The sequence below is a fragment of the Symsagittifera roscoffensis genome, chromosome 2 (assembly GCF_963678635.1).
Source record: "Symsagittifera roscoffensis chromosome 2, txSymRosc1.1, whole genome shotgun sequence".
Lineage (NCBI taxonomy): Eukaryota > Metazoa > Xenacoelomorpha > Acoela > Convolutidae > Symsagittifera > Symsagittifera roscoffensis.
The window spans coordinates 16,833,021-16,904,368 of record NC_087063.1 but is presented as its reverse complement, the minus strand read 5'-3'; the positions used below and the strand labels follow the sequence as shown (position 1 = coordinate 16,904,368).

General features: G+C 41.4%; 4 protein-coding genes and 1 long non-coding RNA gene across 6 annotated transcripts; all 5 read left to right on the top strand.

The window, feature by feature from the left end:
• Positions 1 to 16,600: 16,600 nt before the first annotated feature.
• On the top strand, positions 16,601 to 17,632 carry LOC134839719 (uncharacterized). The gene is made up of 2 exons (XM_063855341.1): positions 16,601 to 16,978; positions 17,174 to 17,632. Exons 1-2 carry the CDS (start codon positions 16,601 to 16,603, stop codon positions 17,630 to 17,632), a joined length of 837 nt encoding a protein of 278 aa, XP_063711411.1.
• A 10,751-nt stretch (positions 17,633 to 28,383) lies between these two features.
• Positions 28,384 to 34,531, top strand: LOC134839011 (uncharacterized). Its single transcript, XR_010162364.1, has 3 exons — positions 28,384 to 28,559; positions 28,626 to 28,831; positions 34,273 to 34,531. It is a non-coding gene; the product is annotated as an uncharacterized LOC134839011 (long non-coding RNA).
• An 84-nt stretch (positions 34,532 to 34,615) lies between these two features.
• Positions 34,616 to 43,338, top strand: LOC134839010 (tRNA pseudouridine synthase Pus10-like). 2 transcript variants are annotated; one of them, XM_063854391.1, is made up of 2 exons: positions 34,616 to 35,457; positions 42,512 to 43,338. In XM_063854391.1, the coding sequence occupies exons 1-2, from the start codon at positions 34,619 to 34,621 to the stop codon at positions 43,257 to 43,259; spliced, it is 1,587 nt and encodes a 528-aa protein (XP_063710461.1). In that variant the 5' UTR covers positions 34,616 to 34,618; the 3' UTR covers positions 43,260 to 43,338. The 2 variants fall into 2 exon arrangements, with proteins under 2 accessions (XP_063710461.1, XP_063710462.1); XM_063854392.1 differs by having other exon boundaries at positions 35,026 to 35,131.
• Positions 43,339 to 43,668: 330 nt separating this feature from the next.
• LOC134839337 (cyclin-C-like) lies at positions 43,669 to 45,106 on the top strand. Its single transcript, XM_063854849.1, has one exon. It carries the CDS (start codon positions 43,684 to 43,686, stop codon positions 44,590 to 44,592), a length of 909 nt encoding a protein of 302 aa, XP_063710919.1. The 5' UTR covers positions 43,669 to 43,683; the 3' UTR covers positions 44,593 to 45,106.
• Positions 45,107 to 45,268: 162 nt separating this feature from the next.
• Positions 45,269 to 50,510, top strand: LOC134839336 (uncharacterized). Its single transcript, XM_063854848.1, has 3 exons — positions 45,269 to 46,970; positions 48,567 to 48,648; positions 49,063 to 50,510. Exons 1-3 carry the CDS (start codon positions 45,390 to 45,392, stop codon positions 50,412 to 50,414), a joined length of 3,015 nt encoding a protein of 1,004 aa, XP_063710918.1. The 5' UTR covers positions 45,269 to 45,389; the 3' UTR covers positions 50,415 to 50,510.
• The last annotated feature ends 20,838 nt before the right edge of the window (positions 50,511 to 71,348 follow it).

The following is a 71,348-nucleotide window of genomic DNA, read 5'->3' as shown; positions in this document are numbered from 1 at the left end:
TCTTGAGAATCCCGGCGTGGACGAATAGTTTCGAATTCACGAAAAAGGAATTGGAAACGATACTAGAGCGGGATGTCCTACCCGCTGCCATCGCCGAGTTCCCGACGGTGAGAAGAATGACCATGGGAATGAACAGCCCCCTGGTAGTCCCTTCCCTATACGCTAGAGCCACGGTAGAAAGACAACAGAGAGAATTCACGAATGGCTGGGATCCTTTGTTCATTGGATACTCGGCAGCGGTGTATTTCCACACGTGTAGGATTAAGATAAATTCGTGGACTTCACAAGCGAAGAAGATGCGAGGCTCGATGACCCCGAAGTTTGAGGTCCAAGATGTCTTGAGAACACTTGAGGAGGCTGGACTCGAGAACAAGCTGCCAATTTATGACGATGGACGGATGATCGTGGAGGAGGGTCATCTGGCTCTGAAGGACGATATCATGTACGCCACGTGAAAATACCGAGCGCCTTTTTCTGGAGGAGTTGGAGTTGAGGCAAGAAGGGAAAAGGCTGGATGCGGCAGGACCCCTGTATGTATCCCTCACTGAGTATAAGACAGCAGATCTGACGACACCTTCACCCTTGTCTCTGGGAACCCCAGGAGACAGAAGGAACGTTCCAGTGGAAAACAAATTCACTGCCGCGCTAGTGAGGGACCAGCCGGAGTCAGGAAAAAGGGAGAGCATGGACGAAACCTTCAGCGAAGCTGGAGAGGAAATGGAGGTGGGGAATACGTCAGACGGAGGGATAACGAAAAGAGAGTTTAGCCCCTGCAACACACGTGAGCTACAACAAGAACTGAGTGGGGCGACTGGGCAAACACGGGCATGGTGCTCCTAGCCGATGAAGCATGGGAGGAGATTACCTTTGAAGGCAGCAGAAACATGTTCTTGAGAACGTTGGACGAGGAGGCTTGGCGAAGTTTCCTGGACGAGTTCAACTAGAGGGTGGAAAAAAAAGTTGAAGTAAATGACTTCAAGGAAGAGCTGCGGAGCACGGTTGTGATGTATGGAGAGCCAGTCTTGATCGGCACTGGACTGGACGAGAAAGGGAGGAAAGGGCTGCTCGAGAAGATGATTGGCCTAAGGAAGCAAAACCTATGTAAAGATAGCTCTACTCTAAACAAAAAAAACTGATGATAAAATTAAGACTAGTAATATGATTAAAAATACTAATATTCTTAAGGCTAGAGAAGGGGAGGCAAGAGTCGTAAAAGAAGGACCTGGACAAGGAAGTTGAGTCAGTGATGGTGGTGACAACGCCCCCGGGTAAGTAAATAAGCTCTAGGAAAAGGAAACGGGAGACAGAGGAGGCTAGCCGAAGTGCTGTGGAAAATGGAAGCCTCGACGACTCCGGGAACAGAGGATGACTTCAAACCCAAGAAGACAAACGTGAAGAGGGAAGTGGACATCCGTAAGGAGTGGCTTTCGACGCAACACCAGGCCATTGGGAAGCAAGTGACATGCAATCCTCTCGAGTGAAATGCGACGAGAAATACCGGTCGGTTTTGGTGGATAGCTCTGGAGACCACGAAAGAAATGGAGAGTTGACTGAAGGAGTTTGATCGCGGGGTGTCCCGCGAGCGGCGGCATTGGGCTACCCAGCAGAAGGCCGAAGTTAACAAGTTAGAGTTGGGAAACCAGTTGGGGCGGTCTTGGGAGAACTTGCTGCTTGAGTACTTTGAAGATGCGATGAGAGCACCGTCATCAGCATTGCCATTGATGGCGAATCCTTTTGTCCGAATGGCAGGACAGTTGATGTTCACGTGGAGTTTTGCGGGAGTGGTGTTAGAGGCGTTGACCTCCCACGACAAACTTAAAGTGGGCGAAAAGAGTCTTCAGGTGTACCAAATGCTGGTGCAACATATTGCTCAAGACAGCTTGGGATTAAGACTAGCGAGAAGAAAAGATGCCACTTGTTTCTTGAGGTTGATCATGTCAGTGATAACCGACACTACAGTGCAATTTTGCCATCAAAAAAAAGGAAGTAAAACCATGGAAAGGAGAGTCTCCACTGTTATCCTGAACGTATATCAGAGTACTGGAATCGGAAAAGAAGAGAGCTCAAGGCAGTCTCTGGAGAGCCATGGGAAACTTGATGAAATACGAAGGTTCTATAACAAGAAAATCGTGGACGGGCATGACGTACATCATAACTCGGCCCGAGCAGAAGAATATGCGAAACCCACTAAACGTGGAGAATATTAATATATGTCTGGAGTGATGGGAATAGCTTACAACCCTTTCTTGGATTCGGAGGCCGGAAACGCCTACATGAATTTTGAGGTGGCGGAATTGTTAAAATTCTGGACGGAGAAAATCATTGCGATTGATCCGACGGAAAGGGAAAGGCCAAGTCTAGGTGTGTTACTTGAGAAGATGCCAGAGAGGATCAGCGTGCCGCGCTCGAACAAGAGGGTGGAACTAAAGATGGGAAATGGAAACGACATGCTGGTCAGAAAATTGGGGACTGCTTGGTGCCCTCATCCCCACGCCAATCACTGAGCGAGTGAGACTGTCACCAGCGAAGGATGAAGATTTGGGGAATTTGAACGTGGTGCACAAACTAATCTTACCTCATCGAAAGGAATCGGAGGAAATGACGAGCAAACTAGAAAAATTGGTGAAGAAGACGGAACCGGGTAGTTGTCTGGACCTGGTTTGTGGAGGTGGAGAACATTCCTGTGATGGACGATCCTGCGTCAGAGTACAATCTTTTCAGAAGGAGGAACTAGCCACGTGGTTTGGTGACATCATGGAGAAAGAAAAAAGTGAGATGCAGATAGTGGCTGAATGCTATGCGAGCACCACTGTGAACATAGCGACGGCATTGGGATTCTTCTCGAGGATGTGCAGTTTGCAATCACTGGAGATGCTGGAATCCGAACACCAATTGGTGACGGCATTGAGCGTGGAGTCATGGCCCGGAGTGTTGCAAATGGTCCAAAAGCACATCAGAGGATGGACGATTGGTCCTGAGGCGGAGATGGGGTTTCCCGTGAGTGAAGCCTACAGTTTGCCGACGAATGCGAAATCTCTGGTGGGATCGGTAATTGCCAATCTGTGTGGAAGCCACTACCCATTACATGTGGCGATGGTGGAGGCATCCAGTCAGAGGGTGTTAATTGACAAAACCTTCTCGATACCCAAGTGTGTACGCCTGACTCGAATGTCGCATCACTCACACAGACTATTGAGGAAGATCCTGGGAGCTGTGCCGGATGATCAAAGAGAGAACTTGAGTGAGGTCTGCGGGGAGGAACTCTTGAGGTTAGAAAGCGAAAAGACGAGTGATTTCGAGAGACAGAACACGGTCGGGAAAGCCATGAATAGTGTCCCAGCCATTGAAGAAAATTACGTAACACATGAGAAGATGATGGAGTTTGAATCTCTGTTGGAAACTTCGAGAGAGCGCAACCTCCGGAGTATCAACCTGACACATGGGAAGTGCCCATGCCACTGCCTGGGACAGACAGTGTGGTATTCCGAGCATTCGAACCTCTGCTTGATATCGGACAAGGAAGAAATTCGGTCAGTCGGGTTACCCAACCATCAGCAAAAAGTCACCCTTTTTGTGGTGAGCTCGATGATGGCGTTGCGATGGATCGAGGAAAACGTGACAAAATATCGAGAGTCGAGGGCACCAACAGCGGAATCCATACATGTCATTGATTACAACCGGAGGCTTGAGTTGTTTGAGACTGCGTGCAAAGTATTCTCTATGCCTAAGGAGGTGAGGTACGTGTGGAGTCGCATGAGATTCTTCCCATGGTTTCGAGCGACGTTGACGTCTTGGTTATACACGGTGACGAAGGATCACATGGAGAAACATCAGAAGGAGTATCGACAGCTCCTGGCCGAGATAGGGCCGGAAGTTTTCAAGAGACCCTTGTTAACCCATTGCAATGCGGTAACCACGGGTTGGAAAAGAGTTGGTAGAGTGTCTCGAGATAACACCAAAGCGAGGGAATCGATATTAGAGGAGGATTTGGCGAAGAATGTGAGCCTAAGCTTGCACAATTCCTTTTACAGGAATAAAGAATCTAAAGTGGGGGGTCTGCCAAATCAGGCGAAAAGACTACAAGAGCAAAGGGAGTAGATGCGGGCCTACGAACAGCTGAAGACATGGGAAGTGATCGTAATCAGTTCCGATGACGAAGAAGAACTGGCGAGGCAAACTACGACATCGACTGTGTCAAGACCCAGTACCTCGACAACAAGGGGCACGAACTGAAGAGGGTGTTCAAGGATTGGTTCTTGAGTCGTGAGTGGTGGAAAAGAAAAAAGGGCTTGAGTGTGAACTCAGATGAAATCTGAGGGCACGGAAAAGAAATTTGAATAAAAAATTATTGTAACTTGTATATTATACGTACTTCATAAATCAAAATGCTGCATGACAATTTTCTGAATGGGTAAAACAAAAGAAATTTCAACCATTAGCTTACAAAGCGGAAATTCAGGGTGCAGGTGTGTGCAGATTTTGATTGCTGTTTAGCGATAATGTGACAATTTTGCTTGGTTGTGAATTTTGGGGTGTAAATAAAGTTAAATCTGCTGCAAACTTCTGTAAATGACCACTGGCACTTTATCTTGAGACGCACTCAACATTCTAGGGGCTCACTGACAGACGACGACACGCGATGAGGACATCGATCTTGAGTCCGGGGAGTATGTGCCAGTCGCTCATATTTGGAAGTTTGACCTTGAGTAAACGTTTAGTCTCGATTTTGGGGTGAAATGCTTTTTTTCAAAAATTCGAATTGAGCATGTCATGCTCAAGTTTCTTGAGACAACTGAAAATATCAGAAAAATAAGATCAGAAGATTCGAACTACAATCGCGGGAAAGTAGTCAAAAATAGCAGCGGGAAATTGCTATTCGCAATTTCCAAAACATAATTCCAACGAGAGCAGAGCTCTCTCATTCTTGGCAGGTCACCCTAAGTAATCGCGAGTAGAGGGAGAGTAAACTCGAGTGGACGAGAGTGAACCTTTGGTGGAAAGGTGGACAACCGAAGTTGCCCAATGGTCCAGACTCAAAACATATTTCTTGAGCTAAAACTTATTCAATACAAAATTCTCGAGTTAAACTTAGGTACCCAATTAATTCTAGAGTTGCTTTATAGTTTAGTTACTCAATTCTAGATGTTGTGTCGGTATGTGGGTACCTAATCTAATTTTTTGAGTGTGTTTCGTATTGTTATGTTGAGTTAGTGAGAGTTTTTAGGTTGATCCATCTGAAATGGATCAAAGGTCCACTATCTGATAAAAAGTAACCATACATAAGGTTCCGACCCTGTTTTTAACGGCGTTGGCGTATTTTAGGTATTTTGAGACCTGAGTATGGGGGCGTTCTTTTTTTCTAGTGTGTCAGTCGGTCATATTTGGAAGTTTGACCTTGAGCAATACGAACAACGTAATTTTGGGGTGAAATGGAATTTTTCAAAAATTCGAATTGAGCCTGTCATGTTCAACCTTCTCGCGCGACTACTGAAAATCTCAGAAATACAAGAAGAGAACAACCGAATTACAATCACGGGAAAGTAGTCAAAAAAGCAGCGGGAAATTGCTATTCGCAATTTCCATATATAAAAATCACACGAGAGTAGAGCTGTCATATCCTGAACAGGAAGCAGAGCGATTGCGAGTAAAGCAAACACAAGTAAGAAGTGGACCAGAAAGAACCCTCAGTAGAAAGGCGGACAGCTGGGGTCTCCCAATGGTCAAATTCTACAACTCAATTCTAGAGTCAAAACTCATATCCTTTGCTGGAATTCCTTGATTACAAACTTCTTGAGTTAAAACTTAATTACCTTAATGCTAGAGTTACTGATTAAATTAGTTACTCCAATTCTTGAGTGTGCTGGTATGTGAGTGCCAATTTAGTTTTCTTGAGTGTGTTTCATAATTGTTAACATGAGGTAAGGAGAGTTTTCGGTTGATCCATCTGATATGGATCAAAGTTTCGCTGTCTAATATAAAGTAACTGTACGCACTGTTCAGACCCTGTTGTTAATGGCGTTCGCGTATTTTGGGTCTTTTGAGAACTAAGTATGGGGACGTTCTTATTTTCTAGAGTGCGGGGGTATTTTGGTAGTGGCCTTTAAGCTGTAACGAGGGGTTTAGTCTCATGTCGCAAGTGAACCGAATTGGCTCCGACCGTTCGAGGTAGAAATACACAAGAGATAGTGTCCCTGACTCTTGAGCCAATGGTTATAGGGCCTGTTTGTCTTTAACCTCATATGTGACTTGAGTAGGTGACTGTTACATAGTCTTTTTCTGGCGCTCCTGGGTGGGCGCCATAAAAACACTATGTAACAAGAACACTATTTTTATGGCGCTCCTGGGTGGGCGCCACTCATATGTGACTTAAGTAGGCGACCGACTGTTACAAAGTGTTTTTATGGCTTTCCTGGGTGTTTTTACGACATCATGACTACGGAGTTGAACCCACTTGACACAGCTCCGGGCAACATGCCCATTCTAGAGTACCGGTGGTACGGCTCAGCGGGAACGTGTAAACCTTCCGGTCGTACCGTGATAGCTTTTTAAGAAAACTCAAGAAAATTTCCTGGTACGCTATCCGAACGAGGCCTAGCTAACCGAGTAAGGCGGGTATTTAGGGGGACTAAAAAACAAGCAAAACGACAAAAAGCGAAACAAAAACCGAAAAAAAATAGAAAAAGGAACAAAAACCAAAAACCAAAAAACAAAAAAAATGACAGTGACTTTGACACCAGATTAGTTGGATCAAACCTTTATATTAAATAATTAGTATATCCATACTGTTTTCATAAGACCGATCGTTTCGATCATTTCAGCAATTTAAAAAGGTTCCCGAGTGTGGAGCGTTGTCAAGGGTCTTCAGATAGCTTGCAACTTAGCTGGACAACTAGGAGACTTGACTGGAAAAAGTGACCAGCCAAGTAGGAAAATGGTTCACGAGAAGGAAACCCGACAAGTGCTGGACACGACAAGGGCACAGGGCACGTCCAGCACCGACGGGACCGAACAGATAAGGCACACAGGGGTGTTTTGTTTGGTCATTCGACGAACCACTGGGAGACTGGACTGGAACAGGTGACCAGCCAAGTGGGAAAGTGGTGCTGGAGAGAGGTGCTAGACGAGCCAAGGAGACAACCAGCACGGAATCAGAACAACCATAGGGGGACACGCAGAGGTCAATCGGGTATCGTTAGAATCCACATTACATTATAGGAGATAAGTGTAAAATTGGATAAGCGGAACCCCACTGTTTTGAGGAACGTTTTTACTTGAGCAGAACTTGGAAAAAGGTTCTACGATTTTCTTTCGAGAGGTCTAGCACCCAGCATTTAAGGTAACTTTCGGCTTATGAGGGGGGCTAAATCGGGGGAGGTTAGAAGGGGGGCTGGTTAGGTTAGAGGTTGGCGGTTGCAAATTATGAAAAGGAGGGACACGTTATAGTAACTAATCAATCGATATCGTCGATTTAGTTACATTATAATCTTACACGAATGAATTACAGAGAGAGGATATTCAAATTTGAGATCGAATTAAAGTAAGTACCCTGGTCGGATCGGGTGGGGGGAACGGAAATAGACATTTTTTGTAACCCGGAAGGAAAATACCCCATAAGAACGTTAGTAGGGGGGAGAAAAACGCGTGACAATCAGGTACCAGACATTTTTTCTACAAAAGGACGACATCGGTCGCCTTTAATTTTAGAAGGGTTCATCTTTCTGTTTTTGTAATTTTTTCTTGTTTGAGTTTTTACGTTTTCGGTACTAATTTTATCGGTTTTGAACGAACAGGCAATCACAACACACCTGCGAACAAGTTGGATTTCAACTTTCATCAGATTAATAAAGGGAGATAAATACAGAGGGTTTATAATTGAAACTTTTGGCCAGTATGGTTGGATTTTGGGGAAATTTTTAAACTAGAGCTCAAGTGGTGGTACCAGGGATAGTGGTTCAAGAGTCCCAACAACGAAGAAGAAGACATCAGATTGTCCCAACACTAAGAAAGAAGGGGTCCTGGGACAGTGTGGAGTGTCCCAACACTTGAGTGGCGAGGTCCTGGGACAGTGCCAAGAAGTCTTGGGACAGTACAGGAAAGTCTTGAGACAGTGCCAAGAAGTCTTGGGACAGTGCGGAAAAGTCTTGGGACAGTACCAAAAAGATCTGGGACAGTACGGAAAAGTCTTGGGACAGTACCAAGAAGTAGTCTTGCGGCAGTGCGGAAAAGTCTTGGGACAGTACCAGGAAGTCTTGGGACAGTACAGAAAATTCTCGGGACAGTACCCAAAAGTCTTGGGACAGTACGGAAAAGTCTTGGGACAGTGCGGGAAAGTCTTGGGACAGTAACGATAAGTCTTGGGACAGTACAGAAAAGCCTCGGGACAGGACGGAAAAGCCTTGGGAGTGTACCAGGAGGTCTTGGGACGGTTCGAAGTGTCCTGACGTCAGAGCGAAAAGAGCCTTGGAACAGTGCGAGGTAGCCCAACACTTAAGTGGTAGGTCTTGGGACACTGTAAAGTATCCAAATACTTAAATTAAGAGCACAAAGGACCGGTCAAAACAATTAAATCAAGAAAAATCAGCTCTAATAAGAACACGAATTGAAAGATTTTAACTTAAGAAAATTAGGAATACTTTTTAGAATTTTTATCCTTGGATAGAATTTTGTAAATATTAATATTGTAGATAGAAAAAATTGTAAAAAAAAGAGTCATGAGGCAAAGTAAGGTACCGATAGCAGAAAGGAGAGTTCTAGAGTCAAAGAGAAATCATAACTATTTGCTACGGAAAGCAATGCCGTCGATCCAAAAAGTAATGAAAAAGAACATTTCAGTGAGCATGGTCAACACAAGAAGCGCAAAGGAGAACAAAACGAAAGTAAGCGCTGAGGGAGGACGAACGGTACCTGCTACAGAAATTGATCTTGAGACACCAGACCAGAGCGTTGATGAGGTTGAAAGGAAAACAACAGAGTCAACACTGATACCGAATGTGGAAGAACAAAAGAAGACGATAGAATTCTCGCCGATTGACATTGTAGACGATACAACGAGCAACACGCCGGAAACGATAAAGGATGATTCTCAAGCGAAAAGAACGTCGTTCACAGAGAGGATTGCAATGATGGTCGGAATGAAACGAAGAGAGAAGGAGGAAATAGCACCAACGATCGAGAAAGGCAAGACATTTGGAACAGTTTCTGCAATGGCAACAGAGGACAATCGAGACAATGATCAGGTCGAACTTGTAGCAACAGCTAGCCACGAAGCAACAGTTGAAAATGGAACAACAGCCAACGAAGAGAAAACATCTTTTCTTGAACTGGGCGACTTGATGGCAAAGCTGGAACAAATCGATAAAAAACTGAAGTGCAGTGAAGAGGATCGACAATTGCCAAAAAAGGAGATCAGATACAATAAGAGCGAGAGCCTGGACCATTGCTTCAATCTGGCGAAGGCAACTGAAGAGAGGCTACAACAAATGTCAGACAAGGTAGAGGCTACCGACAGGGAGAGAGAGAAAAATATCAAAAAAGACATGAAGGAAATGAAGCAACGGTATGACACTGTGAACAGTAAGTAAGGGAGTCTGGAGACGAGAATATACACAATGAGCAGAGACCAGGCTGAGAGTTTATGTGCCATACAGTCCAAACTGGATGCCATCTTGAGAAACTCTACATCACAAGACGACAAGCCGGTGACAGATCGAACGCAAGGCAACAGAGTCGATTTCGTGGAACCTCAACGGAACAAGAGGGAGTCAACGCCGTTACCGTTACCCCGGGGTGCAGCGAGCACAGGACCAGGGAGGCCAAGACAATCATGAAGAGTGCAACCTCAAACACGACAAATGGTCCAGATGATTCCACAACGAGCAACAATGTGGGGCCTGATGCCATGACGTGGGCCAGCACCTGGGAAATGATGAATAGGACATTGGAAGCATTCGCTATAAGGAACACTGACTCGAGTGAAAGAGGAGGTGGCAAATCCAGGAAAACTTTCAAGAAGCCAAAAGAATTGAAGGACGACTCAGATGGATGCATCGACACATAAGTAGAAGTCATGAGACTACATCTGGACAACTTGAGTGACGAGAGGCAGGCCTGCACAGCGATACTCAGCAACTTAGAAGGCACGGCGTTAAAATGTGTAGTGCAAAGAAGGAAGAGGAACGTGACACTGCAGACAAGATCTTCGAGATATTGTTGAACCGATTCGGATCAGGAATGAAGGGTTCACAAACTATGATGAGATTTGGAAAGAGAAGACAGAGGGATGATGAATCAATCGATCGGTTCCTGGATGATCTTGAGAGCTTGAGAAGAAGGAGCGATCCAGAAGAGTCAACAAACAGAAGGAACTTCAGCATCGCCTCGAAATTTATTGATGGGGTTAAAAGTGACGACTTGAGATCAATTTTGGCGACGTATTATACACTGTCGAAAGATAATGCACCGACTCCGGAAGAGATGAGGCAAAAATCAAGGGAGTACATGATGATGAAACCAAAGAAGTACTAGTACCCAGAAAATAGGAACATGCAAGGGGAGTCAACCACAGAGGTCGTCATGGTACAAGCCTAGAGATGATATGGACAAACGCAGGTCATGCGCAAATTGCGGATCAGCGGATCATTACGTGGCGGATTGCACGACGTACAAGCAAGGCATGAAGAGTCTGGGATATGCGCCAAATGAGGAAGATATGAGCCAGACGTAGGAACATGAGTTTTGCAGCGGCCTGATCATCAAGATAGGTGCGAGATGCTTCTTCTGCAATCAGTGGGGGCCACTTCAGGATGGACTGTCCGTTGTTTTGGGAAGCAGTGAAGAACCAAAGTCAACCCAAACACAAGCTAGCGCTGGCGGCGGTACAGAACACGAGGAACAGGCAAGCCGAGTTTGACACAAAGAGCTCGGAGGCACCGAGCGCGGAACTACCGTCAAAAACGGTGAAGGTTTTAGCGCAAGTCAAGAAGGCCATAGAAGCTGAGACCAGGAATTCTCTAGAATTAAAAAATTAGAAAGAAAGCAGCTGCGGAGGCTATCAACAAAGTAAAACAAGACCTAGCAACAAAAGAGATCGAGCAACGACTAAAACAGGAGATCGAAAGGCAGAAGTTAAACGAGACATTAAGTAGGTCAGTGCCAATGCCAGAAGCAGGAGTGGGAGCGACACAGAATGGAAATTGCAACACTCTAAAAATGGTGACTGGAAAGGCGTAACGAAGATCGGAGCCAGGATAATGTCGATAATCACTGTGGGCGGCCAGGAAGTAACGAGAAACCTGAGTGAACCAAGCGGTCAGACGACAATGTACATTGATGTTTACGCAGGTTACTTAAGTGCAATAAGTCCGCAAACAACCTCTAGAGCCTTGAGGGCACTACTGATAGACACAGGAACAGAGGGAGGCAGATAGGCCAGAAATCAAAGATGGCTTCTCCTTCATGGCTAAAGAAACGTATGATAGTCTTCCACTCACGAGATGGCTCGACAAGTCTGGCAAACCTATAGAAGATCACCCCGAATTACCAAAAGAACGTCCATAGAAAACAATCTTGAAAAAAACCCAAGGGATGCCAATGGAGATAATGCTCAAGTCAAAAATTTTGACGGAGACACTCAAGGCAAAAGACTATGATCTCAAACAAGAAGAAACGGGAACAGCAGAGATAGATGAAGACTTGAGGAGATTACTCGAGAAACTGGCAGACGATAAACCCGTGGTAAAAGAAAAGTGTAAAGAGGAACCAGAGGTCACGATATTGAGAGGGAGTGATGCGGATGGTAGCGAGGACTCCTTGAAAGAAATGAAACCTGATGGAAAAGAAGTCGTGCAGTCATTGGTTGAGAGAATCCCTGAGGACACACTTGAGCGGACTATGGTCAGGAAGAAGAAGGTGGCATTCAGGGAGGAGGCTGAACACCTTGGAGTGGCCCAATGCAGAGGAAAATGCTGAAGAAGAAAATTTGTCCGGGGAGTGTGAAGAACGGGATGAAGACTCAAAGAAGAGCAGCGATGACCAAGAGAGTCTATGCATCATATTGGCAGAAGAGAAGATGAGGCACCGCGACAGGGAACTACAGACGGATCCCTCCTCAGGAACGTACAATTTGGATCCGCAGGAGGTACGCGGAGGTGAAGAACTTGAGAAAGTTGCAATATCAAGGAAACCATTCAGGGAGTTATCAGGGAAGCAGTGAAGAACCAAAGTCACCCCAAACACAAGCTAGCGCTGGCGGCGGTACAGAACACGAGGAACAGGCAAGCCGAGTTTGACACAAAGAGCTCGGAGGCACCGAGCGCGGAACTACCGTCAAAAACGGTGAAGGTTGTAGCGCAAGTCAAGAAGGCCATAGAAGCTGAGACCAGGAATTCTCTAGAAATAAACTATGAGAAAGCAGCTGCGGAGGCTATCAACAAAGTAAAACAAGACCTAGCAACAAAAGAGATCGAGCAACGACTAAAACAGGAGATCGAAAGGCAGAAGTTAAACGAGACATTAAGTAGGTCAGTGCCAATGCCAAAAGCAGGAGTGGGAGCGACACAGAATGGAAATTGCAACATTCTAAAAATGGTGACTGGAAAGGCGTAACGAAGATCGGAGCCAGGATAATGTCGATAATCACTGTGGGCGGCCACGAAGTAACGAGAAACTTGAGTGAATCAAGCGGTCAGACGACAATGCACATTGAGGTTTACGCAGATTACTTAAGTGCAATAAGTCCGCAAACAACCTCTAGAGCCTTGAGGGCACTACTCACAAGAGGTGGTAGCAAGTCAGTACGCGTCGAGAATAGGTACACGGAAGCCTATGGTCCACATGAGCTGATGTTAAATATAGATGGAATAAACATCTACACGAAGACTATGATAACATGCGACGTAGATCTAGACGGACAGATCTACGTAGGCAGGGAAGAACTGAAAGTGAGATCGTTTGGACACTGTGCCATGTTAGAAGAGGATGCGGTGCATATCGGTACAGAAGCGGGCGTATCGGCACACGTGCTTGACATAAATGGCAAAATGACTCAGTTACGCGGGTTACTGGACACGGGAGCGGTCTTGAGTTTTATACCAATCGAAACATGGGAGCAAATGGGCTTCAACAGAGACGATTTGATAGACTCGAGAATTCGGCTGTCTGCTGCAAAGAAAGGGGCACTACGGGTACTAGGCAGGACACCAATAATAGCCCTAAACTTGGGGGAACGCAACCTGTGGATGAGCTTTCTTGTGGCGGAAAACCTAGATGAGTCTGACCAATTCATTTTAGGCAGAGACTTCATCAGAAATTTCGACGTAATAATTGATCTAAAGAATGCCATTTCAGGATTCGGAATCCGGAAAGGAAGTACGTAATTAAACCGGTAAATTTGATAATGGCGAACGAAAATAAAGCACCGGTTTTCTTGAGTAGGAGGGTGAGACTGAAAGCAAACGAAGCGGCAAATGTAAGCTTGCGAATGAAAAATTATAATGAACTAAGTGACGACAAGCAAGTTTGCATAGTCCCAAATCCAAATAGTCAAAGCGCTGCTGTTTTAGGAAGATCCTTCTCGATAACCAAGAGCGGTCTCTGCGTCAGTGTCTTGTTGAATACTCTTGATATACCCATCACAATCCAGAGGGGAAGGAAACTGGGATACGCTTTACCTGTGAAAACTCGATGTGAAATGAATGAAAACGTAAAAGAGAATGAAGTTCTTGATTGTCCCAATCATAGGGACAAGATTTGTATCTTGAGACGATTAAAGAAAATAAAAGTTACATCAGGTCTTGTGAAATCACTTAAGTCAGAGACAGACGATGGACTTTCGAGCTGTTCGAATATCCCAGAAAGACTCACTTAGAGGAAATGGAAATGGATAAACCGGTTTTACCTGAAATAGAGCACTTGAGGGGCAAGGTAACGGATGAACAGCTCGAAGCCATCAAGGACGTACTAGAGCGGAATGAGGACGTTTTTTCGAAACATAAGGCAGATATTGGATGTTGTAATTTTGTTGAACATGAAATAGAGCTTGAAGAGTCGGCGGTACCGCATAGGGAGGGGGCGAGGCGTATGACCCCACACAAATCGGATTCATGTAGAAAAGAGATAGAGACCTTACTAGAGTATGATATGATAGAACCATCCAAATCACCGTGGGCGTGAGGAGTAGTGATGGCGAAGAAGAAAGGCGACCAATTGAGGTTTTGTTGCGACTTTCAATATCTGAACTCCATCACGGTGAAGGATGCCTATCCCATACCTAGGATTGATGAGAGCCTCTCAAAGTAAGGGGACGCAAAGTTTTTTACGACTCTTGATTTAGGATCAGCTTTTTGGCAGGTTTCCACCGAGGAAACAAGACAGGGATAAAACAGGGTTTGCCTGCGAGCTGGGGCTGTTTCAATGGAAGAGGATGCCCTTTGGACTTTGCAACGCCGCGGCTACGTTTCAACGATTGATGGCACACGCATTGATAGGTGTAACGAAGAAATACGGCAACCTGGTAATGTGCTACGTAGATGACGTGGTAATTGCGACACCGACACTAGAGGACCACATCGAGCGACTGGACGAGGTGTTCGCTTGCATGAAGAGATCGGGACTAAAGTGCAAAACATCAAAGTGCGAAATACTCAAGGACTCGATTAAATACCTGGGTAGATTGGTGGATAGACATGGCATCAGACCAGACCCAGATGCAGTAGAAGAGGTTCTGACCTAGAAATTGTCAAAAACGGAGCATCAACTGATGAGCTTCTTGGGCTTTGCGAATTATTACAGGGAGTTCATTAAAGGCTATGCTGACAAAGTGTACCCGATGCAACAACTGATGAGGCACAAAGACAAGAAATTCACGTGGAACAATGCAGCTGCGGAGGCTATCGACAAAGTAAAACAAGACCTAGCAACAAAAGAGATCGAGCAACGACTAAAACAGGAGATCGAAAGGCAGAAGTTAAACGAGACATTAAATAGGTCAGTGCCAATGCCAGAAGCAGGAGTGGGAGCGACACAGAATGGAAATTGCAACACTCTAAAAATGGTGACTGGAAAGGCGTAACGAAGATCGGAGCCAGGATAATGTCGATAATCACTGTGGGCGGCCAGGAAGTAACGAGAAACCTGAGTGAACCAAGCGGTCAGATGAAAATGCACATTGATGTTTACGCAGATTACTTAAGTGCAATAAGTCCGCAAACAACCTCTAGAGCCTTGAGGGCACTACTGATAGACACAGGAACAGAGGGAGGCAGATAGGCCAGAAATCAAAGATGGCTTCTCCTTCATGGATAAAGAAACGTATGATAGTCTTCCACTCACGAGATGGCTCGACAAGTCTGGCAAACCTATAGAAGATCACCCCGAATTACCAAAGGAACGTCCATAGAAAACAATCTTGAAAAAAACCCAAGGGATGCCAATGGAGATAATGCTCAAGTCAAAAATTTTGAGGGAGACACTCAAGGCAAAAGACTATGATCTCAAACAAGTAGAAACGGGAAGAGCAGAGATAGATGAAGACTTGAGGAGATTACTCGAGAAACTGGCAGACGATAAACCCGTGGTAAAAGAAAAGTGTAAAGAGGAACCAGAGGTCACGATATTGAGAGGGAGTGATTCGGATGGTAGCGAGGACTCCTTGAAAGAAAAGAAACCTGATGGAAAAGAAGTCGTGCAGTCATTGGTTGAGAGAATCCCTGAGGACACACTTGAGTGGACTATGGTCAGGAAGAAGAAGGTGGCATTCAAGGAGGAGGCTGAACACCTTGGAGTGGCCCATTGCAGAGGAAAATGCTGAAGAAGAAAATTTGTCCGGGGAGTGTGAAGAACGGGATGAAGACTCAAAGAAGAGCAGCGATGACCAAGAGAGTCTATGCATCATATTGGCAGAAGAGAAGATGAGGCACCGCGACAGGGAACTACAGACGGATCCCTCCTCAGGAACGTACAATTTGGATCCGCAGGAGGTGCGCGGAGGTGAAGAACTTGAGAAAGTTGCAGTATCAAGGAAATCATTCAGGGAGTTATCATGCAACCCGAATGTTAGAACAAACCTGGTGCCAGAAGATGACAGGAAGATCTTGAGGAGGATAGTTTGCGTCAAACTGAAAGATGACATCCACAGTCCCGGAGAAATGAATAGTCAAATAATGGCACTGAAGGAACACGTCAAGGCGAGATATAGGCTGTCAGATCTGATAAGAGCCCAAAAGAATGACAAGATGACAAGCAACCTCTCCAAATGGATCCGGACGGGAGCCAAAGAGAAAGGAGACCTGAAAGAAGACAGCTACAAGATCTTGAGCCAGTTCTACAAAGAGAGCAAAGATTTGCTCTATCACACAGCTGATGGGGTGGTACCATGCAGGAGAAAGTATGAGGAGAGGATACTACATAAGCATAACTTCATCATACTACCACAGTTGTACCAGACGGAGGTGTTATTCAGATCGCACGATCAAATGGGGCATCAAGGGATAGACAAGGTGCAACAGAGAATAATACACAGGTTTGACTGGCCAGGATTAATAAAGGCCTGCGAGAGATGGGTGAACGCATGTCTGGCATGTCTACAGGTGAAAGACCCACGAAGATGAAGTTCCCACTCAAGTCCAATGACAGCTCGGAATTCAACGAGGTTGTGCAGATAGACCATCAGAAGGTCTGCATGACAGAGTCGGGGTATAACCAGATACTGGTCATAATAGACCACTTTACGAAGTTGGCGGAAGCGGTGCCCTGTCAAACAGCCTCAGCGGAGGAGATTTGTGACCACTTGATTACACGTTGGATATCACGATATGGTTGTCCGATGACATTTCAGTCGGACAACGGGAAATCCTTCGTGGGTGACCTGACAAAAGAATTGATGAAGAGGTCACACATTGCTCAAGCGCAATCAACGACTTACCATACTCAGACTAACGGGTTAGTGGAGAGACAGAACAGAACGTTGGTGAACATGCTGAGGGTATATTGCTCGAGATACATGACAGACTGGGATAAATATCTGCCGCAAGTGGTCGGGGGCGTACAACAGCACGCAACATTCGACAACAGGAATCAGTCCCTTCATGATGTTAACGTCAGGGAGAGAGCAATGCCCCTAACGTTCTTTTACCCAGAATACGAAGGGAAAAAACCGTCGCCTCAAGCTTATGTGAAGGAAGCGGTCAAGAGACAACAGGAACTAAACGAGCTCTGCAGAAGGAACACGGCGCAAGCACAAATGAGGCAGCGGAAGAAATATGATGAGAAGATACTTCAAGCTAATACGTATGCAGTGGGAAAATACGTCTGGGTGTTCCAGAATGTTATACCGCCCAAGGGGACGAAAAAACTACTCAATAAGTGGCGAGGACCGTTCATGGCCATGGAAGTACACCAGCAGGGACGGTTCTACCGCTTGAGTACGGGGCGGGCAGCGCATTATGAAAATCCGAAGCCTCATGTACCATCTCCGGAGGACTGGTGCGTACCGCAAAATATGGAGGGACTAGAGTACCTATTGGTAGAGCCAGCATGCGAAGTGAACGAAAAAGGCACCAGCGAGGACGTGAGCAGGGACAATAATAAAAAGATAGAAGCAGGCTCAGATGCGGAATCATTTGCGGAAGAAGACTGAATGACCCGGAGCAGGACGAGCTGCTAAAGTGGACGGAACCAGACTTGCCGATAACAGCAGGAACCAGGAGTGGCAATCGCAAACGGACAGGCATGAGGTACAATAGGTTCGGGGATGACTTCTTGATTGACAAGATACAGCCTGAAGAATTAAGCGAAGAGTCACTGAGTGTGGGTGAATTGGTGGCCGATGATGAATGGCTAATCATCAACGACAGCGAATATGACCCACAGGAAGACTACTCCACGCCAGAACAAGAAACAGATCTCGAGCAGAGCGAGATAGAAAGGAGAGAAAACACAAACTTGAGAATACTAGAGTGGATGTGCGATGTCAAGAGCGGAGGAGATGGAGATCAAAGCGTCCAGCAGGTCGACGTGTCAACAGAAAAACACGTGAAAACGAAATATCGTCTACTCGGTTGGAAAGCAACCGACAGGCCGCTCGAGATACCGCCAGATAATTTAGAACCAGCATCATCGACGGGGACGTCGCTAAATATTTTTGACCGGAGACTGGGGGTAGGACTTACCCACACCAAAAATTTGATGATAAAGAAAATCAGAGAAGTGAGAGAGACCAGCGGGCTGCAACTGGATGAGGAAGAGGCCGAGCCTACCATAGGACGAAACTTCAAAACAAAATTTGAGATACCCAATGAATACTCGGAGAACATCCTGATAACGGACAGCGACTTCATTTTGTCAGACAGGACTAGCGCGATCTGTATAATGGCGGACATGAGCTTCAAATCGAGACTAGAGGCCGACTTCAAGAGAGAATATCAGAACGTGGAGTTTCTATTTACACAGAGACCGCGGCTGGGAGGAATGGCTGCGCTTCCCCCATCAGTTTCATAAGTCCCGTGTAAGTACCTGTGCTTTCTGGTAACGAGGACCAATGAGAAGAAACACGGTAGATCCTGAGCACGTGATGTTGGCACTAACGAGGCTGAGAGACTTCATGGTCGAGAGAAGGATAATAGAGGTCTCGATGCCGGTTTATGGCCCAAGTAGGGGCAAGTTGAGCCCAAGGGAGTTATACGCCATCCTACGCGTGGTCTTCGCAGAAACGGAGATAATGGTACACCTACACAAGAAATACTACTTGAGTATCGCCTGAGTAACGGGCGGACAATGGAGGTCTCCAGTTAGGTACATGGGGATCTCGAGTTAGGTTCACAGGGGCGCCAGTCAGGTAGACGGATTTTAATGTAATTGGCATGACAATTAAATCTTAAAGAATTAATGGTGCTAAAACATGAAATGAATCTGCATGCTCTTAAAAATCTCTAATTGAATTATTTTAGTAAATAATTAATGGGATAATGTTTCAAACACAATGATGGGGGCGATTAGGTTAGGCACAGGATATCTCGGTCAAAAAACTGCATTTTATGTTCAGATTGATTTGCAAAATTGAGTTAACGACCTAGCCGCACTCATTTGAAAAGAAAAAGAAGATCTTGAACGAGTTCACGATCAGCAGCGTTTGAAGGGAAACATTTCTCAATTCTCAAGTTGGTTGGTGAGGTAATTCTCAAGTTGGTTCACAAGGTAATTCTCGAGTTGGTTGACAAGGTAATTCTCGAGTTGAGTGACACGTGAGATCATCTAAAGATTGTGACAATGGCAGTTCGCTTTTGGAAATCTATGCCTGCAGCGCTCAAGAGACCTACGCTCGATGAACTGTACAAACGCTTGAGGGATCTGGACTACACCCAAGTCGATGAGAGGATGGCGGTGATGTTGAACGCCATCCTACAGTTAGAGGCGCAGGGTGAATGCAGGGAATCAGCGACAGAAGCTGTTTTAATGGTTGGCTACACGACGGAAGGGATATCCAATCAAGAACAGATCAGATGGTTGTCCTGGAATGTGGATGGAGGCGTGAGGGGGTTCAACTTGGCGAGGAATCCTGACTTGAGTAACAACAGAGAATATGGTGCGGGAGAATTTCCACTCCCCGCCAGACCGCCAGCAGGGCTCGCGGCCCAATCCACGAGCAGGCCGTCGTCCATGATACGGTTTCAACAGACAGAGGAGGCATTCCCGGACCTCAGCAGCCTGATGAGGGAAATAGAGAGGGCACAAAGGGAGAAGGACAAGGCGAGCCTTGACAGGGATGGCGCGAAGCTTGAGAGGGACCAGGCAAACCTGGAGAGCGATCAGGCGATTCTCGAGAGATATCAGGCGTGGAGTGATCTCAACATGATCAGGGAGGAGTACATGCAAGAACAGAGGGTCCACGAGAACGAGGCGAACTGCGAGCAGCTAAAGTCGGAGATGGAGAAGCTCCAGAGAAGACAACGAGAGCTCGCGAGACAGAAAGAAAAGAGGACACGGACAAGAAAGCCAGCCGCCACAGCATCGACACCTGAATCGCGAATGGAGGTGGATGAGGCTCCTAGGCCCAGCGGCCGGTTCAACTTAGACCGGGCGGCCCAGGAGCACATGAATGAGGGCCTGGAGGTGTCGATACCACCCGAAACGTTACCCTCTGTGCACAGTCTGGATGCGTAATCGGTGCGACCATTGATGGAGGTCAAGCTCCCAGGGTATACCCCTAAATCAATCCCAAGCAGTAGCCAAGCTGGGTCGGGTTCATCACGTCTCAAGGTTCTGCAAGAGAGGTTACAGTCGAGAGCCCGTGACGATTCGGTGAAAGAAGGGCGACCTCCTACTTGGAGGGACCATCCAGTTAGGAGCGTGGCAATCGCGAGCTATAAGAAAAATAAGGATGGCGCATACCACAGGCACAACCGGATGGACTGGCCGGCAGCGCAGCGGGCCAGGAGGGACTGTTTTTATGACGCGGCCTGGGCTGAATATTTCACTCAACCCAGGATACCCGTTGGTGCAGTTCACCTGATCATAGGGGACAGCTTGATACGGGTGCTGACGCGGATCCAGTCACACTGGCAGGTTGGGCTCTTGAGTTTTTCTGAAGCTGCGACACCGCAGATGTTGGCGTCGCTGGAGATGTTGGATATGGTGAAGATGTACACGGTCACTCTGATGATGGGGACCAATGATGTGTCTAGAAGAGAGTCAAGGAAGGCGATGAGGTTGCACGAGAAGATGAGTTGTATTCTTCAAGAGCTGAAGACTTGGTTTGATCCCGCAATACTCACCATCTGTACGGTCCCATACAACATGATGTTTGACCAGCATGCGATGGAAATGAATGAGAAGGTGCGAAATATCAATGAAGAAATCAGGCAGATTCAGCAGAGAAGCGTGCTCCCCGTGAGGTTGCTGGATGTGGCCGATCTGATGGAACACAGCTCCTGCTAGAAACCAGCGGACCTGCTAGAAATGGCCCAGTTCACCTTGGGTGCACCCCCGATCCCTCTTTTCTATGCCCCTAGACCCCTATCCAGCCGTCTGGGAGCGAGAGATGGTTCGAGAGATATTTCATGGAGCAGCCGGACTAGGCAACCAGGGTCCACACCGATGGAGGCTGAGGAGGCGGAGTCTTCCACGCCCCAGAGTTCGCTGGTTTCATCGGTAGTGGTGGTGGACGACAAGAAGATTGAGAGACCAAGACCCGATATTCGGAGACAAGCAGAGGCAAACAAGACCCGATATTCGGAGAGAGTAAAAGAGTTGGGCCTGGAGGATCTGGAGTGCAGACAGGAGTTAGCGGAGGTCTTGGGGCTCAAGGATGTGTCACACGAGGACTTGAGTCGACAACACTGTGTAGATTGGTTGAAGGCCCATGAGGCACACTTCTCGAGAGCAAAGACAATGGCATCAGCAGACTTGACCGGGATCCCGCTGAATTCGGTGATGGGACCGATAAACTACAAACCACTCAAGCAGTTGGGAAGTCCGGGACTTAAGGTGGAACCTCCCAAGCACCGAACAAGTGTAGCCCGAATCAGAGTGGCAACTCCCGCACAATTAAGAGTGGTGGAAAAGCTGCTTGAGCCGGGGGACATGGGGCTCCCGGATGCCGCGAACGAGGGTTCTAGGTAAGCCGATGATCTTAGATATGGTAAACCCTGTGGGACTCACAGTTGGCGAAAACAGTGGCAATATATGATCGATCAGACCCGGGAGCGGCAAGAGTGATTATCGTGGCGGGCTCGGATTTTGAAGGGACGTCTCCTAATTTGTTTTGGCCGGAAGCCTTGGTGTATTTGCTGCCTGGTGCGGAGCTAAATCAGATGCTAACCCTGGTGGTAGCGATCAAATCGAAAATGCCTTGTGAGCCGGAGTTGCTGCAGTTTGCAGGAATGATAGATCACTTGCATTCGGCAGGATTACTGGAGCACCTGAAGGGAGAGGCGCCAACGCCCAAGAAGATCTGGGAGGCGATTCAAACGTTGTGCGCTGCGATGAACGAGGTGCAGGAGTCGGTGTTTTCTAGATTCGGACCCAAGACGAGAGTGGTGTTTACGACGTGCCCGGGCTACGCGAGCATGCCACCCGCTTCGCAGTTTGTGTATGCCAAGTTGATCCTGATAGCGGAAGGGAACGCGTGGCTGGTACTGATAGCTGCCCCTAATTGCGAGGAGCTGACAAATTTGAGGCTCCTGAAGTCAGAACTGGCAGCGGCATGGGCTGACGTGTCTCAGGCCTTGAGGGGATTTTATGAATTGGCAGACGTCCTCATGGTACTGGACGAGCTCCTCTTGCTTGAGATCTCGAACCTTGCTCGACAGTTAAAGTTCAATCCAGAAATTGGGGATGACCCCCCGGGAATTAACAACTTGACAGCGATTCTATGGTTTCGAGGCATGGATTTGACTATCACGAGCTCCACCAGCAAGGCGAGCGGACCGAACAACGAGAGAAAGAACGTGGTTGCGGCCGAGAAACAGTTGGAAGCAATTGCATACCGTCTGATGCAAGAGAGAGGCAGGTGGCCGTTCCTAACACCAAGGCTTGAGAAAGACGCGGAAGAGTGCACCACTCCTCATCAAGCAGGTATGGAACTTCTTGAGGGACAATTGGAAGTTGCAGAGAGCAGGGACATGACAGTAGGAAGATTTGTCACGGCGGCGAATGAAGTTACCATTGGGGGGTTCTGGAGGGAAACGCGAGGGGTGATCTGAAGACGAGGAAGGATCACGAGATCTTGAGATTCTTGAGTCCTTGGTGGGAGAAGAGGTACATGGTTAGAGTGTTCTACGCGAGAGATACCATCTTCGACGCATTCGTGCATGAACTGCAGCACATGCCCATAATTCTCTTGTTGGCCCTGTACTTGGTCTACCCCAGGTATCTATTTAACATGGGTCCGGCCTACATGTTCAGTGGAGATGTGGAAAAACTACGAGTTGACGGGTATTTGACACCAGTACTCTTGACCCACGGAGAGCTGACCGCATTTCATAGGTTGATGAAGTATGGAGAGCCTCTGTCGATGGGGAAAACCCATCCCAGTAATGAGACCTACTCGTACAAGTGCACGGCCGGATTGAAGAGCTGTTGGTGGAGTACCTCTTGATGCAGAATTGATACCTGACGGGAGAAGAGAAGAATCCTAAAACGAAAGAGGAATGGAAGGAGGCGAATGGAGAATGGAGGTATGCCTCTCTTGACGGATCTAGGTCTAGCCATGAGATCTGACCCACTAGGGATGATCAGGGGGCTTGGTGAGGTTTTGACCTGCATCTACGGACCGGCAGTGACATATGCCTTTCCCGACCCGCTTGTGGCGGCGTACCGACACTCAGTGGCACACATGAGCTTAATAAGCGTGCTAGACGAAACCGCGCAGAATTGGTGCAGACAGGAGGAGCTGAGGGCACGGATGAGCGACACAGTGCTCTTCGGGAAGGTGAAAGATCCCGAACTAATGGTATTTAACTTCCGGGGGCAGTTGCATTGCAGAATGGGGAGGAAACGTGAGGGTCCCACTGAGGCCTACCCCAAGTTCTGGAACTTGAACCCCCTGGCAGCGGATAAGCACGAGATCTTGAGAATCCCGGTATGGAAGGAGAGTTTTGATCTAGTGAAGAGAGAGCTAGAGATGATACTAGAGTTCCCGATAGTCAGGAGAATGACACTGGGGATGAATAGCCCATTGATGGTCCCGTCCCTATACGCGAGAGCCATGGTGGAGAAGCAACAGATGGAGTTCACGGACGGTTGGGACCCCTTGTTCATAGGGTACACAGCCGCAGTCTATTTCCACACGTGCGACATCAAAACAAACTCGTGGACGACCCAGGCGAAGAGGATGAGAGGCTCGTTGCCCCCGAAGTTCGAGTTTTGGGATATCTTGAGGACGCTTGATCAGGCCAGACTGGAGTGTATGCTGCCAGTTTGGATGATAGAAAAATTATTGTGGAGGAGGGACACATCGCCTTGAAGGACGAAATGAAGTTCGCCACGAGGAAGTATTGAGCACCCTACGGGCTGGAGCAGTTGGAGATGAAGCAAGGGGAAAAGGAGCTGAATGCGGCAGGCCCCTTATATGTAGCCCTCACGGAATACAAGAAGCAGGATCCAGCTACACCCTCACCCCTATCAGTGGGCACCCCTGGAGATAAGAGAAGCGTCCCGTGGAGACGAGGTTTAGAGACGAACTTGAGTGAAGGCGAGCTGAGTCAGAAAGGGAGAGCATGGATGTGACTCTCAGCGAAGCAAAAAAAGAAATGGAAGTGGGGAATACGCCTGAGCAGAAAGGCGACTTCAGACCTCAGAAGGCAAGCTCGAACAAGGGTTCGACGAATGGACAAACATGGGAAGTGGATGTTGGCAAAGAATGGATCTCGAGCGAGCATCAGGCTATTGGCAAACAAGTGGCCAGCGACCCTCTTGAGAAAATTGCGACAAGGAATACGGCTCGACCTTAGTGGGTGGCTCTGGAGACAATGAAAGAACTGGAGGATTGTCTGAAAAAGCTCGATCGTGGAGTGTCCCGCAAGCGTCGCAATTGGTTTACCCAACAAAAAGCCGAGGTTAACAAATTAGAATTGGGAAGTCAGCTGAAGCGAACTTGGCAGAACTTGTTGCGGGATCACTTCGAGGAAGCGATGAGAACACCTTCGTCCGCATTGCCATTGATGGCAAATCCCTTCGTTGGACCAGCGGGTCTGCCAGTAAATGCGAAATCCTTGGTGGGAGCCACTATCCATTACACATGGCGATGGTAGAGGTATCCAGCCAAAGGATATTAGTAGACAAAGCCTTCTCGGTATCCTAGTGCGTACGACTGGCTCGAATGTCGCATCAATCAAATAGGCTGTTGAAAAAGATCCTGGGAACTGTACCAAGGGAACAAAGAGATGACTTGATTGAAATCTGGGGAGAAGAACTCTTGAGTTCGGAAGGCGAAAACACAAGTGACTTCGAGAGACAGAATACCATCGGGAAGCCAATGAGTAGTGTCCCAGCACAGGAGGAAAGTGATACAACGCATGAGAAGATGATGGAATTGGAACCTCTACTGGAAGCTTCGGGAGAAACGCAATCTCCGAAGCATCAGTATTACACATGGGGAATGCCGATGCCATTGGTTGGCACAAACGGTGTGGTACCCGGAACACTCACACCTCTGTTTAGTGTGGGACGTGCAAGAAATTCGGTCAATCGGATTACCCGATCATCGGAAGAAGGTGACCATCTTGGTAGTGAGCACAATGTTGGAGTTGCGGTGGATCGAGGAGAATGTAACGAAATATCGGGAGTCGAAGACACCGACGGCGGAATCGATATACGCTATTGATTATAGCAGGAGACTTGAGTTATTTGAGACTGCGTGCAAGGTGTTAACCATACCTATGGAGGTCAGGCACATATGGAGCCGCATAAGGTTCTTTCCGTGGTTTCGAGCGACATTGACATCTTGGTTGTATATGGTGACGAAAGACCACATGAAGAGGCATCAGAGAGAATACCGACAGTTCCTGGCAGAGATAGGACCGGAAACCTTCAAGAGATCTTTGCTGACCCACCGAAATGCGATCACGGCGGGATGGAAAAAAGTCGGTGGGGTGTCTAGAGATAATACCAAGGCGAGGGAATCAATACTGAAAGAGGACCTGGCGAAGAATGTGAGCCTGAGCCTGCACAATTTTTTTTGCTTGAACAGGGAATCGAAAGTGAAGGGTTTTCCAAACCAAGCAAAGAGGTTGCAAGAGCAGAGGGAGTGGATGCGATCCTTCGAACAGTTAAAAGCGTGGGAAGAGATTGTAATCAGCTCCGATGATGAGGAAGCGCTGGTAAGGCAGATCACTGTGTCAAACACATCAGGGCTTAGCACCTCATAGGCTAGGAATACGAAATGAGCAAGGGGCTCAGTGAGGGTTTCTTGAGTCTTGAGAAGGAAAAAGGGTGCTCGAGTGTGGACTCGGATGAAATCCGCGGTCACGAAAAAGAAATTTTAACGAAAGGAAATATTGTTATAAATATGTTATATTTATTATATAAATCAAAATGCTGCATGACAACTTTCTGATTGGATAAGACAAAAATAAATTTTAATCATTAGCTTATAAAGCGGAAATTTAAGGTGCAGGTATATGCAGATTTTGATTGCTGTTCAGCGACAGTGTGTGACAGTTTTGTATGGTTGTGAATTTTGGGGTGTAGATAAAGTTAAATCTGCTGCAAACTTCTGTAAATGACCACTGGCACTGTATCTTGAGCAACACTCAACATTCTGGGGATTCACTGGCAGACGGCAACAAGCAATGAGGACATCGATCTTGAGTCCGGGGAGTATGTGCCAGTCGGTCATATTTGGAAAATTGATCTTGAGCAATACGAACAACGTAATTTTGCGGTGAAATGGAGTTTTTCAAAAATTCGAATTGAGCCTGTCATGCTCAACTTTCTCGCGACAATTGAAAATCTCAGAAATAGAAGAACAGATTAAACGAATTACAACCGCGGTAAAAAGTAGTCGAAAAAAGCAGCGGGAAAGACTACTTTACTCGGTCAATATAGTGTTTTTATATACTGTTCCAGATATAAAAATTACACGAGAGTAGAGCTGTCCTATCCTGAACACGAAGCAGAGCGATTGCGAGTAAAGCAAAGACAAGTAAGAAGTGGATCAGAGTGAACCCTCAGTGGAAAGGTGGACAGCTGGGATCTCCCAATGGTCCAGGTCCAAAAATCAATTCTAGAGTCAAAACTCTTTTCCTTTGCTGGAATTCCTTGATTACAAACTTCTTGAGTTAAAACTTAATTACCTTAATGCTAGAGTTACTGATTATTTTAGTTACTCCAATTCTTGAGTGTGCTGGTATGTGAGTACCCAATCTAGTTTTCGTGAGTGTGTTTTATAATTGTTAAATTGAGGTAAGGAGAGTTTTCGGTTGATCCATCTGATATGGATCAAAGTTTCACTGTCTAATATAAAGTAACTGTACGCACTGTTCAGACCCTGTGTTTAACGGCGTTCGCGTATTCTGTGTATGTTAAAACCTAAGTATGGTGAAGATCTTATTTTTTAGACTGGGGGGGTATTTTGGTAGTGGCCTTTAAGTTGTAACGAGGGTTTTAGTCTCATGTCGCAAGTGAACCGATTTGGCTCCGACCGTTCGAGGTAGAAAAACACAAGAGATAGTGTCCCTGACTCTTGAGCCAATGGTTATAGGGCCTATTTTTCTTTAACCTCACATGTGACTTAAGTAGGGGACGGTATAACCATTTTTTCAGGCCTTTGATCGTTTTGTAAAGTGAATTTTCATCGGTTCCAATATTCATAGCTGCCAAAGAAAATCAGTCGCTTAAGTCCCAAAATTTATCTTATTGATTTCTGATTGGTTAAATTTTGAGCCAACGAAGTTATTGATTGATTATATACTGTTCAAGCAGCATAAACTCCAGCTGCAGAATAGTGACCGCCGCAGCCGCGCCAACGTGTTGCAAGCTTGCCACGAAAGGGTAGGACTCTTTACGAAATTTAGAGCCGGTTATTGCCGCGAAGCTTGGACGAGCGCATTGCGAGCCTACCGGCGACCTTAAGTTGAGACTCGGCTAATTTGGTCTTTAGACCAATTGAAAAGATTTGGGACTTATGCCACTGCTTGTTTATTTTAGAACTTTTGGGACTGATTTTTCATTTTGGAACCTATGAATACGCACCGTTCTGTAAATACTGTAAAAAATTTTAATACTGATGATGCCCAAAATGTGCGAAAACGTTTGAATTAACATTTTAAAATTCTGATAGTCCTCCATATAGGTGAATGCAAGTCGCAACTGATTACGCGCGTCGATTACAGGAGCCGAGAGCTCACACTTAAATGTTAGTCTGACATTAGGCATGTCAGCTTGATTCGAATTTTATTTTTTCGAATTAGACCCCATGCCCATACAGAATGACTAAATATGTTATTTTAACCCTGGAAATAATTTGAAGGTGAGAAAATCGGCATAAAGTTTTGTACACGTGTTGAAGAACGAAATATCTCCAAAAACGAAATTTTCAAAAAATCGTTTTGATAATTATGTAGTATTCGTAGATACTCATAAACTTTAATATTAGTAATTTTGATCGTAAAAACCTTTTTAACTTTAAGCAATTTGACTTTTAGATGTATATACCTGATGATGCTAGCTATAGGGAAAACGTTCGATTTTAAATTAAAAATTTTATTGACTTATCACTATTTTAAACATTTAATGCTAATCATTTTGTTATTTTTTTACTACATATGTACGTTTGTACATACCTGGCGATGCTACTTAAAGCCAAAACGTTTTTTTTTAAACTAATTTAGATTAATTATAAATGTTTAAAAGCGCGGAAAGTTATGAATATTTCCTCAATGTTATAACTTTTTTTTCAGACTTAGGTATGAAGCTTTATTGCAAAGTTTTGTCGCCACAATCAGCAGAAGTGGAGCTGGAAGTAAACAGTGAATGTGCAGTCATTGATCTGATAGTTTTGATGAAAGAAAAGTTGCCTTGGTTGCCATCAGACTTCAAAATTTTGCACAAAGGGAAAACTATAAAAAGTATGTTTTTCTGGTCATATCATTTTGCTTTGTCGTAAATAATAACAAAGTACGTTGCTTTTTCAGCCGAAGATAGACTGTCGGATACAAAGATATCAGATGGCGATAAGTTAGTGCTAATGATTCCCAAGGAATCTGGTTTACTTAACCAGGAGAAAATCTACCCTCTTGAAAACGATCCTGAGAAGCTACTTTATGCTAATTTGCGAGCAATTTGTCAGAAACATTTAACCGAGCCTGCTGTCAACGAATTTCTTCGTCAGTTTCATCAGGTTAATATTTTTTCAACTCTGGAAGTTGATTACATCAGTTTTGTTCCACTAACTTTGCCTGTAGCGTAGGAGCTGTGCAAAAATGTACCTAACTATCCTCAAAAATTCAGCGAAATGAGTTCTTTGTGAAATAACTAATTGTATAAGAAACAAATGAATTTTCGAAGGATGCAATTCACTGCCTTCAGGTTGTAAGAATTTTTTTCGTAATGAGTTGTTAATTTCATTGAAGCAATGATCGAAGAGTAATTTTTTGAGAAAGCAGTTTTCCAGATACTTCAAACCCTAACTAGATTTCTCTATGCACATGCGAGAGAAAGAATCGGACCATTGAGTTTCCCGAAGCTTGAGTTAGAGAATATTTAATGTGACATTCGACCAGAATGCTGCCAAAAATGGTTCCCCGAAACGAGTTTTGTTTTGAGTGGTTCGACTGCAATGCATCTTCACACTTCCCTTTTGGCAGATTCCCAGTTCACTGAACTAGGAAAATGACCTTTCACTTGGACAGAGTTTCCTCTACTGGATCGTAGGTCCTCTTAACGTCCGCAAGGAACTCCCGGTTGCCATCGGACTACAGAATCCAACTTCTGGATTGCGAAAGACGATCCTTCGAGAGGTTCTGGGAGATCGAGGATGTTCAAGAGATTCAGGAGTCCCAATGCACTTCGCAGGAATTACAGTGTAATAACCAGTAAAATGCCATAACATCTGAATATCCAGAGGGCAGACCAATAGTCAACAAGGCAAAACGCAATGCTTCTTCCATGATACTACAAATGAATGGATCCAGACATCAGTCCCTCCTCGCGAAGAGCCCTGAGCGAGTTCTCTTGCAACAAACAGAAGCTTTCCAGGAGTCTAGCGGCTCGGATTGAGTGTCTGGATTTTTTCGAAGATATGATCCAGACTGGTCATCTGGAAGAGGTACCCGAGCAGGACACCTTCCTCCTAGCCGGAAAGTTCTACGTGATGCCACATCAAGCAGTTTGGAAGGAAGACTCTTCAACGACGAGGTGTCACTTAGGCACTGACATCAAACTGGCTGAGTCTGAACGACTGCATCATGACCGGTCCTAAAGAACAACAGGACCTCTTCGAGATCTTATACGACTGCATTTCTTCAGGATTGCCTTGAATGGGGTTATCACGAAAATTTATCGTCACCTCATCTTGGATCCCACGGATCGCTATCTTAGTCAGCTATTCTGGAGGTCCACTCCTGTGGACCCTCTGAAGAAGTGGAGACTCATCCTCGCCATCTATGGGTAGTCTCCAGCAAGTTCCATGCAATCCGTGCACTTCGAATCACTGCTGATGTTGCACCATTAGTGTTCACGAAGACTTCTCTTCGGGAGCCCTTTTATATTAGGACTTCCTCGGAGGAGCCAGCACTGTTAGAGATACATTTCGTCTACCAAAGGAAGTTACCAGTACACTAGCATTTGCAGGAATGTAGATTGCTAGTAGTCTAGCTCGGGAAGACTTGTCATGATGAAGATCCCTGCAAGTCTCGAGAGAGCTAAGAGATCCCGGTATACGACATTGACCAGGCACTAAAGACGTTAGGTCATGTATGGTATCTCAAGAGCGACAGGTGCAGGTTCCAGTTTTTGACGATTTAAAGCTCCACGGGATGCTCGAAGCTTCAAGGGGGTTCCGTTGGCTTCTAGCAGGATTACTGAGCCAAAACTGCTAGAAGCAAATTGTACTCAGGATTCTTGAGTTGATGTAATTTTGACGTCTCCGAGCACCTCGAAAGGCTCATTTCAGGTACCTCCGAAAAGTACCAATGGGGTTCCCATGCGGCTCTGATTGATCGGGAGGCTGGGAAACGAGGTCTTTTTCAGGTGCCCGGAGCGACACCAACATCGGCATGAATCCTACCTTCTAAACTGTAAAACGTTGATGTCTATAAAAGACCTCCGGATGACCCCGGGAAAAAAACATCAGGCACCTACAAAGACTTACGATCGAGTTCACATGCGTGCCCGGCTGTTCTGGTAAATTTGAAACGAGGTCTAACCACGAAGTGACACCAACGTTGGCAAGTTTCCCATCAGTGATTCTAAGCCAACGTTAGACAAGACTTGAAAAACGCCAGCCCAGATTTCCTGTCCCAGTACAGACTAAAGATTTCAATCGAGGACTTTCCAAGACAATGGCAAGTTTTGCTACTCTAAAATCGACGATTGAACATTTCGGAAGATGATTGGGTATCAGTTCCACTACTGGATGTGTACACTGAAACCGTAGATGAGCTCCAGTGACGCGATGTAAATCCCAGTGACGCTCCCAGTGCAACTACTTATCTGGTGTGATGCGTCGGAAATTGCCTACGGGGCTTGCGCCTTTGCCCGGGAATCTTCAGGCAATGCCGATGCTAGGTGTACTCTAGTTGCTGCTATGTCACGACTGTGAGAAAAAAATCGAATCCATCCCAAGACTTGAACTTTGTGCCGTGGACATCGAATCCAAAGCTTTTAGACCATACAAATCAACATTAGTACATATGCCTGGGGCTTCTAATAAAAATATACTCTGGGAGTTATGAAATTTGTCGAGTTGCAAAGATCGAATTAGCTGAAAAAATTCGATTTAGAGCAATTGCGGAACCAAGAAGACTACCTACTTTTTTTCGTTAAATTGGGCGTAATATATACCGTCGGCTTTCTATCCACTTCACAAACATTTGTTGCTTGGCATAGTGGTGCCTCTCATTCAAAGACTTCCTGGTTTTGCGTTTCCGTTGTGGACGAGTGGGCAAGACAGCAACGATTCTCAGCGTCATTAGAGTAAGGGATGTCAATGAGGGCGGCTGTGATTAATCTGCAAGTTATGTTGTTATGCAAGTTATATTTAAATGACAAATATTTGAGAAAACATATCCAAATTGCCAGAACAAATCAAATGCCTGTTTAGACCATGCAGTTTTTTCCTCATGTCACACTTAGTTATCGCGAAGCATTCTTTGTACCTCAAGGGTCCATACTAGGATCTCTAATTATTGTGCTTATCAATTTTTTCCTCCTGAATGTGAAAAAGCGGATAGTTATGTTTGCTATTGTTATCAATAAGTTTTTAAATAATCAGAATGGAAACATGGAGAAGTACCTAGAAGAGAAAAATAGCGTGGAAACGTGGTTAAGCGGAAATAAATTTATGCTGTGGAGAAAGGCTGTAAAAGTGGGCTTCGTAAAGTAAAACTGATCCTGATGAAGAACACTTAGAAACACAAGTTGTTATAATGGAGTGTCGTTTGCTTGCGTGGTGTGAGAAGAGCACTAAACGAACGCTCAGTAAAATACAGAATTAAGCATAATCGTCAAATGCTTATTGAATAACCAACTAAAAATAGAAAAAGGGTATCTCAGAAAAAGTTCTAAAGAAAAATGAATCTTCGAAAGCAATGAAAGTTTTGTTTGAAAGACCTAAGCACTCGCTTTACTTGCTCAAAATTTACAAAAAGTTTTCTTAAAATGTTTAAATCACGGAGATTGTGAGCCCTTGATCAATTATCTGAATGAGTTAGTTTCCATCGATTGTGATATCTCCTGAATAAAGCTGTCAACTTTCAGAAGTGAGTTTAGAAAATTAGTATCACGGTAAATTTCAGTGTTTTCGTCAATTTAAGAGATTGGTAAAGCCCTAACATAACCGGAGAGTGGGTAGATCAATACTTAGTGTTTCACTTGTCTTTGTATAATTCGCTTTGATTTTGTATTTTTCTCAAAACATTGCTTTCAATGACATCAACATATTGTGCAGAGAGGTCATTCGATTGTAAATTATCAATCTGGACGCTTGGGACTATTTTCAGGTGTAACAGGCTTTAAAGGATTTTCAATGGAATTTCTTGGAAGTTTCTTAGTTCATCAAGGCAAGAAAATTGATCGATCGAAGGCGGATTACAGTCATTAAAAACTGTACAGCGTTTATAGAATGCTTTCACATGAATCATTCAATTTTGGGGCAACTTGCTTAGATATTCACAATGAGGGTAGCCTTGTCCTTTCATTGAATTACGAGCCCTAACTACGTTATTACTCTAAGTTTTACCCAGAATAGTGTTGTAATAATCGAGTTTTGAAGACAGATGTTCTCGCTTTCAAAGAAGCCAGAACCCAGTTGGACGTAATATATCACGTTGTGACTGAAAGTTTCATTTAAGCTTTCACTTCGTTTAGGGCCTTCATGAGGTTCATACAGCCCTATATAGCCCACTTATTTGGTTTACAGATAGACTGTTTTTTCATCGAACAAAAATGCCATCTTTATTCCAGTTCGATCAAATTTTTTGATCATTCCGAATCATTTGCATAGAATATTTCTAGTGGCTAAGGTCTTCAGTAGTTTTATGGTTCTTGCATGCTCTTTATCAGGCTTTTTTTTCTGTTCTGTAATTCACAATTCGCCTTCTGAAGCGAATAGTCACTGTTTTTTTAGTATTTAATTTTCAAGTTGGTAATTTGCGTGCTTTTGATTTATCGTGAACCGACACGTTGGGTCCTATATATATATATTTTTACCTGTATCAATAAATTTACCCCTTTTTTTAATTGTAGCTTTTAGTTGTTTCGTTCATTGAAAGTCCTTGAATTTGTACGTTGTCGCGCCTTTTGGAGCTTTTTAGTAACAATAGCTTGTTTGTTTGTTTTTGTATACCTCGGTCATATATTTAGCATAATTTCTTTTTTCATTCCAGCTACTGCTTAATGAAACTTTTCTGCATTGATTGTTTCAGCTGCAGCTTGGATTTCTGTAATATATCATCAGTTTTTTCACAAGAAATTAGTACCCCACGTTCCCTCTGTTTTCGGACTTGGCATTAGCAGTTTTTGGTGTTTGATCTCTTTAACGTAAAGGTGGTTAATTGTTACCGTAGAATTAGTAGTTCTCTTTTGGGCTTCTAGATCTGTTCCACCAATTGTATCATTGGTTTTAGTGTTTGAATCTGTCATTTGACTTCTCGGAAACTATTTGAGAATTTCATCGCAACCGTTCGCTTGTTTTCAAACTGATTTGTTAAAGGCATTTCGTTTTGGCGTTCATTTTGTAAGGCGTTCAATTTGAGATGGTTAGATCGTGTATTCGATCCTCTGTCATTGCAATGCTAGTTTGCGAAGACGAGCTTTTACTTGACCTCTAGTCTCAGGTCTGCCACAGCTTGATTGATATCGACTGCAATAGTGGTAGCACGTGAGAGCTCTAGGCGCAAAAAATTGGTCTTGAGTCGTAAAAAAGAGTCCTAAAAATTTCAGTTTGAGTCATAAAAAAAGTCTTGAGTAGCAGAAATTTCTGTTTGGAATGCTGGTAACCGTTAGAAACGGATTTCATAGACAGGCCTGATGGCCTAACATTTATCCTCAGAGTAACGGAGAAACCGCATTTATTTTTTGCGGCACTTTATTTGTTAGCGAAAAGATTTGCTTTGTTTCTAGTTATACAAAGAATCAATCAACTCACTCAGCCCAGACGACATCGAAAGAATATGCTCCTATCAGTTAATGGAAGATTGAACTTAGTTAACATATTTATTTGAAATTATATTGGGTGCTTTTGTTAGATGTGTGCTGCGGCTTAGACCAGAATAGTTTGTTTTAAAAATCAGTTTCGTTTAATGTAGACATATTTGTGCAACACAGGTAGTTATAAGTTCATGGATGCTTTTTTGGAAAGAAAAAATACTTTGAGAATGTGGCTTGTTTGCTTGAACTTTACTTAGTACTCAATAGTAAATGCTCGTAAATGCTATAATAATTTGGTCTATTCCATTTCAGGTTGAAAATGAATGGTCTTCAGCTTGAAGTAAAGCAGAAGGTGGCTATTTGCTATTTTTGTCTCCATGAAGTTCTATCGAAGATACCGTATTTTTCAATTGAAAATTCTGTTGTTCCTGTGAAATTTCTGGATGAAGTTACCTCTAAATCTTCGGACATAGGTAGTGAAAACTGTAATTTGTGCTATGGAATTTTGAAAATTCTTCAATCAACAGTTGAAGGGATAATGAATCGGGTGGGGCAATTTACTGAGGACAATTTCTTTATCACCGTGCATGTTCCAGACGTTGTCTATCTCAATTTCTTTCTCCTTGGAGCCTTGTTAAACTGGGAAGCGAAGAGCGGCGGTGGCGACGGGCTACAACCTGATAACAAGGCTTTACCTGTCTTTTCAATTGACACAAAGTTGATAAACATCAAAGAAGTGTTTCGGAACATGTTGTGTAACCGCCTGAATGAATATTGCGATCAGAGGTTGAATGAACAACAGAAACATGGGAGTCAAGATAGAACAGAAATGGTTCGCCCAAATTTGAGATTTACATGCAATACCCCATTACCCTGTTGTGTTAATGTAGTGATTTTACCTCCAAACCAGAACTTGTTTACTGAACTTTTAGCCGAAAAAGCTGTGCAACCCAGAAGTAAGAAAATGAAGTTTTCCTATATTGAAAATGGAAATGATATGGGCAGAAATAATTTCATTCATGCAGTAAATTGTGCTCTAGAGAGTTTAGAACAGCAGTCTAGATACGAGGACAAACTTGGCAGCTTATTGACCAAGAATTTTGACCGAGTACAGTTCCAAATTTCGGTGTCCGTGCCTCAAGTATTTATCGGAGGAAGGTTAGCGAAGTTGTTTATTTTGAGTTTGAATATATTTGTGACCGTTGTCAACTAGCTGCAAAAATTGGAATTGTCTATTTGGCCAGATTTAGATCTAAAGCATTCCATTAATTTTGTCAATAGTTTGTCTGGTCAAAGGGTTAGAACTTAGAAGACGGGCGAGTAGTTGTTTTCTCAGAAACGCGGTTTTCCTTGTGCATGAAAATCTATAAAAGTGTTTCGGATAAACAAAAGTCGCCGGTCGTTGCGTAGGTGAAACAGAAATTTCTGACCGCTATTATTGCTGCAAGAATTTATTTAAGTCGAGATAAATTCCGTAAATGATGGGGTTCTCTAGGTAACTTAATTGATTAAAACAAGAGAGAAGCGGTCACTTGCAATGGATGAAAAATTGCGATCTTGTCAACGCCCCCCTGTTCCCAAGGAAAAAGTTCCCATAAAAGACCAAGTCGATGGACCTCTTTCTACATTTTCCATAAAGGACCAATTCAACGATTAACCAAGCATATACAAATTTTGTACCTTGTAACGATTTCCCCTCTTTTGCTCAAGATGAGGGCGATAGTTACCAACATCTAAACAAATATCAAAAAGCATCACTGAGTTACAAACTTAACAGAATTTTATAGTTCAGAAATTTCTCTTGCAATGCAATCGAGGTGAAATTAAATTTAGTCTTACTGAAAATATATGGCAATTATAACTCCCGTTTGATGTGGAAAACAAAAAAATGGTCAATTTCTTAAATCAATTGTTGAACGAAAATGCGAACAGCAAAGTTTTCAAAGCGACAATTGGAAAATTGTTAGCCTAAGATAGCCAATATGTGGAAATTCGGTCAGTAGAACTTCGGTACGACCCTCTTATAACAGTCAGGGTTGTAAAATTATCGATATAGATATTATCGGAGTCATTCGATAGATTATCGTTTTGTCATACTTTTTAAAGATAGATATATCGATATATCGAAAATTATCGCTCGAAAAAAAACTGCAGCTGAACTTTTTAATTCACAATTTTTGAAAATGAAGTAACATTCCAAAATGATTTATTAGAAAACAGGAACAGCTGACTCTCAAGGTTCACAGGTGTTGTTCGTTTTCGGTAGTCTACTACTAAATAAACAAACACTGTCTGATGCAGTAAAGTTCACTAACCTATTATTCGATTTCCACAACTGGAAGCGAAATATTTCAGTTAAATTGCTAGATTTCGGTAAAATTTGACTATAAAAGTTATCGGAACGATAATTTTTTTCAATCGATAATTATCTCGATAATTTTTTTTCGAACGATAGATTTTATCGATATATCTTATCGGCGATTATCGGATTCACAATAATCTTTTTTACACCCCTGATAACAGTCCATAAATGAAGCAAAAAATATTTTACTAATTTTGAAATTTATTCTCGCTTCAGTTTTTCTGGCCTTTTTCTCTTGGCATATACCTTTTCAAGCGAGCGCAGCCTGCGTAATATTAGGAGGACAATTTATCTTTCGTGCCGCAGATTTGATTGCGCAGAATTACTGTGCATTTGAGCGTCGTCTGAATAAAGCAAAGCATCGAAAAAAAATTTTGCGTGAAATACATTATGCATTTCGTTTACACAGATGTGTATGAAGTACGGAAATGGCTATTGTTAATTCAAGTGGTATGTGAGCTTTAGTTTGATTATCTGTACCATCTAGCAATGTTTCGAAAGAAAGGTTTTTCCATCAAAGTTGAATAATTTTGCCATCAAAGTAAACGAAAAATTTTGATACGTCGCGAAGGTCAACTTTATTCGAAAAGTGAGAAATTCTCTAAGTTTTTCAATACATCTGTTTTTCAAGACTTTCTTCAAATACAGATGAAGTATAACCGTTTTTCGAGTGTCTCTCATTTTCTTTTGTAAGTTTTAAGCAACTAAGTGATTGTGTGGTTTTTTGTATAGGAAAAGTCTCGAAGTTATTCATTATTCATGCTCAATTTTGGTGGCTTGACTTCTGACTCGAGAAAAGTCACTCTCAGCAAGAAAAAACGTGGAAATGCCGCAAACATTCGCTCGGCGTGCCATCATTTGCAGCTTTTTTAGGGCAGCTTTTTAAGCTGTTTTCAACCAGTGATGTCCAGTTAAAAAACTAACCGATTTTTTAACCATTAACCAATTAAAATGTTTTTAACCAAATCGGTTCAACCAATTTTATTTTCAAACATTGATAAAACAAATTATAAATACTTTCTATTTTATAGTAAATGATGCAAGCTTTAAAAGTATTCGGAACGCGAATTTTGGAGGATGTTATCAAATTAGGATCGACAGTACAATCTCTCACACCACCACCCCCCCCCCTTTAATGCCTTAATGGCCAACCATAGAATGCCCTTCCCAAGTATCTATTAAATCTGAAAATTGATTGTATAAAATATGCATTTCATGAAATCGTGCAAATAAAATTGGTTTCTTTATTCTTGTTGGCAAGATAGCAATACTGTATACTGGTATTTGCATAGATTAGTCTTTCAATTCAATTTTTTTCAGTAAAACGCTCAATTTTGAATGAATCTAGGCTATTTTCAAAGCTAGTTCATGAAATATCCATATTCTCTCCTCCCCCCCCCCCCCCCCCCCCCTAAATTGATTGGGACCTCAAATTGTTTTAATTTGCCAAAATTGCTAATTATCAATCGATGAAACATGACTGAGTGATGGGTGGCGTTGAAAAAAATAACGATTCCTTGACCTTGCTTAGATTCGAAACTTAAATACTTAAACCTGATTACTTAAAGTATAGCCCAGTTTTGATTGGTTAAAAAGATTTTATTTAACCAATTGGTTATTGGTTAAATCAGTTTAACAAACCATTTTTTAAACCAATTGGTTAAACCAATTGTTAAACAAATTATTATATTCGACATCACTGTTTTCAATTAATTATTAGAGATGTATAATTTTATTCATTAATTATTTACACCAGCATATTTTCATACTATCAGTCTATTTTTCACACCCTAAGGTCTGGTGTTCGAGTCCCGGCCGGACCTCATTTTTTCAGCATTTCCGCAATTGAAAATTTTTTCGAAAGTGAACTTTGATTTGATGGTTTTTCGTTTATCTGCTCAAGTTTTGTCGGCTTAGTTGCCACATCACGGATTTTGTTTTTTTTCTGGTAGCAGTTTTTTGTAGTTTCAGGAGGGAATTGAAAATTTTATTTTTACATATTTAATTGTTTGGTTTTCGGCTCATTTTGTCTGCTCAAAGATTATGGGTTTTGAATTCTCCTCGTGAGTTTTGATCCATTGCTATTTTTGTAACCCAAGGGTCTGTCTTTTTTGCCTTGAATGAAATTCCATCGAGACATGCGAAAATTTAAGTTAGGCCTAGTTTGTTTCTATATTTCTCTTTTATTTTGTCGACATGTTTTTTATGTTTGTGTTTTGTCACAAGGGGCGCGAAGCTCTTCTCTGCCTCTGTGTCAGACATTGATGCTCTGAGCCAAAAATTAAAAAGATTTTTCACCCGTAATCTGTTTTCGCAATGATATGAGGGTTCTAAAATTTAGCCAATTTGGGTTAATTAATGCGCGCTTTTACCAGTTTTCTTTAAGGCGGAACTTAAGTGGCCCAGAAAACATTTGAAATTGAGTTGAGGTAATGCAAATGTTCAAATAACTCGTAACTAGTTGGTAAAAATATGACCGTGAACTAGGCATTTCGCGTGGGAGCACGTAGCGAAAAAAGGGACTTTTTCAAAATGTAATTTATGAAATTTACCAGTAACTGAAAACTTAAGATACCTTCTGGGCCAGTAAAAACATTCTAGGCTCTACCATGCTACGATTAGTCGTGTTATTGTTTAATTTTGATTTCCTTTCTTACTATTTCTGTATTTTCATGCATTCTTTCTCATGTATTAATTCTGAATTTTCAAAAAACTATCTGCCTAAAAATAATGACAGTAGTAATGAAGTTTCCCTCATTTGCAGTAGGGTTGTGAATAGTTAAAGATCCGTTTTTTTTACTATTACTGTATTTTCATGCATTCTTTCTCATGTATTAATTCTGAATTTTCAAAAACTATCTGCCTAAAAATAATGACAGTAGTAATGAAGTTTCCCTCATTTGCAGTAGGGTTGGGAATAGTTAAAGATCCGTTGTTTTACTATTACTGTATTTTCATGCATTCTTTCTCATGTATTAATTCTGAATTTTCAAAAACTATCTGCCTAAAAATAATGACAGTAGTAATGAAGTTTCTCTCATTTGCAGTAGGGTTGGGAATAGTTAAAGATCCGTTGTTTTACTATTACTGTATTTTCATGCATTCTTTCTCATGTATTAATTCTGAATTTTCAAAAAACTATCTGCCTAAAAATAATGACAGTAGTAATGAAGTTTCCCTCATTTGCAGTAGGGTTGGGAATAGTTAAAGATCCGTTGTTTTACTATTTCTGTATTTTCATGCATTCTTTCTCATGTATTAATTCTGAATTTTCAAAAAACTATCTGCCGAAAAATAATGACAGTAGTAATGAAGTTTCCCTCATTTGCAGTAGGGTTGGGAATAGTTAAAGATCCGTTGTTTTACTATTTCTGTATTTTCATGCATTCTTTCTCATGTATTAATTCTGAATTTTCAAAAAACTATCTGCCTAAAAATAATGACAGTAGTAATGAAGTTTCCCTCATTTGCAGTAGGGTTGTGAATAGTTAAAGATCCGTTTTTTTTACTATTACTGTATTTTCATGCATTCTTTCTCATGTATTAATTCTGAATTTTCAAAAACTATCTGCCTAAAAATAATGACAGTAGTAATGAAGTTTCCCTCATTTGCAGTAGGGTTGGGAATAGTTAAAGATCCGTTGTTTTACTAATACTGTATTTTCATGCATTCTTTCTCATGTATTAATTCTGAATTTTCAAAAACTATCTGCCTAAAAATAATGACAGTAGTAATGAAGTTTCCCTCATTTGCAGTAGGGTTGGGAATAGTTAAAGATCCGTTGTTTTACTATTTCTGTATTTTCATGCATTCTTTCTCATGTATTAATTCTGAATTTTCAAAAAACTATCTGCCTAAAAATAATGACAGTAGTAATGAAGTTTTCCTCATTTGCAGTAGGGTTGGGAATAGTTAAAGATCCGTTGTTTTACTATTTCTGTATTTTCATGCATTCTTTCTCATGTATTAATTCTGAATTTTCAAAAAACTATCTGCCTAAAAATAATGACAGTAGTAATGAAGTTTCCCTCATTTGCAGTAGGGTTGTGAATAGTTAAAGATCCGTTTTTTTTACTATTACTGTATTTTCATGCATTCTTTCTCATGTATTAATTCTGAATTTTCAAAAACTATCTGCCTAAAAATAATGACAGTAGTAATGAAGTTTCCCTCATTTGCAGTAGGGTTGGGAATAGTTAAAGATCCGTTGTTTTACTATTACTGTATTTTCATGCATTCTTTCTCATGTATTAATTCTGAATTTTCAAAAACTATCTGCCTAAAAATAATGACAGTAGTAATGAAGTTTCCCTCATTTGCAGTAGGGTTGGGAATAGTTAAAGATCCGTTGTTTTACTATTACTGTATTTTCATGCATTCTTTCTCATGTATTAATTCTGAATTTTCAAAAAACTATCTGCCTAAAAATAATGACAGTAGTAATGAAGTTTCCCTCATTTGCAGTAGGGTTGGGAATAGTTAAAGATCCGTTGTTTTACTATTTCTGTATTTTCATGCATTCTTTCTCATGTATTAATTCTGAATTTTCAAAAAACTATCTGCCGAAAAATAATGACAGTAGTAATGAAGTTTCCCTCATTTGCAGTAGGGTTGGGAATAGTTAAAGATCCGTTGTTTTACTATTTCTGTATTTTCATGCATTCTTTCTCATGTATTAATTCTGAATTTTCAAAAAACTATCTGCCTAAAAATAATGACAGTAGTAATGAAGTTTCCCTCATTTGCAGTAGGGTTGTGAATAGTTAAAGATCCGTTTTTTTTACTATTACTGTATTTTCATGCATTCTTTCTCATGTATTAATTCTGAATTTTCAAAAACTATCTGCCTAAAAATAATGACAGTAGTAATGAAGTTTCCCTCATTTGCAGTAGGGTTGGGAATAGTTAAAGATCCGTTGTTTTACTAATACTGTATTTTCATGCATTCTTTCTCATGTATTAATTCTGAATTTTCAAAAACTATCTGCCTAAAAATAATGACAGTAGTAATGAAGTTTCCCTCATTTGCAGTAGGGTTGGGAATAGTTAAAGATCCGTTGTTTTACTATTTCTGTATTTTCATGCATTCTTTCTCATGTATTAATTCTGAATTTTCAAAAAACTATCTGCCTAAAAATAATGACAGTAGTAATGAAGTTTTCCTCATTTGCAGTAGGGTTGGGAATAGTTAAAGATCCGTTGTTTTACTATTTCTGTATTTTCATGCATTCTTTCTCATGTATTAATTCTGAATTTTCTAAAAACTATCTGCCTAAAAATAATGACAGTAGTAATGAAGTTTCCCTCATTTGCAGTAGGGTTGTGAATAGTTAAAGATCCGTTTTTTTTTTTACTTTTACTGTATTTTCATGCATTCTTTCTCATGTATTAATTCTGAATTTTCAAAAACTATCTGCCTAAAAATAATGACAGTAGTAATGAAGTTTCCCTCATTTGCAGTAGGGTTGGGAATAGTTAAAGATCCGTTGTTTTACTATTACTGTATTTTCATGCATTCTTTCTCATGTATTAATTCTGAATTTTCAAAAACTATCTGCCTAAAAATAATGACAGTAGTAATGAAGTTTCCCTCATTTGCAGTAGGGTTGGGAATAGTTAAAGATCCGTTGTTTTACTATTACTGTATTTTCATGCATTCTTTCTCATGTATTAATTCTGAATTTTCAAAAACTATCTTCCTTAAAATAATGACAGTAGTAATGAAGTTTCCCTCATTTGCAGTAGGGTTGGGAATAGTTAAAGAGATCCGTTTTTTATGCTGAGCTATCTAGAATTTTATCTTTGTTATAGTTTATCAAAATATGAATATATCAGCATTGTTTTTGCAGGTACTTGAAGTTCAGCCGCACCCTGAGTCAAACGCCATGGTTCATTGGAGGAAGGAGGAAGGGGACCTCTTCAATAGAGGAACTAATAACAGAGCCTATGAAGCTCTTTTTCAAGTGTGATAGCGCCATGTTCAGATCTTCAGGCCGCGAGGACATAGATGTGAAAATGCTGGGTAACGGACGACCTTTTGCAGTTGAACTTATTACCCCTTGTGTAACAAAGGTTACTAGCGATGAGCTTAAGACCATTCAGGAAGAGATTAACTCAACATCAAAGCCGGATGTAAAGGTTTCTCATTTGCATGTTGTGAAAAAGGAAAACTTGGACGTACTTCGTAATGGGGAAACGGAGAAAACGAAAGAGTATTTAGCTATTTTGTTTTCAAAGGGAGAAAAATTTTCTCCAAATGAAGTTGAAAAACTGAAGATTATCAGTCCTTTGGAAATTAATCAGAAAACGCCGCTACGTGTATTGCATCGAAGGTCGTTGCTCGACCGGAAAAGGCGGATTTTGTGGGCTACGCCTGAAGGGGTTGAATTAAAATGTGAACAAGAAGGTATTTCACATTATTTGACGTTGAGGATTCTAACTGAAGCGGGAACGTATGTTAAGGAATGGGTCCATGGGGATTTGGGAAGAACTAGCCCTTCGGTCTGTGATATTTTGGGAAGGACCAATGTCGATATTGTTCAATTGGATGTTGCAAATGTTCACTTGACATGGCCTATTGAAGACAAGAATTCATGAAAAGTATTCCTTTTTTGAGTTCAATCTGATTTGTGTAGTTATTCAATGACTTAATGAATTCTTAAAGATCGACAACTTACTTTTGTTCTAAAAATATTTATTTTGTTCTTTAGCTCAGAGTTTAAACAAAAAATCGAAACAAAACATTGTGTTTGATTAAGTTAGTCTATTCAAGCATTTGATAAATACCATTTGTTTTTAAAGTGGCTCAATGTTTTTGGCTTACTTAGGTTTTGATAAAATCAGGTTAACCCATTGATATTTTGATTCTTAATCTTTCCAGAGTAGTTGAGAAAACAATGGATTATAAGTAATAATGAGTATAGCGTGAATGTCACAGCATGATTCGTCTAATTAAATTCTTATCTCATTCTTGGCAACAGCTACCTTCATTTGTCATGATAACTTGTTTTTCAGGGTGCAAATGTCTGGAAATTTTTGGAACAGTTCCCATTTTCGACAATGGTTGTTCGACAAAGAAGAAATGCTACTTGGCCGACAAGCAGATTTGCAGAGGCTTACATGCGAAGAGTACCAAAAAGTACACATATTTTTTGGCCAGTTGATTCAAGCGATAGGCGAAGAGTTGAAAGTGCGCCAACAGGTGATAGCGACTGCGATTATTTATTTCAAACGATTTTATTCCAGATACTCTTTAAAGGACATTGACCCTATTTTACTGTGTCCAACTTCAGTTTTCTTGGCTTCAAAAGTCGAAGAAGTGGGCGCCTCGCCGAATAGCAGATTGATAGAAAAATGTACAGCAGCTATCAAGTCAAATATGTTCAAGTACGTGTTCCAGTTTGACGAATATCCTTACAAAGTTAACGATATACATGACTGTGAGTTCCTTCTTATGGAGGTTATGGATTGCTGTCTAATAGTATTCCAACCCTACCGGCCTCTAACTCAGTTTTGCGAGGATATTGGTGATCAAAACAACGAATTGCTAAAAGCTTCCTGGCTAGTCGTAAATGATGTTATGCGATCAGATTTGATTCTCACCCAACCGCCTTTTATGATAGCATTAGCGGCATTGCTCATAGCTTGTTGCACTTACCGAAAGCAAAGTTGCTCGACTGGTTTTTCGCATTCAAATTTGTCAAGTATGGATGCAACGGGTGGTTTGGGTTCGTTGTCGGCGGAGCATAAAGCGTGGTTTGCAGACTGCACGGTTGATTTCGAGCAGTTGGCGATTCTAGTTAACGACATCGTGAGTTTCTTTGATCTCTGGACCAGTTTTGAAGGCGGCGAAATCGAAGAGATGAAAAATATTTTGAAGAAGTATTCATTCGTTAGAAGCATGCGACAACATGGTCAACACGGAAGATGAAAAGAAATTCGTTCGCGTTTCATCTTTGCGGGTGTGAAAATTTGTTCAAATCTTAGTTTTTGATGCCAAGAAGAAACAGGCGAACTTTCACACGTTTTGAATGGCGCCTTCAAACGTGGGAAATGATTTCGCGCGAAATTGCAGATTCAAGGACGCAACTTATAGACTGTTCGAATAGGTCTGCTATCTTTTGGTGTCAACATTTTTGCAGAAGAATTCTAAAGTCTAAGTGTAGTTTGATGGTATAATTGTTGACTTAGTTGTAGACTTTGAAGCGATTTTCAATAATCGATGTCTGTTTTAGTGATTAGTTTTAATTGTTTTAAGATCAGAGCGAGGCAGCAAATAGTCTGTAGTGCCTAATTACGTAAATTACTTGGTGGGTAAACTTGTCAAATTTGATAGTAAGGTCGATCGATATCATTTTGTAACAATAGCTAGCTAGTATCATTCAAATTTCAACAGCGTAACTCTTATACTGCTACCATTTATATTTTGAACCAATTTGAACTGTTTAGAAAATACGTTGAGCTAAAATATACCATTGAGTTTTCACTTTGAGTAAAGCCAACGTTGTTTTATTTTTTGGCTCTAGTTCACATCCTATCGTGTTACCAAATTAATTCACTTCATGTCAATTTCAGTTTTAATGACTTGTGTAACTGAGTAATTCTGCTGCTCAAGCAACAGAAGCAATGTGACAATTTTCACAATAATAGTGCTTTTAAAACACTTACAGGCAAAAATTGCCTTTTTCATCTACTTCACAGTTTCACAAGGTACAAATTACTACCAAAATGATGGAGCAAACGAGTGAACCGTTTTACCATGTACTGGACACGGCATGCTCGACAGCTTTCTCGGCCTCGTTGGACAGACTTTCGGACGGAAACGGAGCGGACTGCTCTTTTTATGGATCGGAACACGAGGCGACAACTCTCTCGCCACAGTCGCCGCAACTCGGTCGATCAGTTCCGATGCTCTCTTCTCCCGAGGATGGGAAGGAGATAATTTTAGGCGGCAAAATTGCAGGAAATGTGAAAACTGAGGACATTGCAGAACAAGGTGACAAGCCTAATAATAAACACAGTTCACAGTCATCGGTTTATTACGCGCAGATCATCTATGAAGAGTACGAAAAGATGAAAAAAGATACACCGACGGAGAATAACGGGACCTGCAGGCGAGTTCCGTTGATGATAAACCCAGTACCCAGCAGCAAGTCGAAGAAACATAGCTCATCTAACACGTCCGGAGGTAGCAATACATCTGTGCATACATCAGGCAGTAACTCTAGTCTACGAGTGTTCAAAAGAGCGAGTAGTGGGCAAGGCGGAACTGGGCATTACTCGGACACAATGGAAAGTGGAAGCGGAGGCGGGATCCATAGTTCACCACCGAACTCAGGCGGTAGCAGCGCGGACCAGTATGAAATCCAGAGTGGCCTGAATTTACCCCCTCAAGCTATTAAAACGCTTCCTGCGCCTCATCACAGACCGTCCAAATCACATACGACAACGTTCGGAGGACATCATTCCATTGGGGGGTTCCACCAGCACCAGCATTCGTCTCAATTTCACCCTGATTTCGGAACTCTTTCTTCCAGACCAGTTCTACCGCCGCCTCCGCCCCCACCCGTCCCGCCTATTTCACATATACCCTCTGCCTCAGTTGTCGTGGAAAATACTTCGCATGTCTCAAGTTTTCCTCATCACCCAAGAACACAGTCGTTCACTTTAAAGGACAGACCGCTACCTCAGAGGCCGGATACGTCGACAATGCAAGCACTTGGCTTCCATGGCAACCAGACTGCTTACATTCCGCGATCAGTGACCCCGGAACCATCGAGGAGACGCACGAAGAAACCTCCGCAAGCTCAGAGCGCGTACAATGTCGACAACAATGCTGCTAGACACTTCAAAACACTGCCTAATAACAGAAAAGTGAACCGGGATAATTGCATGAATATTAACTGGAACCCGGATTCTAATTTTTCGACTCCAGCTAGAGGTAAAAGGAAACACTCGGTTCCAAACGAGAAGATATTGCAATTGGAAAATGATAAAAATGTGGATGATGTTTTCGAAGATGAGGTAAATCCGGGCAACAATGCGAACAGGGTAAGTCGGCAGCAGCCGCAAACGCCTTCAAAACTGTCTTCAACTTTCTCAACTATTAAAAGACTTCTCAAGAGGGACAAGACTCCATCTAGAGGTGATGCAATCTCGAGGCATAACAAAAGTGCGTCACAGTCGCCGGCAATGCACCGCGGTGAAATGACGTTGTCGGTATTCCGCAACTCGAATAATAATTTCGAGTCTGATGATTTGGGATCGAGCATTGATGAATTAGCTTATGATATCCAGTCGCTTCCTTTGGTAAGTATTCTTTTTGTTTTTGTATTTTTGGCCATCGAAGATAGAAATTTATATTTGTGTTATTTTTCACAGGTCAATTGATGTATCATAATTGAAGACTTTTCAGTCGTGGTCCGGATTGCTATAAGAAACGTTTTTTGCGGTATTCATAAGGAAAAGGGTCAAACCACTTTTTAGCGATTACTCAATTTCTATGGTTTCAATTTTTTATACCTGATATATGTGGACTGATATATCTGGTGGTGCTGCTATCGCAGCAACGAGTTCTTGTTGTTCCAGCCATTTGAAAAATGTGGAGGAACTTTCTTTTTGGGTGTGTTTTAGTTTTTTTCGACGCAAAATCAGGTGCCCCAAATATTCATCGAAATGGGTCGAGTTATATATCGTTTTGAAGCACTTTCAGTTGTGATTCGAACGACATTAAAAATTTAAATTTTTTTTGCTTTGTCTCGAGAAAAACCGGGTTGAAATTTTTGATTTCCGGTCTAGTTTCCGGCTAATAAGGTGAGCGTTCAGGCTTACATTAGCTTATTTACGTTTAATTTAAGCCGTGAAAAGTTAGTTTAACTCGAGTAAAATTAATTTCGAATTTTTTAAGCGACATTATTGGAATTAAATCATCAACAATTTTCTGCAAATTTTTAATGATTTTTTTTTTCATTTTTCTACAAAAACTGTTTTCAGTTGCCCTGTTTGACTCTGATTGTCAAATATGCTTAATTTTTTTTGTTCAGATCTTTTTATCACACCACACAGAAAAAACAACTAACTTGAAAAAAATGTGTTTTGTTAAGACTATGGTGGGAACGTTTTGGCTATTTGCACAGTAAGCGGCTAATCTTGTTGTTCCGATCATTTGAAAAATGAGAAGAAACTTTATATTCGGATGTGATTTTTTTTTGTTTTCCACGCAAAATCAGCTACCACAGATTTTTCAGCTACCACTGGTTTGAAATATTTCGCTTTTTGTCTTAATTCGAGCGAATAAAGCGCACGAGAAGGTTTACAATAGCTAATTTTGAGGGCTTAAAAAATTTTCAAAAGATTTTTAAGTCATTTCTACAAAAAAAAATGTTTTGTGTATTCTTCTAAAAAAAATGTTTTGTGTATTCTTCTATGAATGTCGAATATGCATAATCTCTAGTTTTTCGCTCAGCTCCTTTTATCACACCACGCCGAAAAAAACGAAACTAATTTGAAAAAACTTCCTTGTATTTTTAAGACTGGTCTGAGCATTCTGTGCTACTTGCACAGTAAGCGGCTATCTTGTTTTCAATGGATTTTGCTTTCTTAACTATAGTATGCGTCTGTAGATGTGTAGCTTAAGTATGGGGCTATTCTCTTGACATTATACCGAATATACAAAATTTCTTAATCAATCTAAGTTCTTGAAGAAACTGTTCTAAACTGACTGAATTTCACGTTTATTTCTCTTGATGTTTTGAGTACTGAGATTTAATTGGCTGGTTTTGTTTCGCTTTGAGTATTGATTAAATTTAATTATGGTCAGCGATAATTTGTCCGTACTCGACATGATTTAACGAGTACTTTGATCAAATTTGGCGTGCGAGCAACTAACGGATGAAATGTGTTTAGGAGCAGACCAAAGCAAAAGGGTTGAGCAAATTGACCACCGCTTCAGAAAATAGTTCTAACAGTGAACTTGCCGCAACTAAAGGTGAGCTCCAATGTATCTGAATTCAAACAGATTTCCCTTTTGAACACTAAGCCTGCATTTACTTTTGCTATTGATGACGTCCGTCCGACGAATGATATATGATCTTACAAATTTTATCTGATTTGCTTTTGTAATTATTCGGTAAAAGTTCGAAAGTACAGGTGAAATCATCGATTTTGATACTCAGATTGAAGGCATCGGATGTTTTGCATCTCTTGGGATCCTAACCCGAGAAAAGTTTGACAGTCATTAATGGTAGCAGTGACAGTTGTTTGACATTTACTTGATTTTTACTATCATATCTGTTCCATAATTGGAGAAGAATCAATTCCAAAACTCGAATAATTATCAAGGTGGTTTTGAACTATTTTGGATGAATTTTAACCTAATTTAAGCAGTTTTTTGTGGTTTTAGCTCGTAATTTGCGCGATTCAACCAAGCCTCTTTACATCAGCACGACACAGCATTCAACCGGTGGCACTCTCAACCGCACGCAATCTTTAGTCGAGATGTCTTCCGAATGCGGAACCCAACCTCGAACCTCGAAGAACATTCCACGAAGACCCGTTCGCATCATTTCGTTCCTGTCTCAAGCCAGTGATTCTCAAACGTCTCCCGATGAGTTGTCATCATATGCGTCATCTTTAAGTAGCTCTAACGCAACCACACCTGTTCAATATGTGAATACCTTGTTCGGATCTCCTACCGATACATCGCATGAAATAATAGATTTTCTATCCAATCAGAACTCTTACGTATTGAACTCTTTTCTATCGAACTACAATCCTTACCTGGTGAGCGACATGGGCGACTTCAAACCTCTTCTTGAGTTCTCCACTCAAAGTCAAGTTTCGACTAGACTCTGTGCAATGTTTCTGTTCGATATACTGTCGCAGATTTCGCATAAATTTTACGAACCAACATTGTCTGGAATCGGACCCCACATGTTTTACGTCTTCTGTCCTTTCAAGTCTTACAGTTCATCTAATTCTCTGCAGCTATCACGACCAAGGCTTATTCTAAGATGGGACGCGCCTTTGCCTAATTCTAAGAAATATCTCGTAAAACCGGAACCCTCTAAAGTTGCAGAACTTCTCGCGATTATTGTTTATGTCAGTAGCTTCCGATCTATCAGCACTTCGCTTCCGTCTATCGTTCAACATGTTAAATCTTCGGTCCTCGTCGACAACTTCTTCAAAGTTTTAATCTCTAATGAAAGTTTTTTCACATGCTCCACGCCTACTTTAGTGCAATGTTTCATCAGCTGCTATCTGGGCTGGCTCCCAGCTACATTTTCAAATATGTTTGTAGATTGCTCCAAAGCAATTCCTAGTTGCAATTTTAACCCCAACAGTTTAGAAGGTGCCAATCATCTTAATAGCAATTATAACTCTAGTACTAACCCAATTATTAATAGCAGTAGTGCTGCTAGCAGTGCAGAAAAAATTGTGCAACAAATTATGGGTGGACAAGCGCCGTCCAATCAGAATCAGTATCTGACAATCTCAACGGCGCAGCTGTGGATCAGACTAGAGAAGGCGAAGTTATCCAACCAGATATTCGCAAAGCTTTTTAGCCAATCGTTGAGCTCTCCCGCTACTCCGACAACTACGCCGACGCCCAATGGTGACAGCGGGTTTGAGTTTATGCTAGATGAGCTGCATGACAAATCAAGCATATTATGCACGTGCAATGAGTGCGATATCAGCTCTGCTGTTAAAATGTGGATGGCTTCTTCTGAAAAGAAAAACTCGCACATGCTTTAAATTTGTTAAATTAGATCAAATCGTGTATTTTTAACCTTTGCAAACTAGTGATTAAATGTCTCTGAAAATTGTAAAATTTGAAAAAGAGAAACAGTGGATTGGAAACACCAGAAATTAACTGCAGTTAAAGTTCACCTTGAAAAAGAGCCAGGTTGAGTTCGAGGCTATGAATAGTTTTTGATTTTTTATTTTTTGCATGGGAACTTCTTTTCCTCACCTAAAATTGGTCAAACATGATCGGCGAAACATAATAAATTTCAATTTTTAACATGAGAGTAGAGTGTCTATTTTTTTGTTGAATATTTAGAGTCTATGAACGTAGTTCAGTCTCTTATAAAAGTCCTGATAATTTTTTTTGTTTGTTTTCGTTTGTTTTTTTCAGGAAAAACCTTGGAAGTTGTTAAGGCACAAATTAACTTTTTCGCGGTTTGACTTTGATTTTTTCTTAAGTTCGGTCAGTTCCTTTAATAAAAGGAAGGCAAATTGCACTACCGAACTGCGAAAGTCTAAAATTCATGAAAAGCGTAATCTAGTTTCCAAAACTTAATTTTCAGATTTCCCCGCGAAATAAAGAATTTACTATTGATCTAGTTGGCTCTTTTTCCTTTTCCCCCCACCTGCAAAATTTTACAAATGAAAAATTTGTTCACATTATTTGATTGTTATGAAAATTGGCATACGGACTAATAAGGCCATGGCAAACATGTTTGGTCTTCATAATTAACCTTGTAAAACCACTCGTTACACCATCAAATTGATGCTCGTGTGAGGTGGGGGGGGGGGAAGGAAAAAGAGCCATCTAGTTTTCTCAAATTGGGTTAATTCTATCAAAAAGTGTAAAAAAAAAATTGTTCTAGAAATTCAAAAATCTTGGAGTTTTTATTTTTTCTTTGAAATTTGATAATTTTTTCAAAAAGAAGTATTTTTTAGTCACTTGTGTTAACTGGCTCTTTTCCAAATTTTTGTTGGCAATGTTTTGTTAAGCTATTTACCTAGAAAGGGTGTAGAATAAGTAATTCTACTTAAAACTATATAGCCGGAAAATACTTTACCGATAGATTGAATTAATATAATCGTTCGACATCAAATTTATAGAAATTTAGGGGAGTTTCCAGTTCATAGAAATCTCTCCTAGTTTTCCGAGACCAGCTCTATGAGGGAGCAAACCTCCCCGATATCTCCAGCTAACACCCTGCGGCGAGGGCCCAGGTTCTTTGCAAACTCGCCCAGCGCAACCGGGCTCCCCGCGAATAGGGTCATTTCGTCGAGCTCTTCCTCCCCCACGAACCGGATGAAGAGGGGTGACAAGCTATAATCGCCCCTGGTATTCGCCATGTTGGCAGCGACTTTGATTTGGGACACCTGGCGTAGAAGTTCCTCCGGCTTCTGGGCCCGGCCCCAGAAGAAGCAACGGCAGTCCTGGCAGAACCCCTTCTCTAGGTCAAGGTTCCAGACGAATTTGCTTCGGGACATTTGCAGTTTGATCGTGAGTCTAAATAGGACAAGTACGGTTGTTTCTAAGTTAGTGACAAGATGGGCTAAAATACAGGTTAGAAATTATTCCAAACAAATTATTGAAAGTTATAACGAAGTTTACTCACGTTTCGATGCAATTGATTGTAGCGATCATTCAAATTAGAATGATCCGCACAGCTCAATTTCGAACGTCCTATAAACTGGTAAATATTCGTAGTAAATATTTGCAAGAGTTGAACGAATCGAAGAATGTGCATAATGGATACCCAAATTGGTCGAAATTAGATAACAGGATGAAAATGAGGTGGTTATAGGTAATAATATGAATGGTGAATTCTAATGTGAGTTTTGGGTAAAATTATGACATTTTTGGACGCATCCCAGTAATGATGGCTACATGTCCCTCTCCCTTATGGACCCCCTCAAGTTTTAGCCAGTATTGAAGGTAGATAGCTTCCTCCCCGTTTTGGCCGTGTTTATTCCCCGCGATGTAATTCCATTTAGGGGCACTTTGGTCGGTCCGGTACTCGTATATATGTACCCCAAGCATTTCCGCGAGCAGGTGCATGTCGGAATCGATGACCCCCGGGATAGTAATGTTTTGCCGAGATCGTGATAAGGGTAATAGAAGGAATCTAACCGCTTTCGTTCGCGCGATTACCGATCCTCTAAGGTCCGTTGCAGGCGGTAGACTGTACCTTTCTCCCGGTGATGATGTAATGTACACAATCCAGTAAACAGGAAGAAAAATGCAGGCACCTTCAAGTGTAATTGGCTCGTGGGTGAGGACGTTAGCGCTATCGGCGTCCTGGGTGGCGATAGGCTTCTTCCCGGCTACGAAGACAGGGACGCAAGGTTTATGCGAACGATTTCCCTTTGCTTTCTTCACCGGTGTCATAATCGTTCGGCATATTCGTTCGCGTGTCTTGGCCGTTAAGTGCTGCATGGGGACCTTGTCGGATGAAATCATCCTGGCTTCTGCACACTCGATACATCGTAAGCAGACATTTTGGCAACTAACTAGGTTCCCTTTCAAAAAAATACCTCGAACGTGCTTCTCGATGTAATTCACGGCAGTTTCCCTGGTGGTCTAATGCCGATTTGTGTAAGTTGCGTAGCACGGGAGTGACGTTAAGTGACGTGTAGAACGATTTTCCCGTCTCGGCATAGTGTACGATCGAGAATGGAAAATTTCTTTATCTTTAAGCGGAAAACTATCCGTTGGTTACGGGAAAACGGGCTGACAATATCATCCTTCCCTTTGGAATCGGCTTGAAAGTATTGGGAAGTTTTGGCATATTTTTCAAAATCCATGGTGGCTATGATGAATTGATTAATATGTAACGAGGTAAATTGAATGTTTAGTACGCAGCTTGATGATCGACCGGTAAATAATAAAGTAGCTAAGTTCATCGAATTAATCTTGTATTTGCTCAGATAGCGAGGAAATAATTCCTTTTTTAAAATGAAAATGGGTGGTAGAATATCTCCGAGAACCCCCCCCCCCCCCCCCAATTCCGTAACCACTGGGGCGAACTTTACGTGGAGTGATACTAGAGATGATTTGACCCGGTCATGCGAAGAGCCGGACCCACCCAACCCCCCGGAGTCGAGTTATAACGGTTCTCGGAAGTGCAAATGGCCCCGACGGAAATTCTTAACTATTGGACCGATTGAGATCACTTTTATGTATGTGGTAGCCCTAGGTGAGGGAGGTTTTTATTTGGAGTTTCAGAATCCCAAGGTCAACCCGGCCCGATTTACGCCCTAAACAAACAAACCCCCACCCAACTTCCGGAGGCTATTTCTCGACCCCTAGCGACCCCAGGGAGCTGAAACTTACAGGGATGGTAGATAGTGATGATGACCCGATTGAGTGATAATGGCACGGGCTACTAGCACTTGGGAAAATCACCCCCTGGAGGTGCCAAGAGGCAATTGGCGCAAAATAATGAGCGAGGGCATATCGATTTCATGGCACTTATGCGCAGTATGACCCACCCTGATAAAAAAGGGTCCCTGTAAGTCATAGTTCCCAGTTGACCTTTCCGGTACTAATTGATCTTTTCCGGGAAGAGTGATAATGGACCTTAAGATTGGAATAACTTGAAGTATTTGTTGGATATGGATGAAACTTGGTAGGCATGACCCTCATGTGACCCTGAATCGATTGTGGGGGCTTGACCCCCGGGGTGACCTTTATTTGACCTTTTGGGTTTTAGCACAAAACCCCTTAAATTAACACCGTAAAATAGCCCAAATCATATGTTTCGTAATTAGGGGGTTTAATTGACTATCTTATGAATCTGGGATTAGTGATTTGCCTGTATGTGGAATTGGTTAAGCATTTCGTTGAAATTGATGGAATATCTTGGCTTAATGTATAATGGTATATTGTCGGAACTATTAAGAGTAAGCTAACTAAACATTGGGCTCAATTTGACTTGGTGAATGAACTATGAATAGAAATGCGTCAATGGCACAGAAAAGTAGTCACATATTAATTTGCAATATAGGCAAGAGAATAGGGAATGAATTAACCTAAACGTTAGGGGTGTACAGGATATTCCATTGGCTTCTGGGGGATGTTCTATTGGCTCGATTGGACCCTAGTTAAGGGAACGGTTTATCCCGCGAGTCGATTAATAACCAATTTGAATAGGTTATGTATGGGAATTTTTGGATTATGATGAACGGGAAATAAAGCTTCCTGGGGTTTTGCCCTAGCCATGGGAAAGGGAAAAGATACGGGAAAATTAAATAAAACCTTCGGCATTTTGATATGTAAACATAGCTTGAATTAAGTTGAAGCGGCTTTTATTATTTGTTCAGCATAGCTTTGATTGGCATTTTGAACTTGGCATTTAGATTAATGTGATCATGTTGAATTTATGAACTGGAACGCTGCGTAGGAGGCACATAGTCATATGTTAAGACTTATACGGAATGTCGGATCTCTAACCAAAACTCAGGGTAAATAGACTGAAGGTACGAACGATCCGGACGACCTTTACAGAGAGAGAACGAAAGTGGACGAAGACCAAGTGAGTCGGTTAGAAAAATTTATAAAAAGCCTTGAAGGAACAACTTCGTGGAAGTTGTTAATTTATCGGGTTAGATGATTTTTCTAAATACTTCCGGGAATAAAGTGGAGCTCAGAGGGGTAACTTGGAAAGATAGTGGAGATAAGAATATTGATAAGGCAGTTAGTTAGTTAATAAGAATCGCAGACCCTTTCCTTACTTGAACGGTTAATATATTTTTCAGCCAATTATAGGCTATTCTGTATTTGGTTATATTCATTTCTTAATTCGTTCTTATTATTGGAATTGTTGTTGCGATCGATCATTGATTGACGAGTGAGATACAGTCGGAAGAGTTCAGATCACGGGGCAAGCAACGTAGTGCAGTACAGAGCAGCCAACCACCAACTCAACCCTTCCGGGATTAAAAACAGTACTGGGAATTAGTCGCCCCACTGACCCCAGTATTAAAGGGAACGTATTGCGACGGTACAAAGGACGATAGCGAGAGAGGCCGGCCTAGAGATACTGTGAATATCCCCCAGTGTTTACAAAGGGTGTAAGTGAAAAATAAATCAGGGTAATGCACACTAAAACCTTTCTCTCAAAAGGGGGATCTGATCAGCTGCTATTGTGTTGAATTGAGAAAAAGACGCGGAATTGGGCGGTTAATTCGCCAAAGGTGGTTCATTAAAGCTGATAGGAATTACCTAAAAAAATTCGTTGGTGTTCACAGCCGGAAAAAATGACACAATAAAATTGGGTATAGAAACGCAAAAGTTGGACTTACGCCCTTGCTGGACTTATGCCCTAAACTTTGTTAGGCTAATTCCTGGTAAGATATTTTTTGTAGTTGGGGGTAAATTGCCAAAAAAGTGGGTGAAACTTTGAAAAATGGTGGGCTCTTTTACCTTTCCCATCCTGCAAACTTTTAAAATTAATTCATCCGTTCACATTGTCAGGTTGTTGCAAAAATTGGCATGCGGACTAATTAGGCCATGACAAACAAATTTGGTCTTCATAAGTAATCTTTTAAAACTAGTCATTTCACCATAAAATTGATGCTTATGTGACGCGGGGCGGAGGAGGGGGTAGAAGGAAAAAGAGCCAAATAGTGACCTTTCAGCCTTGGATGTCGAAATTTTGGAGGTCATCGATTTGCTGGTGTTAAGTCTCGGATTCGTAAAAAAATGAAAGGAAACACCTACCGTGGGATAAATTATCGGACCAGCCGAAAACGTCTAAATGCTAAAATTAGGCTTCAATTGTCCAAAAATTTTGTCACCAAATTTATTGAGAGCTATAAACAAAACTCGCTGCTCTTTATGCGAAGCTGCTTTTTTCTCACCATGTAGCAAGTTTTATTGGTACTTTTGCAATAGGGAAGCATTGGTAATTTGATTAGCATATGCTCAGAAATTTGGTTAATAAGAAGTGAACACTTTTGATGCAGGTGTTGATGAACGTAGTGAAGAATCTTGTATATAGGTCGCGATGATTTTTTATTCAGGAAAAGTTTTACAATTTGTTCATGCTCAAATTTGATTTTTCGCGGTTGGACTTTAGATTCCTTTTTAAGCTTAGGTAACTTTTGTAAAAAGGAAGGCAAACTCCACTATTGAACATCAAAAGCGTAAAGGTCACGAAAAGTGTGATTGACATCTAGTTTAAAATGTGGATGGTAATTTTCAGATTTTCCAGCCGAATACAAAAAATAAATTGAAATTCTTTTTCAGTAAACTTCCAAGTCTGTCCTTCGCGAGATTTGTGGACTGCATAATTTTTGTTCAGATGGGTTATTTTCATTCCAATTTTTAGTTGGCAAAGTTAGTGTGGTTGCCTTAAGCTAAGTACATTCCAATTTATACGCAAAAATGTTAAAGCGATGAACCGAGATTTGCAGTTTCGCCTCTGAATAGTTTCAATTGACTGCTTTCTTTGAGCTGTTTTCGGTGACTCTTGGTTCCCCAAGTTTTCTCACAATGCTATCCAGAATTGCCAAAAGTTAATAAATGAAAAATCGTTAGAAAACCCTTGCTAAGCACGGGCTAAAAGATTGGGTTGGACTCGGGCTAAAAAAACCTGCTTCAACACTGTAAGTTATCGGCAATTTTAAACACATCAACCTTCAATAAATAACATCTGAAAAAGTAAGGTCAATATTTTCCGGTTTACATTAATTCGAAAACGTTCTCAACAATCTCAAACTGCCAACATTTTTGATGACAAACTGACTTTAATCGGACAAACCAGTAATTCAAGGCCGTCGATCAAAATCTATATTAAGTTTTATAACCTTCGCGCCATTAATGACGTCATTAATTTAAGCGCGAACATCCTCCGCCCCCAAACGAGCGAAAACGGGTGCGAGTTCTACGCCCGGTCGAGTTAGCTCCAGGAGCGAATCGTGACTACGGCGAATCGGGCTATTTTGTCTTTTCCGTATTTGAAGGTTTTAATACGAGCCAAAGGGTAGTGTCTCCTTGGGCTGCGTTCGTCAGCAATCCACACTAAATCCCCCTTTTTTATTAACGGTACTATCGAAGTGGCACTTATGCGTTATTCAGGGCTGGCACATAATCTCGAAGCCAACGACTCCAAATTGCGTTGGCGTAGCTTTGCGCTCGTATATATTGCTTTCGACGATCGAAGTGCTCCTGGAAAGTGAGAGAAGGGAGGCTAGTACCATTTCGGCCTAACAAAAACTGATTAAGAGTTAACACCACAAAGCCATCGGGACTTACTGATTTTATAAGGCGAGGCGTTCAGTGATTGTTCTACGAGAGAATGTTGTTTCAAGAACTTCGGGAGTGAGTTTTCTACTTCCTATTATTGCGTAGAAACTCTTTAACAACACCAAACGAGACGTTCCCATGAACCACCGTGATGCGAGGTTTCCGAAGGGTTGAGTTTCCTTTTAGTGCCCTTTTTTGCCAGCTCTGCCGGTGCTTGTGCGTTCCACGACTGAATACAATTCTTTTTCGGCTACCAGGAAGTTGGTGCCGTTATCGGACCAAATCACTGATGGAGTGCCGCGACGGGCAACGAGTCTTTCGTTTCCCATCTATCTATCTATATATCTATCTATCTATCTATCTATCTATCTATTGTTTAATTGGCGTTTCATGTGACACATGTTTAAGAGGTCCCTTTGTTGACATGTTTAAGAGAACTCTGTTCGCCTGTTTAAACTTTTTCAACGTATTATTTTTTACAGGTTTAACGAAAGTGTTTTTGCACGTTTAAGCTAAATCGTATATTAAAACGCTTAAAAAATTTCATTTGGCAAATGTTTAAGAGGTCCCTATGTTGGTCTGTTAAAAGGCCAAACCTTGCAAGGGCGGAAAAGTTTACTCAGTCAGCGTTTCAAAATTTAACTCACACATTTTCTCCTTTATTCGCAACGTAAAACTATCAGCTTTTATTTCAAACTTAACTGAGCTAATTTCGAGTTTCTCAACCTTATAGTGGGGTGCTTTCTGGATACACTCAAAGGCTGCAAATCTAGCGTCCAAGTATAACGGCTGAAATCTTTTTAGTTTTCGAGATATAGCGTTTTTTTATTTTTTCATTTTTTTTTCAAAACCTTTAGATAAAAAAAACTAACCGAACTTGAATTTCTCCACCCTATTGTGGTGTGATATCAGGGTACTTTCAGGGGCTGCAAATCTAGCGTCCAAGTTTGACGGCCCAAATCTTTTCGGTTTTCGGGATGTGGCTTGTTTCATGATTTTTCTATTTTTTTTTTCAAAAACTTAGTTTAAAAAAAAAATTTGAGTTTGAAATTTATAGTTGTCACGACCAGGGTATAACTTCAGGGTTTGAAAGTCTGACGTCCAAGTTTGAGTGCTCAAATTTTTTTGGTATTCGAGATATGGTGTTTTTTTCTGACTTGTTGATTTTTTTCTTCGAAAACTTATATAATAATAAAACTAACCGAACATGATATTCTGAACCCTATAGTGGGCTGCTGTTAGGGTACACTAGGTGAAAATTTATAGTGTGTCACGACCAGGGTATAACTTCAGGGTTTGAAAGTCTGACGGCCAAGTTTGAGTGCTCAAATTTTTTTGGTATTCGAGATATGGTGTTTTTTTCTGATTTGTTGATTTTTTTTCTTCGAAAACTTATATAATAATAAAACTAACCGAACATGATATTCTGAACCCTATAGTGGGCTGCTGTTAGGGTACACTAGGTGTTTGCAAATATTGCATCCAAGTTTGAAAGCTTAAATCATTTTGGTTTTCGAGTTATGGCGTTTTTTTTATGATTTTTTTTTCAAAAATTTAGATATAAAAAACTAACCGAACTTGAATTTCTCAACCCTATAGTGGGGAGCTATCACGGTACCCTCAGGGCTTGCAAATCCAGAGTCCAATTCTGACGGCTAAATCATTTTGGTTTTCGAGATATGGCGTTTTTATGAATTTTTTCATGTTTTTTTAAACTTGTATCTAAGGAAAACTAACCTATCTTGAAATTATCAACCCTGTAATGCGATGCTTTCAGGGTACACCCAGGGGTTGCAAATCTGGCCTCCAAAATTGACTGCTCAAATTATTTTGGTTGTTTGAGTATGGTATTTTTTAATGATTTTTTGAATTCATTGATTTTTAAAAAAAAACTTAGATTTAACAAAAGTAATGGAACTTGATATTCTCAAACCTATAGGGGGGTTGTTATCAGGATACACTAAGGGGCTGCAATCTAGCGTTCAAATTTGACTGCTCAACTAGTTGTGCTTTCCGAAAAATGGCGTTTTTTTAATGATTTTTTTTTCAAAAAACTTAGAAAAAACTAACCGAACTCGAATTTTTCAACCCTATAGTATCGTGCTGTCGGGGTACATTCAAGGATTGCAATTCTGGCCTCCAAGTATGACTGCTCAAATTATTTTGGTTTTTGACGGTGTTTTTATGATTTCTGAATTTATCGGTTTTTAAAAAATTTAGATATAAAAAATTGAATGGAACTTGAAATTCGCAACCCCATAGTGGGTTGCAGTCAGGGTACACTCAGGGGTTGCGGTTCTTCCCTCCAAATGTGACTGCTCAAAGACTTTACTTTAGGTTTCCGAGATGTGGCGTTTTTTATGAAGTAGAAACGCCTGATACATGAGCCCAGTTTATCTTCACGGTTGCAATATGTATTTTAGTGCATGTTTTAGGAAGCTCTTTTAACGTTCAACGATCTATTTGAAGCGCCGTAGGTGCGAGTAATGCGCTAGTTATACATGAACTCAGCGGCTTCTCAACCCTATAGTGGGATGCTATCAGGGTACCCTCGGGGCTTGCAAATCTAGCGTCCAAGTCTGATGGCTAAATCCTTTTGGTTTTCGAGATATGGCGTTTTTTTATGATTTTTTCGTTTTTTAAAATAACTTAAATATAAAAAAAACTAACAAATTTTGAAATTCACAAACTGTAGTGATGGTGCATCTCAATATTTATAGCCCTTGTGGTCATACATGTAAAAAGGAAGAACCATCGCTTCTGAGAACTCTCCCTGATTGAAACGTAAAAAGGTTCAAAATAATCATCTCCACAATTTTTGAAGGGAGACTGGCGGTAACCAAGCCTGTAAACTGGAGGCTCTGCCACCATAGGTGTGACTCTAAGTGAATAACAGCTCGTAGATAGTCCAAAAAGTGGTGCTGATAACGATAGTGAATATCAGTTACAAACAATATCACGAGAATTTGCCTTCCATCGAGGATTATTGGGTGTTTTGTGTCATATTCAGTTTAAACTAGGTGCCGAATTCGCCCGATTGAACTAATGAAGCAGGCAGCACCAATATGGTGCATACTGAGCGATACGGCTAGACTTCCTGATGGTTTTTGTCGGTGGACAGGAGTTAATATTCCGCCTCAAATGATTCCTTTTGGGAAAGCAACAAAAGTCGTTGTTTAGCGGTTTCTACTTCGGCCGGATCGGTTGTTTTCTTGACTTTAGTGAGGTAGGGACGGTGTTTCGGGCTCAGTCTGAGCAGGAACGCAACCACTCGCTGGAGTATACGAAAACAGCTGAATTCTTCTATTGCAGTTAAAGTGGGTTCTTTCTGTTTTTGTACGTTTGTAAAGTTAGAGCCTTGCTCTAAGCCCTCATTAAGGTCACACGCGGTACCAGCTAGGCCAATTCTTCTAAGTACTTCAATGCTTGGTTTGAAAGGCCACTTGCAATTTTTCAATAGACTTGGCACGTTCACCCAGCTACTGCTTTTTAAGGACTCCGCTGAGATTCCTCTGGTTCCTGTATCAGCAGGGTTGTCCCTACTCAAGACTTGAAACCACTGGTATACGGTCGTTTTTTTCCAGAATTTTATGATCCGGTTTGCCACGAAAGTTCGTTGCTTACTTTCAGAGTTTAACCACTGGAGTACAGTGGTGCTGTCAGTCCACATGAACGTTTTCGACACAGGAATGGTGAGAGCTTTGAGGATATCTTCCTTCAATCACGGGTAGCCGCTAATGCGCCTGCATTTCAAGCTTCGGGATGGAAAGCGCTTTCATGGGCATGACTCTTGCTTTCCCAGAGACGAAGGAAACTTGTCTTTCGAGTAAGTTTTCAGACGGGCTGTCACCGAACATGTGTAATTCGACACATTCAACTGGTGCGGTGAATTATCTGAGCTTTATATTCATTTTTCCTAAAGATGGCAAACCAGAGTGCCAGGCAAGAATTTTTGTGCTGATATGGTCCCACTTCAAGCCATGAACATGTGACGACTTATCTCCACAATTTACAAACTTTTACTTTCTTGTTGCGGAGCGCTTTCAGGCGGGTTTATTTTATAATTTAGGTTATGTTACTTCTGAAGTTGTTTAGCCTAAAGCCACCTAGAGCTAACAAAGTATTTAACTCTTGACTCAGTTTAAACGCAATTTCTGGATCATCAATGGAGTCTAGGTAGTCGTCCATATAAAATTTCTAAAGGACTGCGGACGCTGCATCAGGGAACATCGCCTGATTATCCATTGCAGTCCGTTGTAATGCATAATTTGCACACGTCGGAGAATCACTTGCACCAAAAATATGTCTGGAGTACTGGCGTACAACCACATCGACTGGGTGCCTCCGCCACAGAAAACGAAGAGCAGGTCGGTCATTGGAAAGACTCTAACTTGTCGGAACATCCCTTTAAACTCGCGTATGCAGCGGTTTGATCAAACATAGAGAGGAACAGGACTCACGTATCCCTTGCTCAAATTCTCTTCAATAGTTTTTGAGTACTGCTTCCCTAATTGAGGATCTTTTGCTAGACGTTTTTATAAAGATTTTAGCTGAACCAAAGTTGAATAGTAATTGTCTGGCAACATGACAGTTTCTCTCTGCTCTGCCCAGAGCATACCTACAGCGTAAATTGATCCATCATGGACGGTGGATGAATCAATTTTTTTTTAGCCGCCCTCTTGTCCGGGTCGGTGGAACAAAAATGTGATGCACTCATGTAAAGGTCGGGCTAAAAAACCTGCTACAACATTGTAAGTTATCGGCAATTTTAAACAGGTCAACATTGAATAAATAATATCTGAAAAAATAAGGTAATTTTTTTCCAATTAAATTGAATTCAAAAGCGTTCTCAACAATTTCAAAAATCTGTCAGTATTTAAGCTTTATAACTTCCGCGCATGAAATTCTATGGGTAGTATGCATATAGTACACTATGATGGGGGGTGTCAGTCATAGATGACCATTAGGTTTAGATCATAATTGTCATCATGTATAAATTGATCAGCAATGGTCACCATGTAAAAATCCTAATTGTCACCATGTATTCTTTTACAACTAATAGTCATTATGTGAAACCTCAAACAATAGCCATTACGGTTCGGTTCGGCTTAATATGAGTTGAGCGATCTGCACTCAATATCATTCCAAAATTACGACGTGGAATTAATAATTTTCCGGTACCAATATACATGTAAATCCTTGACCACTGCTTTTTCCAAAAGTGGATACTAGAGAATTGTGGTAGAAAATACGCTGGGAAACTGAGTGGGTATATGAACTTAATTTACTTGTGCAAATATTTCATATACCAAATTGGAAAGCTATTAGACCTAAAAATTGTAGAGTGATGTAAGTTGATTTTGAAAGCTGTAAATCTAGCGTTGCAAGACTTCTGAAAATGCAGTCAGACCTGATCAAGAAAATTTGTTTTCAGCAAAACTCGAACAGAATCAGTACGCAAAAATTAGCTCTTAAAGTTACTGATTGTTTCCTAACGGCTTGCATATGACCGAAGCATTACTCTTACTAAACCATCTCGATAAAAAAATTGAATTGGTCTGAACATAGTAACTATGAGTAGACTAAGCAAGTTTGTTTAAACAGATTATAAGTAAAATTTAACAATGACAGTTTTTGATCGTTCTTTGATTTGAGACTCCTTGATTGTTCAATGACAAGTTCAAACGCGATTTCTTTTGTTTGATTCTCGATTGCTACAACTTATGACATGGTAGTACTTCTTATATGTATTCTTTACGGTTTTCCTCAATCAACTCCGGAAAACTTGATAACAAAAATCAATTTAGTACAAACTGATGGTTTTATTTTGTTTATGAATTTTCGGAATAGATTAAGGATTTTTTTTGGATTTATTGGATAGTGAGGGAAGATAAAAACAGTTTATACTTCACAGAAAGATTGGCTATCGGGCCCCCGTCCACGAAATTGTGGGGTCGCATCAGGGAGCCATCATTGACTCTTTGTAGCCCGAAAACTAGCAGAAATCGGCGACATCCGGATATTCCTCCAAGAGTACCTTCAATCCAGATCCATCCGTCAGTGCTCGCTTTACCTCCATCTGAAGCCACACCACATGATTGTAGACTATGTCGTCTCGTGTGTACTGCCGCACGTTGACGAAGTCATAGAAGATCTTTTTTGTCTTGAAGGACTCAAGAAACTTCTGAAGAGAGTACCGAAGAAACGGTGCGCCTTCGCACATCTCACTCCAGAATTGGAAAATTTCGAAAAAAACTAACGTTATTCTATCAGAAGATTGAATCAAGGATTTTTGTCCAGGCCATTTTAGTTTTGGTTTAATTTCAGTTTGGGAGCAACTTAGCTTATTTTTAGCTGACTATGTTGAGCAACAAATTATCTTCGAGGTACGGTTTGGAATTTATAAATAGTGAGATCAACCTTTTGCAGATTGATACCAGTTATCACAGGCACAAACATATAAGAAGGCAACTAAGAACGCTATTTCTATGATTACATGTTAACCCGTGGAATTAAACGTTATACTGAAGGCTGTGAACACGATAATAAAAAGATTTATTCAACCCGTTAAACTAGGACAGAATTAAAGTTAAACCGAGCTAACAGATTAACTCCCTCTTAAACAAAGCAGTAAAAGTTATACCTATCTGTGTTTGTTACTACAGCTTCAAATGATAGATTATTCTAAAGCTATGTCAATACCTTAAGTGTATTTGGCTGAATACAAAATTTTATGAAATTTTGCATTTCGACGCTGTGGAACGAGATTTCAGATGACATGGTTTTTCGAAAGCTGAAATTGATTTCATAAACTAAATGATTGTTTCTTAGTTAAACAAAAAGCTGAAGGTTGAATTCATAAACAAGGCTGCTGATTTTTTGTTTTAATAATAAACGTGTTTTTGTCTATAATTTTGATAAATGCTGAAAAGGTGCTAAGTTTTGCCCATAACCAAGACGGTTAGCAAGAAAAAATGCAATTTGGTCTTACACAAATCATGAAACACTTGAACATTTTCATTTGACAACTAAATGATCATGTTAGCTCAAATTTTTTTTTTTGACTTTTTAGACATATTTATGAAGAAAAATGGAACTGGAGTTAAATTTTTTTTGATTGTTTATCTTTATCATAAGATGGAGTCATCCACACCAGGCTACTACATCCTCAGATTATTTCAAAAGTTATTAAATTCTGTAGATACTCATTGAGAAAGTAGTTTGAATTGAAATTTAACCTTGAAAATTTGATCCGTTTTCATTTTAAGATTTACGAGTCATCCATTGAATATAGATTATCACTTTATCTCAAAAACCGTTCTTTTTGGACCTACTTATGAAGTTCAAAGTGCTTTGAGTCGAAAAACAACATTGAATCTTCATCATATGATGTATGAGTCATCCTGAACAAGCTACATCTTCAAGTTATCTCGGAAATTATTGACTTTTGTAACAAAGCTATGAGGACAAAAGTTGTTTACAAATAAACAACCTATAAAATTTCTTAATCGTCACAATAAAGCACTTGCTGTAGTTTCCGCCGAATGAATGCTGAAGATCGGAGTTTTCTTATCCGAAGGAATTTGTGTAGTGGTAGTTGTGGTATTGCCGTCTAGTGAGATTGGGTTTAGGGCTGATCCAGGTTGGTTGTCTCTGTCGTCTATAATATCTATATAGAACCTTTTTCCATAGAATTGAGGAGGTCCTACGTTACGACTCGAGCGTCTTAGTTTAAGATCATTACCGGTGGTACTGATTTCCTCCGGACGTGTTCCCTGAATGGTAGCGTTGTCGTCTGAAGAATCCACAATCTCATAGATTGGGAAGTCAACCGATTTGTCCCCCTCCACTTTCTTCCACGGCTCCCTTGGAGTGTTTGAGGGTTTGGTCTCTAAGTCGGAAGGGAAGTGAGTGGTTTGATGTTGTTGAGTTGATTGAGCTTCGTCCTGCAGGGAATATACTGATCGGGCAGTCCAGATCAAGCTAAATTGTCATGCTATCACGAGAGTTATTGACTTTTGGGAATTAATTATGAAAACAAAAATTGTCGAAAATGAATAATTCACATCAAAAATTTTGGTCTTTATTATATGATGTATGAGTCATCTTGAGCAAGCTACATCTTTGTCGTACCGTCGAGTCCTCGAGGTATGAACAGTTGGCTATTGAATCCGTATGGATAGATAATATCAAGCTGGTGAGAGAGATAAGTTAAAAACAACTTGCTTTCGTAAGAGTTAATCATACTCTGAACCGTAGTTCTCTTCAGACACCGCTCTCGTCGTTGTGTCAAGGTCAATCGACCAGTACACATTAATTTTATATAATATCAAAACATAAATGGTATATAAATACATAATAAGTTTTGTATGGAGTTTTAACTATCCATGCCGGATGACATTCCCCCTCCTCGGGAAAAATGGTAGTTTTATTTGAGTTTTTAAGTCCCCGTAGGACTGTTTAATTGGTGTTCATATCTCCCCTCTTTGTCCTCCAATGTTTTTGTCGGTGTTGTCATCTACTACTCCGTGTTCTTCTTCATTGTTTAGTTGTTCGTCTTGTTTTGGATCTTCTATATTCTTCGAATTTTCGCAAAATATATCATTATGGTCCATCGTTTCGTCATCGGCCTCCGCTCGTGAAGTAAGATCAATTACATGATCTGTAACGTTTGTTTTATGTTTTGGACTAATTGCCTGGATAAATTGTATGCAGGCTTTGTACTCCGGAGTTTTTTCAGAAAATCCCATTTCTTGGATTAAAGATTTCAGGCTTGGTGTATCTGGTTTCGATTTCTCGGGTAGTTAATCGATTTCGAATTGTTTCGTCCCTGCTGTGCTTGTGTTTTGTATAGCCTTGATTGTTATAGGGTTTCCTAGAGCTGTTGCTAAAGTCGCCTGTCTGGCCCTTGTCGATTTCCTCGTTGCAATTGCAGGAGGTGTGATTTTTTGATTTAGTCGCTTAGATGAAGGTGAAATATTCTCCTCCGACGTGGAAGACAAATCGTCTTCTTTTTCTGTATTGGTTGTCTTTTCCATCTCTGTTTGGAGACTCATCCCTCTTGTAGTTGATAACTTTCTCGTTGGTTTTCCTCCAGTCCGTTTTCCCAATGCTTTTTTCTTCGTGGGACTGGCTTTGCTTGTGCCCTGACCTTGTGCTTTTTCTTGGTTTGATAACTTGATTGGGAGCCCCGTTCTGGTGTCCTCCTTGAACATGGGGTGTTATGGAGCTTGTGGATTGTTGATGTCTAAAAAATGTAAGCGTGGTCCTGTTCTCCGTGCGGATTTGTAAGCAACATAATCGCTCAAACGAGAAGTTCTGCAAGGTCCGTATATTACCGGATTGGGAACGAAGGCGGTGCCACTATTCCTTAGTAATCTTGGTTGTTTGCCAAAAGACTGTACCCAAGCAGTATGCGGTGTGTATGTGAGAGTTTTTCCGTCTATTGTTTTGAGTTTTTGTTCAAATGTTTTTGGGTTTTTTTTACTTTGGTTGCTAGCCGAATGGTTTTTCGTGCCACTTGTTCTATGCGTTTTTTGATGTTTTTATCGACTGTTTGTTGTACACCCTTAAATCTTAAATTTAGTTTGTTTTTAGCTAGGTCTATAGATTCTGTATATGCACCTGTTTTTTGCTGTGGCGATGACTGTTTGTTTTCGAGTGTCCTTGGTATTGGTTCATGCGGAACTTTTTGTTGTGTCTCTTTCTTTCGAATCTGTACTTCGTCCTCTGACCATCTTTCGAGGTCATGCATGACTTCTGCTGGCAACGGCGGCTTAACAAGGTTCTTTCGATCTAAACATGCATGTTTTGCGCTCTCCCAGTTTAAGTTATTAGGTGAGCTATTTGTGGCTATGTTCGATAATGGAGTGTTTGGTTTTCTACCCATATGTGCCTCAAAAGGAGAAATTTTTGTGACAACGTGTGGTGTATTTCTCAGCGTTTTTATTATTTCTGCGACATCCGAAGCTAACTTATATGGTGTATTTGTTGGATCGATTCTCATTACCTCTAATCTACGCTTAATCGTTTGAATCATCCGTTCAACAACCCCTATAGCTCTATGATCATCGACGGGCGCAAAAAGTAGTTTTATATTGTTTGATCTACAGAAAATTTGGAATTTTTTCGCTCGGAATGTTTGAGCTTGGTCACACGGCAATCTACGCGATACCCCGTTATTAGAATTATAACGTTGCATGAATTTAATTGCAATATCTGCTGTTGTGTTCGAAACAATTTTTGCTGTCGGGAACTTTGACCACTTATCTATTGCCACTAAAATGTATGCATCTCTATTTAGATCGTCCGGTAGGGGCCCCGCAAAATCTAATTGTACTTCCTCATTAGGTTCGAACACAGGTTCCATTTGGAATGAAAGGTTTTTGCCTAAGATGGGTTTCAAATTTTTACCTTGCTCCGTGCAATGTTTACAGTTTTGTGCCATTTGCACAATTGAGCGATGAATGTGCGGAAACCAGACATGTTGACTCAGATCCAACATGGCTGCCGATCCCGGGTGTGTGAGGTGAAGACTATCCAGTACTGTCTGTCGGAGCTGCGAAGGGATTACAATTCTTTCGTCGACGAGGAGGCAGTCCTCTCGGACATGGAGGCGATTTCGTATATTAAACCAGTACTGTCCGTATGAGGCTTTGATGGCATCCCAGTCCCGCTTTTTCACAAAGTTTACCAGTGGGCGCAAATTTCTGTCCTTTTTAGTGGCTGCAGCGATGAATGGGATTCCCAGTACTTTTTGTAGTTTATGCCGAAATAAAGGTGTGTCCTCCTCAGTTTCAGTGGCTTTTTCAACAGTTGCCACCACGATGTCCATTATTTCTGTATGACTAGCCTCGAGTTGTAGTGAAGTAGTCATTATCGGGGGTTCCACGTTCGGTGATGTCTCCTCTTGTAGACATACATTCGGATCCACGCCGCTGACCTATATTTCTTGTTCCATCGACTGATTGTTTTCGGTGTTGATACTTGTTTGGGTTGATGTAGATGATTTCTCTTTTTCCATCTCGTTTTTCGACATTGTTTGTGTAGCTATTGTCGCTTGAGATATCAGTGGCATAGTTGTTTGTGAACTGCTTCCTTTTGTTACTGTGGATGTTGCTGTTGTGGTGTCTCCAAAGATAATTTTTGGGAATTTTGTACTTCTTGTTCCTGTGATCAGATCTCTTGCGTCGGTCACTTTTTTCTGCTTGTCCTTTGTTGGTGGCCGCTTGTGCCACCTCGGGTCGGAGAGACTTTCCTCCCGGTCTGATGTGTTCTTCCAATCGACCGAAATTGTACGGCAGCGTGGTTTGGTGGATTTTTGGTCGCTCGGGATGAAACCGCCTGTGAAATTTCTCGTATCTTTTCGGCTCATTGTTTAAAAATTTATTGTGTTGATCGATCGCTCGTTGAAATTAAGAATTTTTGAATGCGAGAGTGTTGACTGATTTTGAGCTGGATGAAATGTTGACTGATTTTGAGCAGAGTTTGAGTTAGACTGAGTTCTGATGTTGGTTAGCAATTGACCGTTGATGGAATGTTTGGAATGTTTAGTTGTTAATTGAGCGTTTGTTCTAATATCTAATAGCCCTTTATTTTCCGCGCGTTTTTTGATCAGGTCACATGGTGCTTTGTTTTGATTGGCCAATTGATTTAGTATGACGTTGTCAATCATTTCCAAGTTGTTTATGAATGTGTTAAATGCCGCAACTACAAATTCCTCATCATACTTGCTAGGGGGTAAGGGTAATCTAACCGGATTTTGTGACATATAGTCTATTAATCACATTTTACTCCCTGCGAGATGTTTGATATCAAAATGAAATGGTATTAATCTATCGATCCAGCGGGTGAGACGGTTTTGACTTGTCTTTGATCGTTCGCTGGCGTTTAATGCGCTAATTAACGCTTGATGGTCCGTGATGACAGTAAAATGTTTGCCGTACAAATAATATTTGATGTGCTCAATTGCCCAAACAACTCCTAATAATTCTAATTCATCTACTGAATATTTTTCCTCAAGAGAATTTAAGAAGCGTGACGCATATGCTATAGCCACCCAACTTGCCGTTGATTGTTGCTCTAATGCTGCTCCTAAACCTGTATAAGATGCATCAGAGACAATGCGAGTTTCTAAATGTTGGTCAAAATGTTTATTTTGTGTGATTTTTGCCACGAGTTGTAGAATGTTTTTAAAGGCTGAGTTGTGTTCCGGTAACCAATTAATAGGTCTGTTCTTTTCAGCGTTTTTTAGCAATGGTCGCAGTGCTGCCGCTGTTTGTGCTAATTTTGGTATATATCTTGTAAGGTGATGTATTGACCCCATGAAACTTTTGAGTTGTTTAAACGTTTTGGGAGGCGATAATTTTTCAACGTCGAGTTATGTTAGCACCGTCTGGAGGTTTTGCCGATGAGTCTCGAGTGTTCCTTTTGTTACGATTAGAATATCATCAAGGTAAGCGTAAGTATTGTCGCAATTTGTGAGTGTCAGATCCACTGCTTTTTGAAACTCTGCCGGCATATCCGTAAGGCCGTAAAATCTTGTTTGGAATTGGTATGTTCCGGTGGCATTTTCCCCAATTAGGCTGAAGTTGCCTTGCTCTCGTGTTGTTTTATTCAACGCGATTTGTGAATATGCGTATCTCAAATCAAGTGTTGTGAATAGTGTTTGGTTCGATTTGTCTGATTTCACTACTTGTGCAATGTTGTCCAGCAGGAGATCAATGGTTGGCATCTGATATTTGTTTTTGTGTATGTATTTGTTAATTTTCTTCGAATCCAGTGCTAGTTTAACCGTTTAGTCCTTTTTGACCGTGATGACTATTGGACTGATAAATTGTTTGTCTGAGCACTTATCGAGTTTGATAATATGTTTTTGATCAATCAGTTTGTTTAGTTCAGCTTCAACTCTTTCTTGTAAATGTATGGGTAATCGTCTGACTTTTTGTTGTATCGGTTCAAAATCCTTGTTAAATTGTGTTTTCATTACGTGATGTTTGGACTTTCCGATTCGTACGCATAGTTGTTGAAAGTTATCCTTGACCCATTAATTAATCTCAAGGTTTGATTCGCCGCTTCGTACGTTGAGTACCTTTTGAGTTGGTTTGTCCTGAATTAGTTTGATGCCAATGCGTGGTAGTAGATTCCGTCCTAATATATTGGCTTTTTGATTGTCCACTATAATGAACGGAGCTGTTTGGACTTTCCACCCCCAAGACTCAATTGTTGGTATTAATCTTCCTTTAGGTTGAATATATTCACCGTTATAACACGCTAAATTTCTGGCGGTGTCCTCCGGGGGAATATTTTTGAATATTGCCGAAGTGTTGTTTTGTTGTAAACGTTGTGCCGTTTTTTCGTTTAGAAAGGTCATTGGGCTACCTGAGTCAGCAATTGCGAATAATTCTGTTGTATTCGTTCTCAATTTGACAATGTGTCCATTCAAATCGTCTTCTGAAATTGTTTTTGTGTCCTTAATCTCAAATGATTCTAAAATTGCAATGACTGAGAAGTCGTCCATTTGGTAATTTTCCCAACCATTGTTTGTGGTGAACTCTGCGTAAGCCACCGGGTCGGTATCCGTCCCCGTGCTCTCTATTTTTGTTTCTTGTTGTTGTTCCTCATTTGTGTTGCCTAAATAATTGAAGTTTGTGGAACGAAAAACTTTTGCAAAATGTCCACGTTTTGCGCATTTTGAACAA

Bases quoted from the DNA above. Each gene is read 5' to 3' on its own strand.
- LOC134839719 (XM_063855341.1), top strand. From the start codon at position 16,601: ATGAAGTTCCCACTCAAGTCCAATGACAGCTCGGAATTCAACGAGGTT. The intron at 16,979-17,173 runs GTATATTGCTCG...GCTTATGTGAAG, and splicing joins CGTTGGTGAACATGCTGAGG to GAAGCGGTCAAGAGACAACA.
- LOC134839336 (XM_063854848.1), top strand. From the start codon at position 45,390: ATGATGGAGCAAACGAGTGAACCGTTTTACCATGTACTGGACACGGCA. The intron at 46,971-48,566 runs GTAAGTATTCTT...AAATGTGTTTAG, and splicing joins ATATCCAGTCGCTTCCTTTG to GAGCAGACCAAAGCAAAAGG. The intron at 48,649-49,062 runs GTGAGCTCCAAT...TTGTGGTTTTAG, and splicing joins TGAACTTGCCGCAACTAAAG to CTCGTAATTTGCGCGATTCA.
- LOC134839010 (XM_063854391.1), top strand. From the start codon at position 34,619: ATGAATGGTCTTCAGCTTGAAGTAAAGCAGAAGGTGGCTATTTGCTAT. The intron at 35,458-42,511 runs GTTAGCGAAGTT...TTGTTTTTGCAG, and splicing joins CAAGTATTTATCGGAGGAAG to GTACTTGAAGTTCAGCCGCA.
- LOC134839337 (XM_063854849.1), top strand. From the start codon at position 43,684: ATGTCTGGAAATTTTTGGAACAGTTCCCATTTTCGACAATGGTTGTTC.